This window comes from Lepidothrix coronata, unplaced genomic scaffold (genome assembly GCF_001604755.1).
Source record: "Lepidothrix coronata isolate B3197 unplaced genomic scaffold, Lepidothrix_coronata-1.0 Scaffold1, whole genome shotgun sequence".
Taxonomy (NCBI): domain Eukaryota; kingdom Metazoa; phylum Chordata; class Aves; order Passeriformes; family Pipridae; genus Lepidothrix; species Lepidothrix coronata.
Genome location: NW_016690181.1, coordinates 2,024,454 through 2,095,107, shown reverse-complemented (window position 1 = coordinate 2,095,107; position 70,654 = coordinate 2,024,454). Strand labels below are relative to the sequence as shown.

Below are 70,654 nucleotides of genomic sequence, written 5' to 3'. Positions count from 1 at the left end.
AGGGACATCGTGAAACAGAGAATAAAAGGAGTGAAATATCCTCAAGTGGTTCCATAATGAGTAGGACTTGTTTCTAGGTGTGTCCTGGCACATGTTTGAGTTGACACCAAAAGCAGTGGCTGCTGAGCTATCTTCAGCACTGTAAGGCCCTTCAGTTGTTATAGTGAGACTTACACTGTCACACTGTAGATAAGGCTGTGGCTGAGTTTCCACTTAGAGTAGGAGTTCTACTTTTTGGAAAAGCATGGTTAAGTAGTTAATTAGTTTTTAAGTTCTAATCATGGAAAATATAGTTCACTTTCAGACTCTAATCGTTCATCGTGTTCCTCTGAGCTTAAGACCTGTAAAGTTAAAAATAGCACATACTGAAACTTTTTGAGGTCACAGTTGCTGTAACAGCTTTGTTAACTCCCCCAAACTCTAACTCTTCATTTAAGCAGCACTGCACAGAAGAGCCAACACCATGTTATAGTTGGGATGCTGCTGCAGTGGAGCTGGACAGGTTTCTGCCAACAGCAGCACACAAGGCAGGTCAGGGGTTGAAGCTGCCTCTGACAGCCACCCATGTCAGCTGGTCCCTGAGTGCTCCCTGCTCTGCCCACAGCACACCTCTGCAGCCATGAAAACAAGCAAGAAAAGTGCCTCAAATGGGCAGGACAGATGGTGAGTGGGAAGGATGGAGGAGCCTGGCTGTGCATGGTGCCAGTAGCTCAGCAGCACCAGGAGGCTGGCAGCCCTCCCGGTGTGGAGTTAAGGTTGTGAAATGGTGTCTGGTGTAGCTGGCAGCCTCTCTCAAGGTGCCACACATGCAACTCGGAAAGGATGAAGGGGCTCACACCCCATGAAATGCACAAACTTTTGACTTCCAGGGCTTTACATCAGGTGAAGAACGTACAGAGAATCCCAACTCAGACATGGCATTGTTTCTATACATCTGAGGTGTTGCACATCCCAGTTCAGCATTCAGCCAGCAGAGGCCTTCTTAAGGAAAGATTGGTAATACTGGGCCTCTGGACAGATGGGTGGAAACAGCCAGCTGGTGAGAGTGGGGACCAGCAAGGTAGGAGCTGACAGCAAAGAGCAAAGAGCAGATCACAAAGGATCACACTCCTGGCAAGGAAGCTAAAAGTAGGTAATTGAGGCGACTCGCAAATGTGGAGTCTGAATAACCTGACCTTACCAGGAAAGAGAGTAGGATCAGTCAGAGACTTTTGCAGGTCACAATGTATTTGGCTTTGGGAGAGAAGTGATTTGTGGTGATGCATTTATGGCTGGAGGCCTTCTTCATAGCCATATGATTGATTGCCTTTAGGAGCTGGACTCGGAATTGTGGAATACAACATTCGATTAGTGTGGTAACAAAGTGGTTCAGCACGAGGCATCGGCATCTTTCAGTATCTCTTGCAAACCAGCACAGTGTGCCCTGGGGGACAAGAGCTAGAAGAGCCTGAATGCCTCAGGCACAAGCCGTGCCATGTCCCTGACCCTGCAATGGGCAGAGGGAGCACAGAGCACTGTGGAGGCTGGCGTGGCAGCATCTGCCAGTAGAGTCGTGCCAGCATGAGTGTCCCTCTGAGGACCAAAGAAAAGAGAAGAACTCCCTCGTGGCTGCCTGGAGGTAAGATGGCCAGCTGGAGGTGGAGGAGGGCAGTAGTGAGAGCATGTGCTGAAAGGGTGGGAATGGCAGTCTGTCTTCAGGCCTGAGATGTCCCGTGGTCCTCTGCAGGGGACTGCCTGTCAGCAGGCCAGGGCAGGACCTAAATCCTCTGCTTCCCACCAGCTGATAGAGCGGCAGGATGCAACAGCTCACGTGTAGATCAGGTGCCTTCCTTCCAAGTGGTGCTGCAATGCTCATGTGAAATCACTTTATAAATGCTATTTTTTCAGTGTCTTCGGGAGATATAAAAAGGTGTGCTGGCACCATGACATGGGTCAAAGTAAAGTCAAGAAATAAAAATGAGGTGTTCTGGATCCCAGGATTAACCATTAAGTGCTTAAGTGAATTTCCAGTTAAGTTTTCACCTGCTGTGCCATCATGTTATTGCAGAATGTGTCACAGAGAGAAGCAAGAGGGAGAGAAAAGTAATATTTATGATAAAACCTTGTTTCTCACAGGGAAACATTAGCTACTGGGATACTGCCTCATCTTAACCAGAGTACCCTTATAAAAACCTGACAGTGCTGAGGTAGCAGCTGTGTTCAGGAAGGTGCAGAGATGGGGAAACACACTCCCCACATCTGACGGAGCAGCTGAAGCCTGAGTAGTGGCTGGATCTCATTGCAAGGGATGCTCATCTCAGCAGCACGAGGGACCTGGCATGGCCACAGCCTCAGCTGCACCAGCCCAGCGCTGTGGGGCTGACAGTTCCTCTGTTGAAGTGTGGCTGATGGCCTCCAACTGCAAAGTCACACATGGGAAGGCTAGAGGTTGATAGGTCAAAGCACAGAGCCATGCTGTTCTGATTTTACTAGAATAAAAGGATGGCATTTCAAATAAATGAGAATAAAAATAAAATGTGGTGGTTCTGGGCAAAGCCTCATTCACAGTTCCCTTTGAAAGACTTCCCCAGACTTGTCTGGAGCTTGGATCAGTCCTGGATCACATTTCTTCTGAGGACTTGAGAGTTGTTTCTATATACTCCATTTAAATCCCAAGGTGTTCCTTTAGAGTAAGCAAAGATTAAAAGGTATTCATAATAATTAACTATTTTTCTAATTTACAAAGTCTCTAAACAGAAACATTCAATGACTAGACTGCAAATAACCGGTGCAGAACTAACACTCCATCGGCTTTTTCCTCACAAGGCTGTCTTTCCTGGCCCCTTGCTTTCCCCCCCGAGAAACTGGTCCGTGGCTGTTGTCTAGCTTGGCTTCAGTCCCCATGTTGAGGCTCAGGGAAGGTCAGGCAGGACACCCAAGACCTGTGACAATTATGAGAACAGTAAGGCACAGGACATGGTCCTCAAGGATGAGGAGAGCACTGGCGACTAGGGACGTGGGAGTGGGAAGGGACAAGCTTTAGTACACCACTGAACTATGGCACCAACATCCCATGCTGCAGGCTGATTGCATGCACAGCACAGAACACTGGCTTGAGCACTGCCAGCCTCCTGCTCACTCCTCTCCCACCCCTGGAGAGCTGCATCTTCTGTGTAAAGTGAGGGAGAAGCAGGTTTTACAGGATTCCTGTTAAATCCAGCTGAGACTTTGTCAAGCACACAGAGGCTGGCAGATAGCTACTCTCCCCCACTCTCCTCCCTGCTGTCCCCTTCCTTCCGGGGCTGAAGCAGTGGTAGTTGGTCCCACCATCCCTTCTGTTTTCTTTGGCTGGTGTCAGTTTTCCCTTTGTCTCAGCAAAGCCACTGGTAACACCAGTGCACCAGTCAGGAAGTTGCACCTAGCTGATCCCCAGGGGCTGTGGCACCTTTGCGTTGCCTGCAGCTTGTCCAAGGGTACAGGGAGCTGGGTCTGTCTTTCACAGGCTGGAGCACACTGAAGACTGTTCCTGCCAAGGTGAGGACTGCTCCACTCTGCAGCCACAGGACAAATGGATGGATGCATGCTGCCATCAGCTCTTTCAGGATCTCCCTCCACAGTGGGAGCAGGGGCAAGGGCACCTGCCCAGAAACCTCTGTGCAGTGGGGCTGGCTGTGGTAGGGGGCAAGTGGCTGGCTAGGCATGAAGCAAGCTGGAAAATACTGAGTGGCACAGCTATGCCTCATGTCAATCACTTGGTCTTATTAATCTGGGAGTGGCTGAGAACTGCATCCCAGGAGCTTTCCTGAGGTTATGTGATGCTTTTATCAGTTAACTGATATGTGTTGAGATAAGCCATGTTGTTATACCTGTAAAATTCATCCTGTGTCTACTGGAAACCACCGGTATTCAAGGCAGAGGTAATATGAACTAAGTATGATGGGTACTTAAAGTGTAGCAAAAAGAACTGTTCCTAGAGGTACCCTCTTGCTCTGAGACAGCTTGAATCCCAGCTGAATCCCAGCTTTTCTTTCCTGATAAACTCATACCCAGCATTGGCATTACTGGGAAAAAATCCTCTGCCCCCAAATACGTTCTTTGTATTGTTACTGAGTCAAAAGCCAGTGACAGCAACAACAGCAATCTGGAGGGAGAAGCAATGATTTTGTTAGTGCAGCATTTTTGTGCTCTTGTAAGAAGCTGCCACTAAAATAGCCATAATTTCTATTTTGTAAATGGTGACCACTTTGTTGCTAGGATTCCTTGGCACTGAAAATGTAATTGCACAGCTTTCCTTGGAGCAGCATGTGGAAGTGTCACCCATGGATGTGTCTAGGGCCAAATTCTTCATGATGCTCACATATGTACCTTTGCATTTCAGTGAGTGGCTTTCCCGTCCTGCTGCAATGAACAGCATATATATTCTCTGGGATCCAAATGTCTTTACTTTCTGGGATTTCCTTTATTTCTGCTTGAAGAACTCAGGAGTATCCTGCAAGAGCTAATACTGAATCTGACATTTAAGAGGACTGGAGGCTCCTTCTGTCCTGACCTCTTCTTTCCTCATCTTCAGATGGTGGCTAGAATTCCTAAGGATGAATGTTGTGAAATAACACAGTCTTTGTATGGTATTTCAGGGGTGGCATCTGAAGCTCAGGTGCATCAGCAATATTTGTGTCTTTTCATAGTTTTGACTTGACGAACCTTCCTACCCTGAGGTGTTTCCCTGACAGCTCCACTGATGGAAGGAGGAGATTAAATCTCTGCATGGATTAAAATGAGAAACCTGGTGATCCCTGCTCACCACAGGAGGGCAGTTGCCAAAGTGAACGTCTGAGCCAGTGACACTACAAACACGTGGAGTGCATGCAGGTTATTATTTTCAAACCTAGTAACAGCATTTCTGCTATGCATTGACATCATGGCCCCCGCCTGCAGGAGTTTTCATTCTCACAGGAGTTTTGTGGAAGAAGAGCAAATGGTGCATCTAAAATATACGTGCAGCAATGAATGTGCTACCTGTTCAAAGGCTGGAGGGAAATTATCTTGATGCAAAATGGCTTTTTTTTGTTGCCTTCTATCCATTTTATTTCCCTTTCCCCCCTGTGCTTGCAGCCATGCTGAGAGCACTTGCTACTGGCTCAGCATGAGCTAGGGGTAATGGGCTTCTTGTCGTTCAAGATAGATGGCAGGAAGAATTTTGTTTAGGTTCCCCAGGAGGGGATTGATGAGATTACAGTTGTAATATCTCCCTTTTCCCTCACCAGGCCTTATTACTGATACCTCATGCAGTGCCCAGATTCAGTCACATGGTGAAGGAGCACTTCTACTCACCATTACACCAATGTCTGGTTTAGCACAGCCTTGCAAGGGGCTCACTGTACTAAAAAGGATCTGACCTAGGAGTTCATTTGGCCCTGGAAAGCATTAAGAGGTTGTACTATGACACTTGTGCAGTTGTCTTCTCCCTGACCACCCCAGACTCCAGGATTACCTCAGGAGCTGGGAGATGATAGCTGCACCTGCATCTGTTGCGGCTGCTTGGGGACAGTGGATAGAAATCTGCTTGATCTTCTTGCATCATCCCTATCCACTGCAGAAGTGGTGAAGCCTTTCTCGGCACCAGAGGCTGGTCATAGTGTCAGGGCTCACCTCAGTTATGATTAACAGCACAGCCTAGGGCTTGTCTAGCAAAGACTCAGTGGTCCTGTCTGTGTTATGTCCTGCCATGTCCGTCAGAGGTGGGACCAAGATGAAGGAATCTCTCATAGTTAGAAAGAAAATTCTGCTTTCATCCAGGCAGGTCACCATCTGCCAAAGTGTATGACTTGTGGTTATTAATTATTCCTTCCCCTTTGGGTATCTCATTGGGATATATTAATCACAAGCATAAATCCACAGAGGCAAATTCAATTATGACTGGTGTTAATTTATCCACCATTTTTTCTTCTTTCTTCCCTAATTTTATTTCTTTTCTTCCAGTCCTCTGTCAGTGTTTCCCCCACTCTTTTTTTCTCCATGGACAAGAAGATTATTCTTGCTAAGTTAAAGAGGTAAAAATAAAAATATAAGATTAACTCTTCTTACATGAGTAATCCCAAGTTGTGGGGTCATTTTGTTGTTGAAGACAGTTAAAGACACCCTGTAGCCCCAAAGCCAGGTCTTGGCAGAGAGCAGGAGCATGCTGTGATGCCACACATCTTGCTGAGACACAGCTGCAACATCAGCCCTGCAGCATGCTGTCACCTCCGTGACAATTTGGAATCTCTGGGCCAATTTAGCACAGCCTTATCCCACCCCCAGGCTGTGGGGAGGAGATAGGGACATAGATCTGTTTTTTGGAGAAGTTCCCAGCAGCGAGAAAGCAGCCATTCAGGAGTAGCTGTTTTCCAGGTCATAGATGGGCTGGGAGGACTGCTGGGTCATACAGTGCTTTTGTGCTGTCAGGCTCAGTGTTTCCTCCGTTGATCTTCACCAGGGTCCTTTTTCTAGGGCTGATTCCCTCCTGCCCCTGCCCAGGCTGAGTGGTCTCTGTCCTCACCTGCCAGCACCCTTCCCCTGCCTCAGCACTCGCATTAGAGCATGTCTTGGCTATCCTTTTCCCTCCTCCACTTCTTCCCACATTCCACGTTTCCCCCTCATTTCTCTATTTCCATTCAGGTCATGTCTTTGTTACCCTCTGTTTTCTCATTCTTTCATTTTAGACATGATAGCATTTTGCTTCAGCAAAATTGTAGCTCTTGAGGTCAGCCACCAAGGACAAATGCACATGGGGTTTAAAAGCACAGGAAACACTTTCGGCATGATTTCCCCAAAGAAGAATTTTAATGCTTTTGAAATTGGGGAACACGAATATCTGTCTGTGTACCAGATACAGACAGTCGAACTCAGGCTACAAACTGTCCACAAAACAAACCGAATAAATTCATGCTGTGGCAGCATGTTTTCTGCTTATACAGCTCATGCTGGAGTTTTCAAGGAGACTGAAGAATGAAGGCTGGCAGAAGAGGAAAAAGTCATTTTTTCAGTAGAGAGCTATGAATAAATAGCAAGGATAAGGCAAAATTATAGATCAAATTTTTAAAAAATATGATTCTGTGTTTCCTTTGGACACAGACTATTTCTTCCCCTTCTATTGGTGTCAGTTTGGCAACTTTAAGTTCGAATTTATTTTGCCGAAATCAGAAAGGGACAAAACAAGAATTTTCCCATTGTCACTGTAATCATTTGCATGCTGTAAGCAGTTCTGAGGCAGCTAGAAAAAGATGTGCTTCAAGCCCACACTGTTAAACAGCTACTTTCAAAGTAAAATATAGATACTGATGAAGAGCATACCGTAACAGCAAGCTAGATGATAATGTGCTCTACTGAAGCTTTGGGAGGATTTCTCTTAATGTTGTATGCAGAACTGCACATGGAATTATTCCTGGCAGTGAGCACAGGAAGTGTGAGGAGCACCTCAGTGACCGCATAATGCTTACAGCCTTGTTTTTGGGATTGACATTTAGCTTTGTGAAAACAGTTGTCTTGTATAAGTTAATGGGATATTTAACCATTAGACTGGCAGAGTTCTGCGTGAATAATTACCATATTTGATAAATCCTCTGGAATTAAGCATAAAATTACTGCTGGTAACATTTGCAGTTGGCACAAACATTAGCAGGCAGGTCTGTAATGATGAGACAAGCACAGTTCTCCTTAGGGATCTGCTTCATTTGCTAATTTAGTTATTTAATCCAAAGCCAAACCTGAAGTTACACATTTCAGGGTGGAGAGTGCAGCCAACCCTTCAGCTGTCCTCAGAAACAGTGACTCAAAAAATACCTGGGAGCCAAGTGAGTGAGTCGTTGAACATGAACTCCTGGGATGTTGCTAGGCAGAAATCTACTAATGCAACTCTTGCAGACAGTAATAAGGGGGAGGGGGGGAATCAGTGAGAATGGAAGGTGATTTTATATTTTGGTGTGATGCCAGTGAAATAAGTGCTGAACTCCTGTATTTACTTGCAGGGTACAGACTCAAGAAGGATCTCAAGGTGCTAAAGAGAGGGCAGAGCACCAAAAAGAACTAGAGCAGTGAAGGACTTGAAGACCTTGGCTCATTTAAATTGTCAAAAAGAAGGCCGAGGGATGTCATAATTAGAATGGAGAAATATGTTCAGAGAAAGAAGGCAATCGTATGAAAGGAACCTTTCATCACTTGGAGAATGGGCATCCTCACTGCCATGAATGGGGGCTGAAGTGAGACAAAATTACAATGGCAATAAAATTTCATCACCAGAACAAATGACAAAGGGGATTGCAGATTCTTCATTTCTTTTAGTCTATCGGTTAAAGCAGAGTGTCTTTAAAGAAGATGAGCTTTTACCAGCCACTAGTTATTGGGCTGTACATAGGATGTTAAAGTGAAATTGCATTGTCTGTGAGATGTGGGAGCTATGGTGTCTCCCAGTCTTAAGGTGTAAATGTAATTTGGGTTGTAATATCAGATGAACTTTCCTGACCCAGAATAACCTCTCAAAGTTGGTAGGAGAAATTTCTATGGCTCCCTATAAATGCTAAAAAACCTGTCTAGCTGTTTATTCTACTACAAGGATCCCTGCCATGTGGCTAGTGGGTGAGTCCTGCTATCGGGCATGCTTGTATCCAAAGGTCAGCAAAAGCAGTGAGCCAACACTGGTAAAACAGAGGCACCAGATTTTCAGGTTAGGCACTCAAAAACCTGGGCTGGTGGAATCAGTCTGGGCTTCTCTGAGTATGGCAGTGTGGCACTTCCTCCTCCTGCTAAGGGGCAGCTCCCTTGGAAGAATGGGGATACCCAGACCACCTCAACTTGGACCTTGGGGAATTAATTTGTTCTTGTGTACCCATCAAGAGAAAGGGGACCTAGAGTCACAAGCACAATTCACTTGCCCAGAAATATGTTGTTCTGGTTCTCTAGCATCATTGTTACATTTCAAATATACTTCTTAAGGAAAAATCAGAGTTTGAAGAAAATTAATTTTTTTTCATTCTTGGCCACTGCCAATGCAGTCACTTGCAGGCTCATACAGCATGGTCACCAGCTACAACTTACCTACCAGTATCCTAAATCTGGTCGCTCATGAGAAGTCAAGGGATGGGTCAGAGAGCCAAACCCTGGCCGCTAACCCTTTGCTCTTGCCACCAGAGCACACTTGGCTCCAGATGCTAAGCAGGGGACATGCCAGGCTGTGCACTCCCCCTCCACTCTCCTTCCACCCCTTATACTAGGCAAGATTAATAGCCCAAATCTGCGTGCTCCTGTAACACAGAGCATGTTTTAATTATTTTAATTATGGTTACTGCAGCCAGAACCCGGCCTGGCTGCTGTTGAGCTAGGAGGAGTAGTGGGTGGGTGTGTCCGTGCAAGGGAGGCTCCAGTCCGCCCTTGCATACTTGCTTTTGATCTTGGGCATCTGCCATCAGGGGGCGTCTTTGAAGGCAATTGCCCTTTCAGCCACTGCCTGGATGTTTTATCATTTGCAAACAAGGTTTCTTAAAGGAGAAATAATCAAAATGTTGCCAGCCTGGAAACTCCTGTCTGCTACAGGTGTCAGTTGAAATTCCTGTTCTCCATTGGCAGTTAGGGCTTTCTGGACTATTTTCCAGCAGCTGTGGCAAAAAATTAAATAGCATCTATTATTTAGTGTCTCAGAATGCTCCACACCACCAGGCAGCAAACAGAGGATGGGAAGATATGGAGCTGACTTCATTTTGTGTGGTACACAGGCCCTTTGCTCTGTCTGAGGCTTCTGGAAATGATGGGCCTAAAAACCCCAAAGCAAACTCAGAGCAGTGCTGTGGGGCTGACTGACTATCTGGGGCAAGGGACAGCTCTGGGCAGGGCCATCCCTAAACCTTGTCCCTCTCCACAAGGCTCACAGCACAGACACCCACATGCCACCTCCCCACATATGCCACCTCTTACTCATGGCATTTTCCCCATTCATGATGAGATCTACTAGACAATCTGGGAAATATTTTTTTGTTATTGTTTTTAAGTGTGAAAAAGTAAAGTGAATTTTAGCATGTGAGTATGGATAGTTTGGGTAAGAGTTAGGAATTTCCAATCCAGTCAGGTGCAATGAGAAGGGAGGCCTCTGAAAGTGGTTCAGCAGCATGCCAGAGCATAGCAGGATGTTATGTGTTTATTTTTAACACAACTTGATTCATAAACAACGATACTGACAGCTCAGCTATGCTTCTTCACAGCATTCCTTCCAAAACAGGAGATTTTTACGAATTGTACTGTCATGAGAGCTGGTTGGGACCTTTTGGGTGAAACATTTGATTTGACAAATCCATCCCTCTTCACAATTCATGGTTGTAGAATCAAAGAACAGTTTGGGTTGTCAGGGACCTTCAAAGACCATCTAGTTGCAACCCCCCTGCTGTGGGCAGGGACATCTTGCACTAAACTAGGTTGCTCAAAGCCCTGTTCAGCCTGGCCTTGAGCATTTCCAATGCTCTACAACTTGGAGCATTGTGGCATCCACATTGTGGGCATCCACAACTTCTCTGAGCAACCTGTGTCTCATTTAATCTGTCCGCATGTTTCTCAGGTCAATGCTGAAAGCAAAGCCCAAAAGAAAGTCCCCACAAGCAGGAGAGGAAAGATACTTCTATTGATTTGGGTTAGAGACCCAAATCTGCAAGTCTTGGCTCATGGACAAAGTGCCTGGTGACTGAGCCTCCATCTATTCTGGCTTTGACTCTGGCTTTCCGTCAGGCTCTCTGTCTTTGCCTTCTTCAATTATGTTTCTCTATTAAGATTTTCCAGAGGTTATGCTTTTATTCCACATCAAAACAACACAGATTCCACAGCATTCCTCAAAGGACTCAAGTCCCGCTCACTGGCTGGCCCAAGTTATCATGGAAATTGCTAGTTTCCTTAAGCATTTATTTACTCATCCAGAAATACAAGCTTGCCTTGTTTTGATTTGAAACACTATGCATGGAAAGGAGAAAATTCCACATAGTACCACAAACATAATTCTTGCAAGAAGGTGGTATGTTAATTAATAAAGTCTGGGAGCCACTGTCTTAATATATTAATGAATTTGTTATGCAGAGAGAGATGAAAAGATATATTTCCTTATTAGATCTTTGAATGTCTGATACCTTTATTGTAATTATGTTTTATTTCATGTCTTTCTTACAAACACTCTAGTAGTGTTTCTAATAGTATAATTGTGTTAGATAATTATTTCAGTGAAGGGAAGGAGAAATAAGGGGGTATAGGCCAGATGAATATGTTCAGAACTTGCAATAGGCGGGAAAGCTGGGAGGTAGACTCTGGGAAAGAGATCCTTTTATAATGGAGGACCCGCAGACAGTGGGATTTGCTTCGGAACAATGGTGGGAATGAGACGGTGGGTTAGAAAAGCCAGGAGAAAAAAATTGTGTTTTCACCAAAGGGTTTCGAACGTGAAGGCCCTGCTGAACTGGACTGGTAGGTGTGTGAATCAGATGTGGCAGTGGGTTCTATGGCTGCATGCCTTCACTAATACAAAGACGAGGGAAGCTGCCTTTTCTACAGGCTACAATGAAAATAGTGGAGAAAACCTGGCTTGGGCTAATCCAGCCCTTTCAGTGCAGTGGGTTGAAGACCATTTTTGAAGTGCTTCCAGAGGTTGCATACAGAAATATCACCTTGGACCTGCAAGCCTCTGAGCTACTGCCAACCCATCTGGATGGTGCTCCAGGACTGGTAAAACCAGAGTTATCTCATCCCCCAGAGGTGAGATGGCATTTCACAGAGATAAGCACATTAGGAGGCATTTGCCCACTGATATAGCCACTGATTGCCCTAACCAACAAGGCTGGTTGAATCACCCCTTGGGCAGAAGCCAACCTGTGGGTTGTAGGTTGGACCACAGAGAAGCTGTTAGTCAAGGAAAGCCAGATAAAGGGAAGGTGGGACTGCAGTGCCTTTGGCAAATATTGCCATAACTGACGTGGGACAGCCTTCTCCCATGGCTGTGCCCAGGGACAGGTTGACAACACTTCCAGCAAGTCATAGAAAAACATGGGGTTCCTGGAGCTGCATGGACTTCTTAAGCACTCACATTAAAACTCACTGCTGGGCATTTTTTGCTAGGTCCACTGGTATTCTTAACATTATTAAGCGTAAGCGATTTTACATGAGAGGTACCTTTGAAAGCCTGAATGTGAACACGAAATAATGTATTAGAGTATTGCCCAGCTGCTTTCTTCTGCATAGTCTCAGTGCCCGGAGTAGAGAAATGTTAATGTTTAGAGGATTTTTTCACCTCAGAAAACCTCAGGGGGGAAAAAAAAGGTAGAGCTTTGCAATTCTTCATGGTTTTGTATTACTCTAGCACTTAAAAACTCTAGTTCCATGTCAAGAAGAGACAAATAATAAAAAACCAGTAATTTCAAGTGGATTTCCCATGAGTCAGGAGAGCCTGATGCTCTTAATGTGGAGTTCAGGGTACAGCTGGGGCAGAAGCCCACACTGAAACAGCAACCACACTGAGACTGAGCAGTGGGCATTTGACAAGAGTTTCAAGAGATGAAACTCACCAAAACTGCATGTAGGCTCAAGGATTCATTCCCAAAACTTCTGTAGTTATTTTTCAGCTGATTTAGGCACTGCCTGAAGCCACTTTGTGGAGTTCTTCAAAGTATCCTTGCAAACGACTAAGGAAAAAACAACCTTATTCTCACTCATACTAAGGTCTTTTCACTGCCCTGCCTACAGAAGTTATGAAGCCTGTACTTTATAAAACACTTAGCTTCTCTCCACTTGTTGTAGCTGCTGTAAAGAGAATACAGCAGTCAGAATACAGCCCAGAATAATTATTCTTTATTCTGGCACATGAATACATAAAATAGTTTTGGAATAAGAATAGAAATTCTTGGCAGAATTCTTCTGGATGCATCAGGAAGAATCAGGGGCCAGATTCTGCCCTAAGTTCCTGAAGGTGAATATTGATGTAGCTCTCCAAAATCAATAAAATTACTCTGCACTTACACAGTGTCAGATTAAAAGCTATGAAATCAAAACCAAACCCCAAATCTAGTTTTGCAGTGTTCATAGCAAGTTTTAAACCCCTATATAGTTACTTAGAAGTGGTTCTCTGTCTCAGGAAAAAAAAAAAAAAAGCAGCAGCATTAAATCTGCTTCTACAGCCCTTCAAGGTTAGATGCCAGTGCTTCCATCTCATTGAGAGGACAGCAAACCCTTCTTTCTAGTGGTGCCACGCTATTATTTCCTGAGTCAAAGATGCTGCTACTTAAATTCCTTGCTGGTTCAAGATCACTTACTGAATCCTAACTGCTGTAGGTCCAAGATAAGCTTTAGTAGGGGAGAAATTTCTCCATGGAGAAAGAAAGAGAAGACATTTCCTGAACCTAGCATCTGTTGGCATCTATGGAGCAGTTTGATGCATTAGAGGTGGCCCCTTGGGAGAAGGAATAACTGTGTGCTTCTATTTTTGCATGAAATCAGGCTCAGCAGAGGGCATGATGATGCATGAGTATCAATGTGTATCTGCTTTCTCACTGTCATTTCCTCACTTAGGGGAGAGGCAGAGGATGGCAGTAACAAAACGGATGCAGACAGCCCTCCTCATTACCTACTAGGGCAGCAGGGTGTCTCTCTTCACGCACTTTCTACAGACGGGCAGCTGCCAGCCAGTAATGTAACTCATGCTGCTGCTGATCTTTGCTGGAAGACAACTCCGTTTCCGCTAGCTGCCTGGCTTGATTTGGCATTTTTCATTATAGCTGAACATCGCATGACAATGCAGCTGATACGTTGCACCAGGGCTGAGATAAGGACTGCAATCACGCTGTCTCAGGAAACAAAGTGGAAGTACAGGAGTGCGAACTCTGGCTCTACTCCCAACCTGACTTTTAGAACTTGAAAGAGAGGGATGTGCTACATTTTAAATATTCACGCATACACCCTCAGCTCCAACACTTAATCTTTTCAGATATTATAGGTCAGAGATAGTTTTCTAACCAGCCTGAAGCTATGCTGCATCGTGCTGTAATCTTGACAATTTTTCCAACTAAGTGTGCTTGAATCTAGTAATTTTCCCGATGGCTCACCTCCAAGGAAATGGTGTCGATCATTTGGTTGGTTTCAGGGCTGGGTGTGAGTCAGCTCTGAGTCAGGCAGCAGCTCCAGCTCCATGAAGTGCTGGTCCTCCTGTGCTGGCACAATCTGTGGGGCTGCAGCCCTGCAATGAATGCTGCTCCCAAGCCTCCTCAACAGCAGCATGTGGGCACCTAGGCACCAGACACTTACAAAGCAATGGGGCAAGTCCACAGGCCCACGCTTTTGGCTGTTCACCTGCTGCAAAGCCCTCTCAACCTCAGAAGATGGCAAGGTGTGTAAATGATGCTGGCCACAGGCAGGAAGAAGGAGATGGGGACCTATCTTGCCTCCTGAGGAGAGGCCCATCTGACTAGGGTGCAGGCACAGTGAATCACTGCCTCACAAACAATTTCCCTCCCCAGAGCCATGAGGAAGCAGGGAAGGAGCTTTGTCCAGAGCCCTCTGTCCCTGGCAGGGTGTTTCTGTTTATATTCACATTTCTGTTAAGTAGGGTGGTGTCCCAGTCAGGCAGTTTGAGAGCAAAGCCAGACACGGTCTTGAAGGCAACAGTCACTGTGTGTGTTGTGCAAAGCAGCCTGACTGACGGGTTCCTCGTTCTCTCTTTGTCTTTCTCTCCCCTTGCACGGCGGTGTGATTGAAGCAACGCCCCGTGAAACAGTCCCTGAGTGCTTGCATGTGCCGAGAATCCCACTGGAAATGCCTCCTCCTCTCCATCCTCATGTACGGCTGCCTGGGTGCAGTGGCCTGGTGTCAGCTGGCCCGAGTCACCAAGCTCAGCTTCGATAGCTCCTTCAAGGGCAAGTCCATGATCTACCACGACAGCCCGTGCTCAGATGGCTATGTCTATATCCCACTGGCCTTCCTCTCTATGCTGTATGTGGTGTACCTGGTGGAGTGCTGGCACTGCCACGTCAAGAGAGAGCTGCAGTACAAGGCAGATGTGGACAGTGTCTACGAATGCATCAGCCGCATGCAGCAAGCCACTCCATGCATCTGGTGGAAGGCCATCAGCTACCACTTTGTACGGCGAACCCGGCAGGTGACCCGCTACCGCAATGGCGACGCCTACACCACCACACAGGTCTACCATGAGAGGGTCAACACACACGTGGCTGAAGCTGAATTTGACTACTCTCACTGTGGATACAAGGACATCTCCAAGGAGCTCCTGGGCTTGGAGAGCCATACAGCCACCAAGCTGAGGTTCACCAAGTGCTTCAGCTTTGCCAACATTGAGTCTGAGAACTCTTATCTGACTCAGAGAGCTCACTTCTTCACAGAGATCGAGGGGCTGGATGACTACATGGAGGTGAGGGAAGGCATGCAGCTTAAAAATGTGGATTTTAAAGAGCTTATGATGGCCTATGGAGACCCGGATCACCTCCCGTGGTATGTGTCCCACTATGCTTTCTGGGTGGCAGCTATCCTGATGATCTCGTGGCCACTCAGGGTACTCATAGAGTATCGGACTGCTTATGTCCACTACCATGTGGAGAAGCTGCTGGGCCTGGAGTATACAGCGCCCAGCGCGGCAGAGGAGCCCTTGTACCGGTACCGCATGCCCCGAGACACCACGCAGGACAGCACCGAGCTGGAGTGGCACATCTGCACCAACCGGCAGCTGATCCCTAGCTACTCGGAGGCCATGCTCATGGACCTGGCCAACTCCCCGACCTACAACAGCTACACAGTGCATCGGTACGGCGAGGCAGCCCATGGCTGTGAACGCTGCAACCATGCCTCCAGCACCTCCTCCATCTTCTCACGCCATGCTTTCCACAGCTGCAGCGGCAACTCCCGCCTCTCCCTCAACACCAGCCGCTTCTCCCTCTGCCGCATTCATGGCTCCCACAGGACAGGCCTTTGGAGGAGCCGCAGCAGCAGCATTGCAGAGCGGGGCTGCCAGGATGAGCAGTGCTGCTCCTACTCTAGCCAGCTGGCTGTCAACGAAAGCCCCCCAACCTACCATGATGCCCGGTTCTTCCCCGTCCTGATTGTACACAGGCCGGAGGGGCACGATGGACGGCATTTCTATGTCAGGCGTTCCTCCTGTCTAGAAACCTCTCTGTGACAGGTCTCCATGGTTACTTGGCTTCTCTGCCCCATGACACAGATTGCAGAGGTGCCACCAGTGGGGAGCCTACAAGCATCAGTCTCCACAGCAGGTCAGCAGGATGAGCTTCAGCTCTTCCCCCTGCCGTTGCAAGAGGACATATTCACTCTGACCAACAGATAACCTCATTTCCAAGAGCTTCTCCCCCTCTGGCTGGTCTCCTTAATCTTTTCTTTTGTTCCCCATTCCTCTCACTTTTTTGCTCCTCACCCTTTCTCTGCTCCTCGATTCCCTGCATCTCCTCCCATCCCACCCACAGTCTTTTTTTAGGTTTCAGTCACATTTAACTGCTGTGGCTACTGGAAGATTTTTAAAGCCTGTGCTTGGCCGGTACATTTGCCCTCTTGGATGCTTTGCAAGGTAAGAAACTCAGATAGAGCAAGGCGCAAGGCATGTAGCCAGCCAGAGTCAACTCAGAAGGAGAATTCAGATCTGCAGGTGCTGAGTCACCTCCTGCAAACCCCAAACGAGGTGTTTTTTTTATTATTTTATTTTCCCCAAATTTTTTCCTCTTCTTCTGCCATTCTTTCTCTCCTTTCTTCATGTTCTCCTCCTCTTGCTTTACCTTCATCTTCCTTTTTTTTCAGTTCTCTTATTTCTGCTTTCCAGTTTTTCTGGGCTTTTGTCAGTGAGGATATCTTTAAGGGTATAATTGGACAAAAGTAAGGTTGTCACAGCACAAATGTCACTGACTGCTTACACAGCCACAAATTATTAGGCCCCTGAGAAGTGCTGAGGACTTTCTTCCAGGAGCAGTGACATACACCAATAAAGCAAAATGCCCTTTGCTCACCTTGCCCTGCCTGGTTTGCAGCAGAGACGCTGCTGTGTTTCCACCTATAGTTACCCTTGTCCAGCTCCACCCTTGTTAGCAATCGTTGAGAGCCATAACATAGATCAGTGCCCTGTTAGTGCCACTATTTTTAGGACTGTAGGTCTGTGGTTGTTTCATTCCTACCACCTGCTCAGTGCAGTGCAGGCTTCACAAGGGAAGAGGGACTGGAGAGGGAAAGGTAAATATGGTATTAACCCTCCCACAGAGAGTCTGGAGCTGTTAGGAAGCTCTTCCACCCACAGTGTCTATTACAGCAGTTGTCGGACTGCTCTACGTTATCTTTCAGTTTTCTGTGTGCCCTGGGGAGGGCTTTTGGCCCACAGCCCACTGCCACCTTTCCAGGCAAGATGCAGTGACACCCCAGCCCCAGGCAGAGAGCACAGCTGGGACCCAGCCCCACTGGCCACTCCTGCTTGGACCTCCAGGCTCTTCCCACAAGGCTTCCCCTGGAGCAGGTGTAGCACCTTCCAGAATTAGTCCCAGCCATTCCAAATCCAGAAGGTGTCTGGCCCTGGCAGAGCACACACTGCACTCTGGGCTGTGGGATGCCCTCCAGGCCTGGCCAGAGACCCTCCAAGAGCCAGAGATTGATCCAAGAAACTTGTGGCCACACTGAGGACCCACCAGGGACTTCCCACCTGCCAAACCTCTGTCCCATGAGGGATGGTCATATGCTGAGCAAGCTCCACACCATTTTGTCAAGTGGCTGGTGGACATTATTGTCCACTCTGGCTCACAGGAGAATGCAATACAATTGCAATACGGTCACTGTCAAAAACAAAGTGATGTGTCACCCTACCTTACAAGTAGGTAAGAAACTGAGTCCCCAGAGGGACTGGCAACAAGTGCTTCCTCCCAAGTCTGTTCTGTGTGTATCAACATGCGATATGAGATCTGGAAAGTCATATTAGTATGTGTAGATTATATGTAAGTCTGCATACTTATGGCATTGACTGTTGCACCATGATAAATACATTTTGTTTTGGTTTGATGACTCCATTTTGATGTGCTGTGTTTATTTCAACTCCAGAAATGGAAACATTGGCAATACCTGGCTAACTGGCTGCAAATGATGGAACCATCAGAAAGGTTGTTTAAATTCTTATGAGTCGGTGTTTTTTAATGTAAATACTTCATGTGTGATTCATGTGATATTTTCATTCTGACAGCTTGTCATTTATCACAAAAGATAGATAACACATATGATGTGATAGTTTATCAGCTCTAAAAAAAATAACCATCCCCGACATGTGGAAAACCAACTCTGGGCTTGGGGTAATGATTATGGTTGGGCTGGGGCCAAATTGGATAACATTGAAACTTATAGAAAAATCCAAATTTAGATCCACCATACAGTGGTCCCTAGACCACCATGTACACCATGCCACCTGCCACCCAGGGAGACCTGGGAGAGTTTGGGAACTAGGAAAGGATTAGGCCTGAACTCAAAGCTCAGATTCATACCTGACATCCTTTTATTCTGAAGACGAAGTCAGTGCAAGTCTTTAATATGGTTCCCTGTCCTTATCTTTGTTCACACAATAAGTTAAAATCAGCACATATGAAAGATGTAAGAGCTGGGAGAGGCTAAAACAGAGAGGCTGGAATATTTCAACACAGTTGCTTACCGAAGAAGGTGGTAGAGAGGAAAACAAGAAATGAGAAAGGAAAAGATGGTAGAATAATGTAAATTAAAAGAGAACAGAGTTCAGCTGTAGCTAACATAATTCCCAAATGAGCAGCATAACTCAGTTATGGCAAGCTTAGTCCAGACACAGGCAGGATGAGTTTCAGCCTTCTTGTGAGCTGCTACTGCAGCCACCCATGTCTTTAAATACCATACCCAAGGTCTTGGGATGGCCAGTTTTGTCCCATATGTATTCCAAGATGGAGAATTATATATTTGGGTCCTCAGAAGTGCCCATGTTAAACAGTATTATTAACTGACATGAACAAGCTCTGGCAATCCCATTATGATGGATTAGGCAGAGAACTGAGACAGTTTATATGTAGTTTAACCCTTTTCAGTGTCCTCAAAAGCCACTCTATTATCCAGTAGCTCTCAAGCTGTGTCATTGGCAGGGTTTGGAAAGCGTTGAGGGTTTCGGTTTCCTCAACCACTGTGTTCTGACCCAACTTTGGGGCTTTTATTTGAAAATCCATCCCTAAGATGCAAAAGTCCTCTCACACATGGAGCTTCCTCCTGTGACATGCTGTAGCCTCTGGTGGTGACCAAAAAGTCGGGAGCAGCTCTTGTTCTAGCCTGGGACTGAATATGCTGGCTTCAACAGATCTCCCACTCAGGAAGCACCTGAACAACCATCTGTACAGCAGAACTACCTCTGTACTTTAGCAGCCCTTCACTCCCACTTCTTCATCTCTCTTGCCATTGCCACAGCTGCCTGATGCAGGATGAGGGATCTGCTCCCTAGCAGTATAGGGGTTAACACTGCTCTTCAAATTCCAAGTCAGAGGATGGAATGGACAGGTTCTTGAATCAGATTGCAAACCAGGCAGCTCTGTGGAAAACATCTTTTACAGAGATTTTGTATCCAACTGCAGACTGACTGCTTTGACAATGGAGTGTTGGCATGCACCAGCAGGTTTTGTTGAACTTTTAGGGCTATGGCTTCTCATGTAGAAATGGGTGTTTTGGAGTGCTTTCTCACTGGGATAACCTGTACCAGATTTCCTGTTGGGTTTTAATAATTAGAAGAGGCTGAACAGTAAAGCAAATTGAGGAAGTCCAGCAAATACTTGTCTTTCTCCTGCCTTTTCTCTCTCCCCTCCACCCCTCTCTTCCTTTCTTTTTTCCTTGTCCTTCATCTTCTGAAGTCTCCCAGCACTGGGAATTCACCTCTTGATTATTGTGCAGCTCTTCAGGCATTTTCTAGAATGTCCCTATGCTTCTGAGCAAAGCAGGTGAGATGTGGCAACATGCTATTGCAACAGAAGAAGTAAGGAAAGGATGTAATCCAGGGAGGCATTAGCTGTGTTCTGTGTGTGTGTGAGCAGTGAGCACTGTCACTGATGTTACGGCCTACAGAACAAAGCCACGGTGCTTAATTCTGTGGCACAAGAGGCCAAGAGAGATTATTTGTCTTTAGTTCCTAAAAGCATTTCAGACTAACCAGTTCCTCTGATTTCTGCATGGTAATAATCCTCCCTAAGTTTTCTGATTTCAGTTTATGCTCCAACTGGTAGTGCACGCAGGATTTCAGTCCAATTTTTGTATGGGTCTTCCTGCCTATCACTGTTAGCACAAAGCCCTTCTCAGAAGATCTAAAGCCAGATCCCCTGATGGGGAAGGTTCCCTTTGGTCCGCTGCTTCCAGCAAACCTTTGGTCTCTTACACCAGCCCAAAGTCTGGGCTGTGCCATACTATGACAGCTTTCTGTTGGGTACTCTCCTCTTTGTAGATGAAAGCTCCCTTCTCCAACCCCTTCTCAAAGCCTTTGGGAGCATTGCATTTGACATTTGGATGAAGCACAACATGCCTGTCAAGGTAGAAGCATGCTCCAGGCACACCATGTGGAGTCAACGCTCCCTTGGCTGATGCCTCCCCAGTCAGGCTTGGCCAAGTCACAGCACTTACCTGTGCCTCCTCACTCCTGCTTGTACACTGGAGTGCTTCCTGAGCCCATGGGAGCAGTGTAGTGCTGTAAGCCTCTGCAATTGTAAGGCTGGAAGAAATTCTTAGAAGAAAATCACCGTAGAAACACAGTATTATTCTAATGGCCATTATTTTTTCTCATGAGACCACTAAAATCTGCAAAAGTAGCTTCTTTCTGGAAGGTGCTATTGCCATGAGTAAGTGCAGAAACACACCATGCACCCAGATAGACGGGTATATATGGATACACGGGGGAGAGGCAGCAGTGACAGTAAGTGCGCGTGAAGCTTTTAGCAAGCATCAGTGCAGAACTTCTCAGCCCAAGAGCTGTCGTGATCCTGGCGAGAGGCATGGCACGATTTCCCCAGGAGCACCTAGGCTTCCTAAGAGCTCTCCAATGGATGTCAGTGTCTCCTCCTAGCCGCCTCATTGCAGCAGGAGACACTGGGGAGGGAGTGATATTTCCATTCCAGTAATGAAATCTTGGCATTGCTCCAGTCCCCTAGGAATTCCTATCAGAAATGTAAATTACTTGGGGGAGGGAGGAGTGAAGATTAGTGTTTGGAATGGAATTATGTGATCTTGTCCTGCCTCAGTTTCTCCATTCCCTTCTTGGGGATAAGGCAGTTTGCCTGCACTCCTCCGTTTAGCCAGTCTTCCATAGTATTGCAGGAGCTGCTAGGCAAGTGCTGCTCACCAATGGCTGTGGTAGAGCCAAAAGCTGCATCGTGTTGTAACGATATTGCTCCTTATGGTGCCTTTCAACCCAGATTTTCACCGTAACTCCTACGAAAAGGCAGCGCCGGATTTTTTTAAAAACTGTAGATGACTTTTTCCACGCCGTGCTGGTAACCCTGTGGCAGCAGAGATCTCCCTCCTCAGCTCTCTCCCTATTTTTCCACTAGCGGAAAAGAGGGCAGGGCCGAGCCGATCCAGCTCGAAGGGTGGATCTCTTCACCTTGCCGGTGCTCCACCACAGGTCAGGGGTGGTCCACAGGGGTGGCCGGTATCCCCAGAGCCGGGGTCCGAACGGTGATGGGAGAGTGGCCGGGGGAAGGAGCCGGAGAGGGCCGGCCGGGGGAGCTGGGACTGGAGGTGCTGTGTGCATGAGGCGGGGTACCGCTCATCCCGGCAGAGCCTTGGTTTGAGGGACCGAGCCCCGGTGGTGGCCTCAAGCCCTTCTCCCCTGGGGGGCTGGAGGATGCGCGGGGGGTCCTGAGGGGCCAGGGTGGCCTCCTGATTCCGCATATAGGTAGGGGGGTACTGGTGGCCCGGCAGCTCCCGCGGATGTGGGTCACCCCCTCCCGGCGCTCTGGAAACCAGGCCGTCCTGTGGAGCAGCCCTCGGGGGGCGCCGCCTCCAGACACCCCCTTGGCCCTCTGCCGCTCCCGCCCCGGCCCGTCCCACCCGGCCGGGGGTTCCGAGCCCCGGAGCCGTCGCGGGGCGGTGGGGCGAGGGCAGCAGGCGCCGTGATTCGCCGCTTGGGGGGCGGTGGGCGCCCGATCATGCATATTCATGAGCGTGATGTCAGAGGGAGAGCACAGCGCGCGGTGACCGCTCGAGAGCGCCATTTCCTGGAGGAGGCGGCGACGGCTGAGTAGGGACGGACAGTCGGACGGACGGAGGGACGGACGGACGCGCCGAGTGGCGCCGCGGTGGCTGCGCGCCGGCAGGGGGAGATCGCTCGGGGTGGCGACCGGACCGGAGCGGACCTGACCCGACCCCACCGACCCGCGCCGTCGCCCCGCGGCGGCTTCTACCGCGGCTCGTTTCGGCCGGAGCCGCAGCCAGAAGTTTGAGCTTCCCCGTAGCCCCCCGGGCGAGCCCGGTGTCGGGCGGCGACGCGGGGCTTCCCCAGCCGCTGTCGCCGCCACCGCCGCCTGCAAGGGCGGTGGGAGCCCCCCGCGGCGCCGGGAGCAGGGGGGAGGATGGTGGTGCGGGAGCGATGGAGCTGAAGCGGAGCATGGCGATCCCGCGGCTCCTCGTGCTGGGACTCTGGGCTGCGGCGCTCCGGGACATCGCTGCCGTGGCAGGTGAGCGTGGCTGACAGCCCGCCGGCGGGGCAGTGCCGGCGGGGCAGTGGCCCCCGAGGTCTCTGGGCGCTGCAGGAGGGGCTGCGGGGCACGGCTCCTGCTGCTGACAGTCCCCCCGCGGGCAGCCCCCGCCTCGATGCCTCTACAGGTGTCGGCGGGGGCTGAGGGCGAGCGCGGGTTCTGCCGCCAACAGCGGCCGGATGCCTGCGGGCCGGTCGCCGCGGTGCGGGGTCCACTCGGTGCGGCGGCCGCGGGGCCTCGGGCAGCCACAGGTGGGGTCGGGGCCGGCCCGGTTTGCCCCTCTCGGCTGGGTGCGGGGACTCCGCCGTGTTCGTGGGGCCAGCGGCGGGGCCAGCGACGTGGCGCTCGGGAGCCGGCGGGGAGCCCGGGCTGTGCGAGCCTCGCCCGCCTGCGAGTAGAGCGGCGAGCTGGAGCCCGAGTAATCCTCCCCGGTGTGTGCGGAGGCACTGCTCTGGTATGTGCCTGGCGCGGGTCGTCGCCGAGGAAAGCCGGGCGCTAGCGCATTCCTGAGTGGCTTTTGTTGGTTTTCCCCTCCTGAACTCATATTCCGAAGTTTCACCTCCGTGTCGGCAGGGAAAGGCAGCGCGTTGGAGCGTCTCGGCGTCCCGACTTCGCCGGAGTTTAGCTCCGCGCTGCATGTGGAGCGATGTGCGTGCAGTGACACGGAGCTGGGGGGCTGTGGCACAGGTTGGATCGCTAGATCAGTGTCCTGAGGAATCTGAGGAGCGAAAAGCCTTTACTTTGGCGCGCATGAGCAGATTTCCTTCTCTCCAGTCTCAATATAACTTCACATAAAACACACTTTGTTCCTATGAATGAAAATATTCAGAGATAGCAAGTTTAAAAAACAAACAAACATATATGTCATGTATTTTGACAACTAGTTTGTTCTCTTGCTGTCAGTGCTTACAACTGTCTGGTAAGAAATTTAGTACAGTTTGTTTCCTATCTATACATTTCAAGACCTGCAGCTCTTACAGGTAGGCTTGGCGGAACCTATTTGGATGAGATTATTTCTTGCAAGGTCAAGGATGTTGTCAGGTGAGAAATCGTGAGTGGGAAAATAGAAGGAGGAATAGGTGGAAATTAAAATCCCTATTTGCCTCTTATATGATTCTCCCTGATACCTACAGAAAGAGATGCTGCAGCCAAAACTGCATTTATGTCATGTGAATTTATTAAAAATCCCCAGTATGTAATTCTTCATTTCAGTTGATATTGATGGAGGGATTATACCTGGACCATGTGTACAACTCAGACTGAACACTTGTACTGTCTGTTAATTTCCTACATCATTAATTTCTATACAAAATGAAAACCATAAAGGGTCTCTAACAACATTTCTTTGTTTAATTTGTGACTAACTCTTTCAGCGTGGCAGTCTGAAGGAAGCTTAGTAGTTTGGTTTTCCATGAAGACACATGTAATGAAAGTGTCAAGTTGTGCATGTGTTCAGCAGCCTGGCTACATTAATTTTCTGTAACACAGAGAGAGCTGCTATGAAGCTTTCATGTTATATTCCACTATCATGAGGGGTGAAAGGGAGGATGCTTTCTGACATGCACTGGGACATATTGTTTGTGTTACGTTTGAGTTAAGTAATGTGAGGTTAGATCATCCTCACCCAAGGTGATTAAATCCTTAAGCCTTAGCCCAGCAAACGAGCTGTAGCAACTAAACTAAGATGATCAGCTTGTCTGGTTTCCAATGCTGTGAATTTTTGTCAATTAATAACAGCAGATAGAAAGGCAAAAGACTGAGTGTGGGAAACCAGCTGTTAGGCTGGGGGATCTCATTAAGGAAAGGAATAAAGACCTTCTGCCTGCTCCTAGGCCGCTGGTACTCATCTGAGTGCCGGCTGCTCGTGGCAGAGCGCTGGTGTTGGTTCCCCTTCTCCCAGCTGTTACAAGCACACTGTGAGTTCTGCTGCTTGCTGCGCTGCCCTGTGAGGTGGTGCCCTCAAGGCTGTGGGAGGGTGGCGTTTTGGCAAGAAGGAAAGGGGCACATCAGAAATCTGTGTTGGATTACTGATAAGACTGTAACAGAGTTTGAGAGCAACAGGGCTGCTCTGGATTTCACTATTGTTTTTCTTTCTGGCTCTGGGTGCTAGCAAGGCATCCTGTGAGAAGCTGACCAGCTAGTGAACTGGGAGAAGTTGTAATGTATGGGATATATATGGTCGGGCAAGAGTGATGGAGTCATTTTTTTATGAAGGATGTGGAGTCCACTGCCAGGGCATAATATTGAGTTAGGCTAGACCTGTTCTGGTCTGTCAATCCTGTGCCACTGCATAGGAAATGGCCACTCTCCCTAACAAAACTAACTTTACATTTATTCTCTACCTTCCTGCTTTCCCACAGTCTCCTTTGATCTTCTGGTTCCTCCTTTATATGCCTTTCTTTCTTAAATGCACTTAGATAGTTGGCTTCCGTGTCTTCTCATGGTAACAAATTCCATATATTCGCTTCTGCTTGAGGGAAACACTCCCCATCCACCCACACATGTAACAGTGCTCCAGGCCAAATTCTGATCACTTCTGTGTCAATATAAACCTGAGCAGCTCCACCAACTCTGGCCCTGCTGCTTTGGGGTCGCAATGGTATAGCTCTGGGTGCCATGTGGTCCTTTGGCTGGACTGGAGGGTCCTCCAGGGAGGCTCATTTGAGCACACACCCACGTCACGCAACACAAATATCTATTCTCTAAACAGTTCTGCTCCTCAGCAAGGTATGCTGTGGAATAGGCTTTGCTTTCATGGGTTTTGCAAATTGCAGAGAAGCTCTCTGTAATGCAGGGGAACAGCGTACACTGAATAACAAGACATAATTGATTCTTTCTCATATCCAAGCTCTTTGCAAATGCATACAATGGAGCAAGCACGATGATTTCTTAGCAGCACGAGAGCACCGTAGCTTAAATTCAAGCCTGGGGAAAAGGGGGAGGTGTGGTATTCTATTGAATGAATGCAGTTAGCACTGCTGGATCACTGACACGGTGAACCTCCCAGCATTTCTGTCTGTCTCTGCTTGGGTACTGCTCTGCAGATCCTCACCCTGCTGTTACATGAGTTGGAAAAATCCCTATGTATACACTGAACTACCACTTTTCTCCAGGAATTTTGCTTTCAGAGCTTGCATTTGACTATTGCTTAGCAGACATAGTAGAGCAGTACTGAAACTAACACACTGTCTCAGTGTGTGCTGGTAGGGTATGTAATTCCAGACCACCAACCTAGAGTAATTTGCTGTACTCCAACCCCCCTTCTTCTGGGGGTGGGGCGGAGTAGTATTTTTTTTTTAGGTATGAAATTTACAGGACCTCCAATCAAATTAAAGGTGTCCCAGGGTCAACCCGTGAAACTAAATTGCAGCCTCGAGGGAATGGAAGATCCCGAGATGTTGTGGATCAAGGACGGAGCAGTGGTGCAAAGCGTAGACCAGGTGTACATTCCAGTAGATGAAGAACACTGGATCGGCTTCCTCAGGTACAACAGATGCAGAGAAGGAAGAATAACGTGGAAACTATTGCACAGTTTTCTGCTATCAGCTCTATCTATGCAACAGCAGTGCCCTCAGTGGGGCAGGGTCCTTAGGTCTGCAATTCAGTGTGTGACAAGGGCATAACTGAGAGCAGAATTGAAGCCACTGAGCACTGAGATTTTATGCACTAGAGCCATATTGGTTTCCTGACTCCTGTGGGGACAGGTGCTTTGCTAATGCCTGTGATGCTTGAGACATGACTTCAAGGTGAAAAGGATGTTCTTGCCTTGTTTGTTCATCTTGTTCTGCCATGCAGCAGTATAAATAGGTTTTCTCCCTCATACTCGTTGCATTGTCTTACTCTCTCTTTTGAGCTGTCAGTCTGCCTAAAGGGTGAGGATTGTTAATTGAAATGGGACTCCCAGGACTACATCCCCTTCCTTTCTTTGGGTAGGTGTGTTTGTCACCTGAACCATTCCTGATTCATTTTGAAATGAATCCTAATTTGTTCCTAGTACGTTTACACCACATGGTATTGGTCCTGCCCCATTCAGAGGAACAGAAACTCTTCTTCAAAACAGCTCTCTGTACCTTTATTTCAGCAGAAGAGGCATGTCAGGTAGTTCTGGAAGTACTGAGTTAAACAAGACCCATGGTTCTGCTCTGTCTTTTTTTTGTGCATTAAGAGAGCTTGTACAAACAAACATGCCATCACCACGAGAGCTCAAAACTCTTGACTGACTGAGAATCACTCTTCCCTGAGCTCTGGCTTCATCTCCTATTAGGTTTCTTGGATTGACATTTCACAGTCTCCAATTCCTCCAACCAAAAGTTCTATGTTAAATCTCACCTGTAAGAAACAATTTGATAGGAAAAAACATCTGCACACAGTAAAACTATTGCATAATATTATGTTGTGGAAACAGTTCGTCTTGAAACTATACTGTTTACTTCCCCCCAGTTCCACTAGTTAACTTTCCCCCTCAATCTTTTGGTCTGTTCTCCTTTCTTGCCTCTTGTTTCCTTCCACTTATCTCTGCAGCACCAGAGATAAGTTAGGAAGCTAAAGCTGGACGTGTTTGTGTCTTTTTCTCCTTTTTCCTTTCTTATCCTAAAGCGACCATTTCTGCCACCCACTGTGTGGTGCAATCGCTGTGTTTCAGAACATGTGGTCCTGGATCAGGACAGCTGATGCTATTTGAAGTTCCAGCTCTGAAAATCAGGCTGTAGTGGGTCCATTTTGTGCATTTTGGCAAACACTTTCCCTTTTCTGTCTTCCTTCCTGAGATGTTCTTCCCCTTCTCCAAGGAGGACTGCCAGTGTTAGAAAGGTGGGCATCAGATCTGTGGAGGAGCCCTCCATGGCAGCAGACCCGTGGCTGCAAATCCTATGGGGGGCAGTCAACATTGGTGCATTGACAGGCACTCAGAATCATACTGACGCCTTTTGTAGCTGAGGCCTTGTTGCTTTGGGACCAAATTCTGCCTTTGCTCACCATGCACTGGAGCAGGCCAGCATAGCCTCTTGAAATCACAAACTCAGAGACCCAAGGAGCTTTGCAACTCTTGGGATGAGAACAGCACCGAGTGCAGTTGAGGTGAGGGGGACCCTTTTTTGACCTACCTGTTCCTTTATGAGGCTGTTGCCAGTCTTGTCACCTAACTGAGGCAGAAACAGGCTCGTTGGAGGCTTGCAATTTGGAGTTTCCTGCTGTCTCAGACACTGTCACTCTTGAAGGCTAGCTAGAGTCATGATTAAGGATTGAGATGACCAACCCTTCCTATCCTGAGAGGACACAGATGACTTTTTTTTTGCGAGGTTGTTTTGGAGGAAGGCTGGCTGCTCTGCTGGGGACTCTCTCCACCCACTTTAGAGAGGAGCCTCCCATCTCTGCTGTTTTGCCACATGCTTTGTGCTGGCTGGCTGTTGATCTCCTTCCCAGAGCTGGCTGTGTCTCAGTGGGTGTTTTCCGTGTATCTGGTTTGCCAAACAGTGAAGGGTCCTTTGGGGCAAAAACATGCTTTATCCGCATAAAATATCGATATGGCTTTTGACTTTTTTCAGCTTGAAATCCGTCGAGAGGACAGATTCTGGGAAGTACTGGTGCCAGGTTGAGAACGGGGGGAAGAAGGAAGAATCACAGCAAGTGTGGCTCATAGTGGAAGGTAAGGAGTAGTAGTAGTGCTGGTTTCCTTTCAGGGCTGACCCACCAATATGCTCTAGGTTGCAGTGGTGAGAGCAGATTGCTCCATTGACAGGCTTCTTGGCTCTGAACCGCTGCTAACTGCAGTGAAATTGCTACAGAGCAGTAGTAAGAAATAGGAGAATTGCATCAAGGAGCAGAGCTGTCAGTTCATTGCCTTCTGGTTTTATTTTGGTATGTTAGGAAACAAGATCCTTTCATGCACATACATTTCTTTCCAGCTCCTAAATCCATTGTTGCATTCATCTCTAAATACTTTGTAGAATTGAAAGAGATCCTTGGGGCTCATCTGGCCCAACCCACTTCCCAAAGCAGGATCACAGCCCGGTTCTGTGTATCAGCCGAACAGGTCTTTGAGGGCAAGGTACAGTTTTAGCCCGGTGCAGAGTTCTGGGAGAAGTGCTGTACAGCAGCACTTCATGGCTGTGACTGTTCCATGTGGCACTGTTTGTCCAGGGTTTTTTGATAAGAACAACTTCTATATGGTTGTCCAAAAATAACCCAAGGCAGTGTGGATTGGTGGCTTCTTACTGTCTCTAGTTTCATTTCCCTTGAGCCATGATTCTGTTAGATCCTAGAAGCTAGTAGTCATAGGATGGCTTAATATTTGGTGAAGAAGTTGACAGGAGCAGTACATTGGCAGCAAGAAGTGGCTTTTTGGATGTATTTGGTAGCATTTTGAGCCAGAGCTAAATTGACAGTCTTAAAGAGGGGAGAGCAGGGAGGGTGTTGTGGGAGATGGTGTGGTCTGGGTGTGTTACAGCAAAGGTTTCACTGACTCAGAGCCATGGAAACATTCATAGCAGCTCTCACAGGAAAAGGAACACTTAAATTCTGCCTTCCATAAATACCAGGCTTTTGTCCACCTAAATTTTCAGGTGCAGTTTCAAACGGAGAGCATTGTTTTACAGCTTAAAATGCTCTCTTTTGCAGAGTTTCTATTTCTGTTCCAATTACCAGGGCCTGCTCCAGAGGTGGCTGCATCTGCATGGTGGGTGCATTAGGAGTGATTGGGTAGCTCAGTGTGCTAAGCTATCTGATACAAACAAGGCACACTTCTGGACAGCACAGGCAAAAAGTATCAAAGTCACAGAAACCAGCTGCAGCTCGGTAGGGGGGGAGTGTATTGAGAATAAAGGCCAAAGCTGAAAGTGGAAGCAAAAAAAATGCAGCCAGTCGCCTTTACGAGAAAAGCAGTATGGTAGCAGGTAGTTAAACTTGAACTGAGCATGTAATCATGTGCAAAGGGAGTTGGGGGATAAAATTAAAGATTAACAAGTAGTGATAAAGAGTGGGATTTTAAAAATGTGTCAGCTCTTAGCATAAGAAAACACCTGGCAATGCAAAAGCCTATCAGTCTCACCTTCACTGTTATCTCTATGTATTTCTTCCCTGGGTGTACCAGCTTTGCCTAGAAATGATTACTCTATTGATAACAACTGTTGTCCTCTTTGACTGAGAGAGGATTTTACTCGGGTGATTTTCAGCCTCCCATAGGTGCTGACACCCTTCAGTGTGCAACACAAACAAGTGTGGACTACTGTTGATCTAACCTAAAGTGAGCTTGACTGGATTTCTGTGCTGTGTAATATCTGCTTTGAGATCTACTTAGGTAGTCTGTATCTGTCAGAATTTGTAGCAATGGCATTTGAACTGTCTTTATAATAGAAATGTTTCATCTTATGAAACACTCGTTACAATTTACAGAAACAAAATTATTTTACAAGTGTTTTCTGGTTTAGTAACTAGACTCTGGCCTTGCTGAGAACATGATAGTGTTTGTTGCCCAGAGAGGTGATCTCAGAGGCACACTGTGAAGTGTTAAAAATACAGATTATGTTTGTTACAGAACTTTCCCTCTGAAATTACACCTCTGACCACATGGCTGTTCCTGGGGCTGCTAGCCCCCATTGGCTACAACCGGACCCCAAGCCACACATGTATGGACACATTCCCCTGAATTGACACTGTCTAAAAACTGAGCTGTACAAAAAAATCAGCCTCATAGGTTGGATGCTGGCTTGGAACAGGGAATAGGCAGGATCATTTCCTTGCTTTGCTCCTGATTTCCTGGCTCCTGGCTGCTCAGTGCCTCCGTGGTGCATCTGTGAAAGGGGTATGCTGGCACTCACCTCTTGTACCAGGAACTGGGAGGCCAAAGGTGTCGCAGACAGCGAGCTGGCCAGGTAACATATGTACAGTGCGGGTTCCTCAGCTGGATGAGTCAGCTGCACTCCCTAAGCTATGAGAGTTTTTAATTGTGGTCTTGTCTGATCTGTTTAGCTGCTCCCAAAGTGAGAAAACCTGCCGAGCTGGGCAGGATCCACCTGAAAGGTTACCTTGGGAGTCATGGCAAATGGACAGGAGGCAGGGATCCTGCTCACAGGTAGAGAAAAGGTGATTATTTTCCCTTCTAATCTTCCTTGGAGAAGGAGGGCAAAGCAGGCAGAGGTATTGCAGCTGGTATCTGGAAAGCTTATTCATTTTTATTGTTTATGTATGAATGCAATAAAAAAATGAAATAAAATATGTAAACAAAACCAAACAGTAAGCCATGTTGATGGATATACCTGTCCTGAACATTAGCTTATGCACAGATAGGCACCATTATTGCTCAAATGACCTATTTTTAGATCTGTTTTAGTTTGTTCATTTACTTGCCACTCTAAATGGAGTCAAGGAAGGCACAAAAGAACTGCCACCTGAAGGACACAAACAGCAACTGGACAGTCAGTGAAAGACTGAGAGTATCACTTTTGGCTGTAGCTTAGGGGAAATGTCAAGCGTTAGGCTTCTAAATCCCTCTTTAGGCACCTCCATTAATTGCCTACTGGTGGAGGTGCACAGCATCTGCCACATCAGTGGAAACCCCTGAGCCTGCCATCTTTGGCCAGGGAGAGACAGTGTAATTTCAACATGTGAATGCTCAATGTTTTTGGTTGCTCTGTTTCTGCAAGGCAACAAATCAGCAGTTTTCAGAACACATTTTTTCCAGCTGAGAATACCCGATTTAGGGGTAGATGCAGTCAGTAGTAGCTGTGCTTGATACCCTATAAAAGGGAACTGAATGCTTCTCTGGGCTCTTCCACCAACCATCAGAAGTACGTGCTGGCTGTCCTGCATGGTCAGCACTGGTGCTGATGGCTGGTGAAGCTTGTGTTACTGATTTGGAGCACTGAAACCACAAGAGTTTTGGCATTGCCCATAAGAGGAACCACATCTCTTGATTTGTTGAATTACACTTGACTATTGCCACTTAGAGATGATCTGAGGTAGTCAGCATTGCAGTTGCATTTTGCTCCCTGTGGGCCTGTGGTACCAAGCAAGAGGCTTTCCATGGTGGGGAATAGTTACCAAGATAGTTACCAAGAGAGCTGTGTCCATGTTTCAGAGCCTTCAGCTCTGAAACAAATTAACCCGACTTCAAGACAGCCTGGTTGTGGTGGTGTTAGAGCATGCTGGAAGGCTTCTTCAGTCAATTAAGCTTCAGAGAGAGCATTGCAAATGATCCCAATTTCTCACTGGGGGGGGGGTTTTCCTCATTCATGGGTTTGTTAAAGCCACTAGTTCAACACGTTCTCAAGCTTCAGGTTTTAATGCATGGCAAGAAGTATCTGCGGCTGGATTAGCTGCCTTCTGAAGTGGTGTCTGCCGCTGTTAAAGTTATTGACTGTTGCCTCTTTAAACTCCAATCTCTTCAGCTCAAAAATTGAGCAAATACTACCACTAAGAGCTGCTTCATATGGGAGTCTTGAAGGACACTCAGTGAAAGTGGTTTTTCAAAGGCATTTTGGGAAGCAAGCACTCTTTCTCTCAGACTTCTAGTGGTAGTATTTAAACATTCATGCCCTGAGGTGATCCAGCGTATCTGACCCTTGGTTTTTATAAAGGGCTTAGAGGGCATCGGATTAGGTGTAGTGGCTGGGCAGATGGATGTCCGGTGTTCAGCACTGGTATTAGTGGAAACAAACAATAGACAGAAAGAGTGTCTCCAGTTATTGTCACTTGTCTGTTGCTCTTCTAGGTGTGCCCTACTTTACTGTGGAACCTGAGGATGTGTCCGTGTCCCCTAATGCCCCGTTTCATATGGCCTGTGCTGCTGTTGGTCCCCCTGAACCAGTGACAATTGTCTGGTGGATGGGAGACTCTAGAGTGGGGCTTCCAGACATCTCCCCCTCCATCTTAAATGTGTCAGGTAAGGCTGCTGCCAATGCAGGGGATCAACTTTAAGCATCAGAAGAGGAGGGCTTTCTTCTGATCATGCCTAGTGACACTGGGTAGCCATATAGTGTGAGAGTGGTGTTTGACTCTACATTAAGGGTTGAGGGATCATGATCACATACAAAGCCAGATTGATCATCTCTCGGGGTGATGGTTGCTCAGTGTACTTTCTGCTGGTTTGAGGCACACAAGCTCTTACAGAGTTTGGGTGTGACTGGCACTCTGTTAAAGGTGCTACTGAAACCCAGTGCCAAAAGAGGCACTGGGTGCCTCTTTTGTTCCACCTCATGAAGGGTGTTCATGGTTATATTCAGTGACTCTCTTGGTACCATTTGGCTTGTGACTCTCCAAGCATTCACATGTAACAGATGACATCTCCTCCTGTGCATAGCCATGCCATGCACTGCTTTCCTCTCTCTTCCTTACCCCTGTCTCTGTTCGAATGCCCTCGTCATTAAAACCTGACTGCCTCTTGTAATTGTTTGACACTTTTAGAGTGGTTGTAAAGGTGCTGAAGTGGGCTGGTTGATATCCTTTAAGACCAAGGTTTGCCCCAGAGCAGGCACAGTGGTACAGCAGCAGCATCAGCAGAAGAACTTGCGAGCCAGTAGGTGTTTGGGCCTCTCTTCAGACCACTTTCAGGGAAGGGCAATATATATCTACCAGGAACTGTCTGCAGCTATTCTTGTAGGTACAAGAGAAGGTTCTTGCCTTCTCTTAAAGGTAACTTTATTCCAGTTAGTTGTCTAACAGCTTTGGGTTATGTCTTCTCTTTGTTGCTGTTTTATTATTCTCAGCATCCCCGAGCCAAAGTGGAACTAGCTATTTAGAAAGAAAAGTTTTTACAGCTAAGAGTCATCTCTGGTGTCTCTTCATCAGTGTTAATGCAGTTACACTCCAGGTTGAGTTTCTTTTTGTACATCATGGGCCATCCTTTGAGCTATCCAATCCTATTCAGACTTCCCTTAGAACCTAATTTATATGCAAATCAAAATCTGATTCATGATTTGCAATGGTTTTAAATCATCGTCTCTCTCTTACATAACCACTAATGCTCTTCCAAGTTGGAAATGAAAACTGCTCCCTCATGATATAATTTTCCTGTTGAAATGGAAACTGAAAAGACAGATAGTTGAGAGGGAAAGACAATAAAAAAATAAGTCACTCTTCCTCCACTAAACACATCCCATGGTGCCTCACAAAATTTTTGGCATTGTGGGGCAGTGGCAGGGAGACCCGAAGAAGGATATCTATTCCTAGTGATTCTTCAAATGAATTGCTGTTGTATATATTCATCATCAGCACCTTTCTTTGCTTTTGGTGTTCTTTGGGATGTGCCTTGGGCAGGCCTTGCCTTTGCAACCAAAAAAATGTAGCAGGATATGACCTGCATGGTCAGATTACCAAAGCATATTGAAAAGACAGTTGGTAAGAAAACAGGCACTGCTAGCTGAATAAAGTATAAAATTCTGAAGAAAATAAAGTACTGGATAGAAAGCAAACATTTAGAAGGTTTAACAGTGTTGTATTTGGAAAGCAGTGCTGGCATGGTGTTAGAGAACAAGCAGTTCTTGGTTTGTGGTGTGTTTTGTATTTTCCTCGGGGCAGGGCTGTGTTTGCTTCTTTCTTGGGACATGCCTGCCACATCAGGTGCTGCTCTGCTCTGCTGCCTGGTCTTTAGCCTGCTGACTGCATTTTCTTCTCGTCCACAAGGACGAGTGGAAGAAGCTAAAATACTCTGTTCTTTGATTTTATAGCACTCCCTCCTCTCTTCCTTTACACCTTCTTTGGAATGCCGTTAATCCCAGGCTTGGAAGATGAGTCAAAGGGCAAAGACATGGTGCAAGCTGCTCTGTGCAGTTCTGAAATAGTTTCCCTTCCTAAAATGTATGCCCACAGTGTGCCAATCCTTGACCTTTCTCAGATACAACCCCACAAGGCAACTCGGGGCCAAGTCATGTGAAAATAGATGCTGGACATAGTTCTCCAGACAGCTTTGCAAATCTATCTCAATTCTCATTAATTTGCAATATGCATGCTTTTTGGAGCAGCCAGACATCAGTATGATGCCGTGTTCAGGCCCTGTGGGATGCATGTATGCTCACAGAAGACAGGGAGCCTAATTCTTACTTGTATCACCCCTGGAAAGTGCTTCAGTGCTGAGGTAGTAGCATTTAACTTACATTTCCTTTGTGTGTCTTCAAAAGTCTAATGCAAGGTGAGGGACAGGTGGGCATTAACTTGAAATAGGCACCATCTGGTTGGAGATTTGCCTGGGCTTATAACTCACTTAGAAGATGGCTGTTGCTCAGGTGCAGGCTGAGGTCCAAAGCATTGGGCATTGTATAAGCTCATGGTTCAACACAATCCTTACTCCAAAGAATTTGAGAAGTGGACATCTACTTAGCGAGCACTGTGAGTTGTGTCCCTGACAGATTCTTCCTTCTTTTTCAGTGCTTTCTGAAGCTCTTGTGAAAACTTTTCTACATTACCACACTCTCTCTGTTAAAAATGTGTTTAGCACGTTAATTATGTGGAAATCCACATGCCTTTGATTGGCACCCAGCTCAGTCCTGCAACTGCCTGTACAGATTGAGCTGGATGTCACAAATAATTGAAATTCTCCTGAAGGTTTAAGATGGATTATATAGCTGTTTGTGTTTCCTTTCCTTTTCTTGGCTGATCTCCAGGTATTAATCAAAGCACAGTTTTCTCCTGCGAAGCTCACAACGTAAAGGGATTGTCTTCATCTCGGACAGCCACTGTTCAAATTAAAGGTGAGAGTGCAAGAAACTGGGTAAGGGACTCGGGTTTGCTCTCTGGGGAGGGAAAGTAGGGCTCCTTAATGCAAGGGGTTGCCTCAAAGCTGCTGGCAGGCAGCACCAGTTTTAGCTCCTGGCAGTCAAAACAATGCTTTGTGCTCTAACGGCAGTTCCCACTTCCTATGCAGGGCCATATCCCAGGCTGTTGAAAATAAACCACATCTGATTGAGGAGTGGAAATGTGATGTCAAATAACAGTTTCTCCTTGAAAAGGAGAGAGCAGGGACAGTGAAATTGTTTGTGAGAGATGAAGCTGATGTAAATCTGTAGCTGGGGAAATCTTTCCTTCTTGGAGATAGATGGGTCTTGTTAGAGCTAAAGAGGCCATTAATTCTGCTTGCTTCTGTTATTATCACATTTGATGCTGAAAAAAGTCAAGGAAGGCAATCACCAGTGGCCAGTAAGGTCTGCTCATCCACACTAGTTTTATGGATTTTATTTTTTTTTAATTCTTTGCTTTTTAAAAACAAAACAAATAATTCCTAGCCTGTGCGTGACCAGTTGCTATTGGAAGTGCCCAGGTTGCTGTGACATTTCCTCTGTTCCTCCAGGTGACTGAAACGGGGATAATCAGAGCAATTAGTTCTTCCCCTCCTCTTCATGTTGAGATGCTTCTGCATTTAAATTTTTAGTCATGCTTTAATGCACATTTAATTACACGATCATCAGTTTCAGGAGAGACATGGCACAAAAATCATTTGTTCCATATTACTCCATCACGAGTAAGAGCAAGCATTTATGTCTGTATCAGTATCACAACTCGTAGTTGTAGTAGCTAATATTCATTAAAGGAGAGCTTAAAATCCAGCTGTAATCTACCACTCTACAGTGTGTTTTTCTTCAGGACATTGTGGTTACTGCTATGCCAAGAATGCAGTGTACTGAACTAGTAAGATTTATAACTTAATTTAAAACCATTTGGAGTTGTTGCCTTAAAGGCTTGTCTACACAGGGGAGTTAGTTATTGTGGAGTATATCTTCTGTGGATATTTTTATCCTGGGATAGAATTTAGTTCACAAAGCTATTATGCTTTAAAAAATCTCATCAAGCCGTAATTTGAAAAAACATTTAGCATAAACAAGCTTTTTTATTTTCTGAATGTTAACATAGATTATTATTATTTTTATTAACCAAGATGAGGGGGTAAAGACCTCAGAATTCCCAGCAATTATATGTAGCCAAAAAGTACTCTATAGGGGTCAATCATCAGCTAATGGATTCTGGGAGGGACATGTGTCCATCACACACTTTTGTCACACACACATGTTTTAGAGCTGAGAAAGAGCAATCTTAAATGATTCAACAAATGTTGCACCAGTATGTGGCATTTCCTAGAGACAAAAATCAGGTTTTAAACAGCAAGTCCAGTGCTGTAGTCATAAAAGTTCTAACTGTAATACCTTAAAGATATATCTAAAAGCATAGTTCTAAACTTACCTACATGATGAGGGTTTTCTAAATAGAAAAAGGTTGAAGATTCTAGTATAGCCCCTGTTAAAATTAAAGCAAAGCTCTTAACAAGGGCATCAGCAGGAATAGGAGCAGGCCCAAATAATGTTTTTTTAGTCCTTGATCCTATGAACATGCAGAATTCAGTGAAATTACTCCTGGAAGTATTTGTCTGTGTACATGCATGTTCAGGGCCTTCCTCTCTTGCACAAATCCATCTGCTAATGAGGACTCTTAAGTCTTTCTACAATTTATTAAACAATTAGTTTCTTCTGTTTCCAGAGGCAAATATTTTTGCTAGGACATTTACAAACTGTTAACATTTCTTCCTATTTGTTGCTGTTGTTGTTCATTATCTATTCTCTGTAGGGCCCACAATGTACCGGGGTGTACTCCAAGCAGAAAATTACTGTTATTGTAGCCCACAGTCTCCAGTCATGAACAAAGCCCCATTGTTCCAGCCACTCTCCAAGCACAGAGGAAGTTAACTCTCATTGTGTTAACACTCAAGGTCCTATATTCAGACAGGCATTGCTCTCCTTTATATGTGGAGCTAACACTTTTAGGGTCGTATCCTGTGTTTCAGAGCACAACAGAAACAGGAGCCCACAGTTTTTTCCCAAGACACCACGGAGAAATGCATCTGACTTTTCTACAAATTGTGGAGTTAGGGGAAAGGTGCTAGCAAGCCAAGCCTCCCAGCAGCTGTCTCCGTTACATAGGGAGTGTGTTAGCAACCAATTATTTAGTCTCACTGCTGGCATAGCCCAATCCTCCTTTGGACCTAACATCCAGTGTTGAAATTAAGTGTTGCTAAACCCAAAAGTTACAGTGTGTCTACAAAAGATTTGAGTTCTGTTTCAACAATACCCAAGTAAGCAGTGAAAGCAAGCTTTTTTCTCCCCTAAGAGCTTACAAACCTGAACACTGACATCAAAAGAGAATGAAACAAAGATGCAGTAAAGTCTAAGTTAACTCACAAAGAACTCACTGCTCGTCTTCTATTCCAGACCCTTGTTCTGCTGCCTCACCTCCCCCCCGCCATGCACCTGGTTCTTATCTGCGTGGCAGCCCCCTGCCCTGTGTCCTGGTAACTAGTTAACCAGACAACAAAGGCTTTATAGGGTTAATCTGTGTCACCATCTATTCCCTGCCCCATCCTCTCCTCTAGGCCCTCTGTAGAGACCTCGGAGGGGACTTTGGGCTGTGCATTTCTCCTGTAGGATGGCCCTGTGGAAATGCTGAAGGCAGGGGTATTGTGGTTCTCCTTGGTGCAGTGAAAGACAAAGATGCTCTCTGGCAGAGTAGAAGATGCAGCTGGGGGAATCCTGGTTTGCAATTACTTGTCCACTGCTGCTTTCCACTGGATACAGCTCAGGAGAGGTGGAAAATTCGATCTACAGGCAGAGCCTTGTCCTGAGGACCTCTGGGTTTTTGGGGGAGGACTTCTGAGGTACTACAGGAGAGGCATCACTCATGGCAGCAGTGTAGAATTTTTTAAAATTAGAAAAGAATTAAGGGAGAGGTTAATATTCATGAAGCTGGTAATTTTTTCAGGAGTGAGGTGCCTGAATGATAACAGCGAATCGGGGTGAAAAAGAGATGGTGAAGGGTATATTGGAGAGAATAGGAAGTAACTATGTGGAATTACATGTGAGGAAAAGAGAAGTTAAAGGGAAGCATCAAGGATCCTAAAAGGAAGCCAGGCATTCTGATGGTGTGCTGCAGTGGTAGGAAGCACAAATATCTGATGAAATGTCCACTCTGGGAATCTTGATTTTGTTCCTGGCTGTGCCCTTAATTTGTAGAGTGGTATCAGCCATGTGACAGGCACTCCCTTTGCTTTGAATTACCCCTCTGTAAAACAGTTTATTCATCCCAAGCCTGAGGCGCAGTTTTTGGTTCGGGCTCCATCCCAGAGAGCTTCAGTAGGAGTTTGCAATGGACACCTGGAGGCAGCGCTTTCACAGCACAAAGAGGTCTACTGCAAATCAGCTTCAGGGGATTCGGGTCACTACAGTTAACCACTCTTTGCCTGGTGTTAGCAGAGCTGGTGTTGGAGACTGGACTGAGAGACTGAGAACCAGGTGTGGGACTTTAAAGCCCTGATTTGGTTCACAGTGTAGGTCCACAGGCAACTGTGTGCGCAGTGCTGAGTCATGCATTGTGATGAAGGGGGCAGGGAAGGGCTGAGTAGGGAAGGTGTGTTACAGACTGGCATTACCATCAAAGAGATCAACTGCTGCCTGTATGCCAGGCAATGAAAGAATGGCTGCCAATAGCTTGTTCAATGTTAAAATAATAGTTTCATTCACAACTGTCAGGGGCACTCTCTAAAGATATGATATTGTACCATTTCTGTTAGTGATTTCATTACATAATTTCTAGCCTCAAGCCTCCTCCATTTCCCTGTGAATACCTGCTCAGTTCTGTGTATGCTGAAAGGTCTCTTTGTTTCTTTTATAGCCATGCCTCTCCCGCCTCTCAATGTAACTGTAAGCCAAGTCACCAGCAGCAATGCCAGTGTGGTCTGGATACCAGGATTTGATGGCCGTGCACCCCTCCATTCTTGCACTCTTCAGGTATGGCTTCTCTGGATTGTGCCCTGCCCTGTGTGAATAACAGGACTCTACTGAGCCAGGTCATTTCCTGGGCCATCTTTTGCTCTCACAACTTATTTATAGCAGTGTTTGAATTCTTATTTCACAGTATTAAAACGTAAAAACTTAACAGGGTGCAACTTGGAGCGTATATAGGTGCCAAAGAGCAGGTAATGAACTTCATGCTCAAAAGTTAAGAATTAGAGACTGGCCTCATCCTCCCTCACGACAGGTTATCACATCAGTTGCTTCCATAAATCCAATAATCCGTACGGATTATCACACTGCAGCACACATGAAGCACCACAGCACTCTGTGGGAAGTGCCCATGAGTAGCTGTAGCTGCAGTGTGCTCATTCCTCCTGCTAGCATGGAGCAGCTGCCCCATGGTAACTTATTCACATGCAAGTGCTTGTGACTCCCATGACAGCTGAGCCCTGTGCTCTGCAGTGCCAGAGGAAATGCAGGAATCTGGACATACCAAGTGAGTCCGAAGGATAGGGAGCTTGCAAAGTATAGGATGTGGTACAGGAAGGGTAGGAATGATCAAGGCAGGAGATAGATTGGGCTTTTTGGTATAAGGTCGGGCCTATTTGCGTGTTTCAGAGTAATATTAAACTCTGCCTCTAAATCTTAATTGGTTTTCCATTGTCAGAGACCAATTCTGCCCAGAAAATCAAGGGTGACAATATCCGTTAGCTCTACTGGTGCAGAGTACTCCACATCTCTTGGACTGCTTCTTAAGGTCCAGTAGTACATGTCCAACTTCAGGGAGAGTTAGTTTCTACCACTGCACACTTAAAGGTAGAATCAGACCAAAGAGCAGGTAGCCAAATGTCAAAAACAAATGGCGATTCCTGAAGTGGGCTGTGCAAACACAGCTAGGCACAGTCCCCATGGATTTATCTGCCAGCTGGGAATATTAGACCCCTTTGCTTTCCCTGCCTGATTACAGCAGCATTTTGAGCTGGAGTGGAATTTCTGTGGGGTGTTGCCAACTATGTAGAGGAGAATTATAAACTCAAGGTAATGCTGGAAGCAGTCTAGCTAATTTAATTGTAGTCTACTTTTTATTTGGAGAGGAAACCAGAGATTTCATGCTTTGATGTTTATTTTCTTTCATAAGTAAAAGAAACCATCATCTTGATTTAACTCATTGGCAGAAAGAACTCCTGAATATAGCTGGCCCTGGTCTCTGGGTTTTTGTCATGACAGTTTTGTTGCTGCTTCTGTTCTTGTTCGATGTCAAAAATGGTTTTCTTCCTCTGTTTTACAATGCCAGTTATCTCCGGTTGGAATAGCCTATTCTCTCTGGCTTGCTTGCTGCAATGCTAATCACCCTGGGGTTTAAGTTCCCCCTCTCACTTTTGGCAGAGGCAGGAGTGGGGGATGGGACATGTGGAAAAGCTCTGAAGCAGAGCTGCTCACTTTCTGTCCACTCAGCAGTCTCTCACCCCTTTTCTAAGCCTTTTCTGTTCGGTTTGGGGAGGATGAAGTTCCTGCATTTGAGTCTGGGAGCAGAGTAACTTGGCAATAACCCTCCATTGTCAGAAAACCATGTTTCCTCTGACTCCCACATTGAGAGATTTTGTGTGAGACATTGACCCACATCTCCGTGTGAAAATGCACATGTTCCTGGCTTGTCATGATTGCACTTCTGCTTGAAGCCTCGCAGAAGAAGAGGGATTGGAACTTTACTGTGCTTTTTTGACACTCGGGGTTGCAGCGGGTGTGCCAAGAGCACCACTTTCAGACAGGCAGATTGCTCCTGGGATCAGGGCAGGGAATAGCAGTTTTTTGCTGTTAACACAAGCCACGTTCCAGGGTGTGAAAAGGACAGATGCAAGAGCACCAGCTCTTGAAACTGTTGAACAGAAACACATCATCAAACAGACAGGGTTTTACACAGAAGTCAGCTTGTTTTTTTCCTGCTTTGGATGACACTGATAATGACAACAATATGCTTCTCTATTCAGGAATTTTGAGATTCTTCCTTTTTATTAGGCAAATAAATCAGTGTGCCAGAATTGTACATGAGAGTGAGCAGAAGGGTGGTGAGAAAGGGAAAAATGCTGCTGCTTAAAGAATGTAGAGTCCATATGACTATTTCATTTTTGTCAATACACTCTGATTTTACTCCCAGCTTTGCTATTTCATATGCAGTTGAGAAGAAAGTCTGAGCCTGGGAGCAGTGCAGTGATTTCTTCTGTACAAAAGTAGGAACATTGAACCTTTCTGTGCCATAAAAGCACACAGTGATACCAGATTTAAATTAACATTTGTGCTGCTTAAGAGCTCAGATTTGGGGGGAAAAAAAAGAAGGGTTGCAGGAGTGGCAAAAAGTTTCTTTCCAGTTTAATTTGGAACAGTTTAGTTGAACCAAGCCACTAGTGCCTACCCTGTCTCTAATCCACTATAAAACTGAAAATATACAAAATTCTGAAAAAAAGAGTTCATCAAAAGGTGACAGTAGGCAACAGGAAAGTTGATCTACCAGTTTTCATTACCCAAATTTAAACAAGCCTCAGAAGCCAGCCGCTAGCACTCAAAGCAACAAGGATGTTTCATTTTCTTTAAAGGAATAATAATCAACTGTAGAATCTGTAACACAGGTAAGGAAATGCTTTAAAATATGGAACCAAATTTTCAGCTGGTGGAAAATTGTTGTATTGCCAGGGTTAGAGTGATGTCACTTCATGATTCTTAGTTGACAACTCCCTTTTCGGTATTTTAAGCACCACTGGTACTATATGTATTTTTAAACATTCCTAAACTGACAATTAAATGGATTCTTATCCGTATGGACCTGTTGGTCATATTGCTTAGGGTAACTGTCATCTCTGTGTCACTCTTGGCACAGGTAGCTGAGTCACCAGATGGTGAGGAGGTCTCCACTGAAATCGCCCCAGTGCCACCCTTTGCCTACGGAGTGCAAGGCCTGAAGCATTCTACCAACTACAGCGTTCGTGTGCAGTGCAGCAATGAGATGGGCAGCTCCCCTTTCACTGACAGGGTTTATTTCCAGACCCTGGAGCTTGGTAAGAAATAGCAGAGTAGAACAGGAAAGCAGCTCTGAATCTGAAAAAGAGGTGATGATAATCTTCATTAACTCCTTGCTTATTCTGAAATACAGGAAATGTTATTCTGTCAGATTGCTTGTCCACTTTAAGGGACTCCTAGAACAAAATAATGTGATTAACAGCAATGATGCACAATACAGAAATTGATCCAACCATGAGGCTTCTGTATGCTGATCGCATTAGCTCTCTAAGATTCTTGGGATCTCTGAGAGAAAGAGATGCTGACCAACCTATCTTCTCCACTTGAAGCAAACAAAATGCTGCTGGCTTGCAGTTGTTGTTCTCTCTCCTCACACCCTCTCTCTTCTGGCTGATCTCAAGAGAGAGGGTGAAACTGTCATTTTCAGGGTGGATAGTGCATTATTTTCCTGCATAGAGTGATTGTGTTCTGTCCTCTGCTTTCAGCTCCAAGCAGCACCCCTCAAAATATCCACGTTATTCAAAGAGATCCCGGTCTGATTTTGGAGTGGGAAGGTGTGGCTCCAGATGTGCTGAAAGAAAATGTCCTAGGATACAGACTGGAATGGATTCAGGATAATGTAACTCAGGTAACAGATGAAGAAGGTAGCTGGACACGATTGGAAAATGTTCATATTAAATTTTATAGGCATTAGGGTTCCTCATTCGTACCGAGGAACAAGATTGCTGGCATTGCTTTTGTATAAATGGATCTATTCTGATTTGAGAGAACTCCTCAGTATTTAGCCTCAAGATTTAGGGCCATTTCTTCCTTCCTGGCATACTCAGAATTCCTTCACTTAAATGTTCATCTGCAGACAGACCAGTTCTCCGTCATTCCTTGTACAGGAAGGATGACAGAGAGAGAATCCAGTTTGCCCTTTTCTAATACTGTCCCAAAGGCAGCTGAGACAGTGCAGGATCTCGGTTTTCTCTCTCCTGTGACTGGGCCTTGGCTTTCCGAGTCATAGCAGCAAAGATGTACTTAACAAGTGAATGAGCTATACTGTAAATCACAGAAAGAAGGTTATGGATTCTTTTGTTTAATTTACAAAACATAGGGAGTTGAAAGGACCCTGGCAGGGTAGAAGGCCTTTCATTTGTTCTTTGGCATTGACCTTTCCCAGGTATCTATCAGCCTTTGAAGTTCACAGCATTTGTTATGGTTTCTAACTTCCCAATAGGTATTTACCCAGTGCTTATTAGTGATGAACAAGCCTGTAATAGTAGACAGCTAGAGGGAAAAGAGACTTATTTCCTTTTTTGCATGACCCATTTCATACTAGGTCAGTGTCATTGAGTGACAGTATTTTGAGTTCCCATTGAATTTACATTGTGTCAGTGGTGGCAGCCAAATCTTCATGGGTTTACTGCAGACAGTGTGTATGAAGAGGATCCACAAAACTACTGAAAATATGTTGGCCTTGCAATACTAAGTGAAAATTGGCCATGAAATTCAGAAGCCATTTGGGATTTGGTCAACAGGTTAGAACAGACAGACTTGTCTCTTAGATTAAAACTGTCAGATGCTTTACAGTATGTTAGCACATCTTTGTGTTTAAAGCACAAGAAGGAGGTATATCTTTTAACAGCAGAAAAAAACACATTTCTATAGCAAGTTGCATGGAAGGGCCTCAAAGGAAGAAATCATTAAACCTCATACCTTCCTTATGCCGTGGGAAACAATTAGATATTTTTGGGAAGAGAATCCCAAGATGATAGCCCAAATTAGTGGCCAAACTGAGGTGAGGACCCAGGAGTCACAACTTCTAACCCTTCTTATAGCACCAAAGAAGTACACGGTGATGTTTTGGTTTAGTTTTAAAGGTGAAGTTTTACACTGGATTCCTTTTAAGACAGTTTACAGTTTGTTGTCATTTGCACTCAGGGGGAGATGATTGTGCAGGATACAAAAGCTAATCTCACAACGTGGAATCCTCTCAAAGACCTGATTATCAGGGTGTGTGTGCTGAACTCTGCAGGATGTGGGCCCTGGAGTGACCTCTTCCTGCTTGAAGCCCAAGAGGTCATGGGTGAGTGTTCACTACCTTTCCTTCACTTTGAAGAAAAAGTCGAAAGTGCTGAGACTGCTGTTTTCTCTTACCCTTTTTCTTTCAGTGCTTACCACTGACTGAAACACGTGGCTTTATACAACAGCACACTTCATCAAGCAGATTAGAAATTCAATAATCTTTAAAGAGCTGGTGTAAACAAAACAGCTTCTGGCCACTACTGTGTCTTCTTTAACAGGGTTTTGCTGAGCAGGAGAAGGGCAGATACAACAGAAAAGGTGCAAATGAAGGTTTGAAATCCTTAATTTAGGCTTAAGCCACACAGAAGTAAATGTGACAGAAAACTCCTCTAACATAGGTTCTCCTCTTTGATTTAATTTGAAGCCATTCCTGACTAGTTTCAGTGGAACCTGATTCAAATCATGGCCACATGGGGGTTTATAATGGTTTTACTGAATATGTTTATATTAAACCAATTTAGCTGTTTCCATGGATTAGCTGAGCTACTGGTAGAAGAGGAAGATGATGGTACAGACACTGTATCATGCTATCTGAACTATGTGGAAGGATTTGTTGGGAGCAAAGAACATGCATGTGTGGAGTGCATTCCCAATGATGAAGGGCAGTTAGGCTCACCTGTGGTGATTTGCTTGCTGCTTGTATTTCACAGTGAATGGGCAATGGGAGTTGGGCTGTGAAGAGGGGCAGGATGTTTTATGGGGAAATGGATAGAAGGGGAAGAATGCTATTGCTTAGAAGGAAGCTGTAAAACAACAAAGAGGAAGATGTTCCAAATAAAGATATAGATTGGTGATAAGAAGTCTGTGAGGTGAGATCATACAAAAATCCCAGTCTCTTGTGGCCCACATCTCTGATGATGGTCCACTTATTGCTGCTTTCTTCCCACTCCACAAATCTTTGAGGAACCACATGGACATTGATCTCTCCTGATCCCTCCATACTTACGGATGGCAGAGGGACTTAGAGTGGGGCTCCCAGGCAAGCAGGAGGTGGGGGATAGAGGCAGAGTAACTAACAGAGAATTGTAGCCTTATTTGCAGTAGCGCATCTAATGATGGTTTTAACGTGCACGTTACTCAGGTCCTTTGTCAGCTCAGTTCCTGTGATGAAGTCAGCACTGATGGTTATGTGTGAGCACCTAGTCACTTTGGGATCAAAGCCCTCAAATTATTTAAAGCAGAATGAAGGGGTGTGGAGGTCCAGAGCTGACCCTATGGAGGTTGGTCACTGACTCCATCAATTTTTTTCCTCCTACTTTGTGATCAGGTTTTTTCTGTGGCACCCAAAGACAGAGTAAAGTGTCTGAAAGGACTAGGAGTTCTCTTTGGAAAATGGCCATCACTGGCAAGAAGCCCCAGGGGAATGTATAGGGTTTGCATTTTACAGGGAGCTGGAGTGGGTCAATCCTGAAAGCACTATATTGTTGCTTGGTTGTTTTTATTTACAAACCACTTAAAAAAAAAGTAGCATCAGGAGTGGTGCTTGTTTTGGTCAAATGCTTTCTGAAAGCATGTGTATTTCTTCACAAGCATAACAGGCTGGAAGTAAAGGTTCACTGTGGAAACACTGACAGGCCTTAAACAGCAGAGCTGCAGAAAGACTGCAGTTTTGTTTCAGGCCTGGTAGAAAATATAAGTCGCTTCCTTTCCTAAAATAGAAAACTGGCACTGCTTCCTTTCTGTGAGAAATGCCAGGGGTGGTTTCTGACCAGCTCCCAGTGCGGCAATAAGGATGACTAAGCTTGTATAAACTTTAAGTTGAATTTGTCATCACAGCAAAGCTAGTGGGAGCTCCACCCTGCTTATGCAGAGATCTTGTGTGCTATTAACAAAGATTGTTTTAATATTTTCAGAAACATTCTCAATAGAAACTTCTCTCTTTCATTGCAGAGCGAGGAAGAGAATGGTCTAGTAGCTTTTCCCTATCTGTAATCTTCACAGCTGTAGGCAGGAAAAGACTCTTGGATTATGTTCTTTGCACACCTTTGAGATATAAATTTGCTATGAAATAAAAGGGCTCTCATCATCAAAGGGCTCCTAAGTACTCTTTTAAACTCATCTAATAATACCATCTTCTCTCTGCCTTGTGCAGTCTTAAGGCATATGCTGGTTAAAAAAGGGGGATATAGGAGACTGGAGAGTGACAGAGTTGAGAGAAGAGAAGCAGCTCGGTCTTTACTTGGGCTGCAGCCATTCTCTTGAGCTCAGTGACATGAGTGGGAAGCAATGATTTGTGGGCTGGAGGAGGAGAAGCAGTGAATTTCAGCATTCATTCCTATTTCTGACACATTTGCTATAAAATGTGGGATGGGCTCCTGATTCCCAGCAGTTTAGAAACAGGGAAAATAATTTTGGTTTGGTTTGGTTTGTTTCATTCACACTCCTTTCAGAGGGACTCCCCGGAAGTTGACCTAAATCCCTGCTCTCTCACCAGGCCAGCTAACAGAGACTAGAAAAATAAACCGAGAGAGATTTGTCTCACCACAGGGAGAAGGAAACCTTATTGTTAACTATCAGAGAAGACCTTTCACATGAGTGTTGTTAGTTGTTTCTACCCTGATTGTTTGGCAGACACAGCCCAAGTGATTGGCTTGGGAATTGTGGGGAGGGTTCGAGTTACCTTTATTGTATTTAAGAAATAAAGCTTCTGTTTCTGATCTCTCCCTCCTCATAAGCAGCCTTGAAGGGCTGGGTCAAAAGTTGCAGCAAGAGGTAGTATCATAAAACCCAAAGCCTGGAAAGCCTTCTGGGTGGGAAAAGTATGTGAGTCACTGAAGGAGGCAAGATGCTGGAAAATAAGTACTAAAGATCTGATAATTTGCTTCAAGTGGAGAAGTACTAGTCTGCTTTCTCAATGTTTCATTAAGCTCTACCTGTGTTTTAGACTAATATTACTTCTTTAAAAATTTGGATAAGGTTCATCAATGTAACTGGTAATCAAGCCTTAGAAGCCTCTTGCCTGCCAGGACTCTGCCAGTAAGGGTGTCCGACTCCTTTTTGTATACATCTGAGCAGAGATTCATCCAAATCCCATCCCATCAACCTAACATCTCTTTTAGGGATAGGTTTGCTTATACTGTCATGACTTATAATAGGATTACTTATATCATCAAAGATGATTCTTCCCTACCTTCTGCTAAAGCACAGTCAACTGCTGATGGTGAGCAAGTGAGCTTGAAGATGAAGGAGGTGGTCAGGGACCTGTTACCTTTTCTTGTTTGCTCTTAAATAATTTGGAGATATGAGAGCTATCCTAGATTTTAATAAACCCATTCAAATTCACATTTAAGCTTTAGTAATTGTATTTGGAGAAGAAATCTCTCAGGGAATTGGATTAATTTATCATTTCTTGCCAGGCATAGATCATATTCTTTTTATTCATAATTATATTGCTTACCTTCCTTGCCTGGAGCTTACTCAGACTGACAGCATCTCCATTTCTTCTACAGACAGTTTGTAGTCAAAAGTATACATATTCTGGGAGCAAATATTAGTTCAGAATTCGAACCTGTAGGCTCACTAACTTATTTCTTGACTCACAGGGCACTTTTTAAAGTTCACCTTTTCTTTGGAGAGAGACATGGACAAGTTGCAACCAACCAAACAACATTGTGAAGTTATAGCTAATACCAAATCCCTCAGGGTGCTTGTCTTTGTGGGAGGAGTTATAGGAGAAGTGTAAATATTTCTACTGAGATTGCCATGAGGCAATTGTCTTTCACTGTTGTCTTTCAAAATGTTATCTGGTTGACATTCAGGGAGTACTGTGTAGCCTGGTCAAGGTTCTGCTGACTGCCTCCAGCAGGACAAGGTGAAACCTGCTCAGAGAATGCTCATATTAAGCAACCTTTTCGTCCTGAAACTCCATTTTAAAGCGCAGCAGATCATGAGCTTATGTAAAGTATTATAATCTGGTGCAAAGCCTTTTACTTTCTCAAGGCTAAGAATAGTTTCTTATAACTAGATGCATTTGCTCTGCCTTTGCTGTGTGAAACAGCTAGTTTTCATGATGATTGACTGAGCAGCTGTTTATGCCAAATTCCAGTATACAAGGATCCACTGTGAACACCAGGTCCAGCAGCATGGCTTTTCCATTTAAAAGCAAAAAGAAGAAATTGGTGTGTTTATCATTGACAGTCTCCTATTTTCTGACTGGTGGTTTCTCTATCATCTAGGTGGCCAGAGACAACCTCCTTATGGGACGTCCTGGGTTCCTGTGGCATTAGGCATTCTCACAGCTCTGGTCACGGCTGTTGCCCTGGCTCTTATTCTTCTTCGGAAAAGAAGAAAGGAAACTCGGTTTGGGTAAGGGAGGCTCTCCTTGTGCTGGTTAGAGAGATCTCTGCTTTCTCTTCTAGTGTGGTTTCTGACTCAATTATTTTTCAAAAAGCATTGTTGATGGAGTACTTATGACACTTTCTTTGGATAACTGTATTGGTTGGGGTTTTTGGGGGGTTTTTTTGGCTGTTGTTGTTTTTTTCCAACAATTTTGGGAATGCCTACCTTTTCTTCAAAATAAGAACATCAAAAATACAGTAGAAAAAATGTTATGTTAATAGCTAGGCTTTATTAGACTATAGAAATGTAAACTAGATCGAGATAATTCTTAGCACTGCTACTTAAGAGATTCAAAGAGAAAAGACTCACTAATGAAACATTTTTATGGGCTGAGCTCTTTATCCCATGCTGATTTTCAGTCTAGCAGCTGATTGTAACTTCCTGACTGCCCAGAACCCTCTGGATCCCCAGTAAAGTTTCCTTTCCATCGCCTCTGACAGTAGGCTGCTTGGCTGTGGATTGCTCCCAGCTGCAAGCAAGGTTCCCATTCTTTTCAGTCTCTCAGACCTCCCTCTCACAGCAGCATCTCTGTTTATATGACTCTTGCAACCTGCCCCAACCTGCAGCTTCTCCCAGCACTGGGGAGGAGTGATTCCCTTGTTTTGGAAGGCTCTCACCCCCTCTAGGTGCGTTAGCAAGGCAGCATAAACCCATTGTTCCTCTTCTCCAGCTACACCCTCTTTAACAAAACAGTCTGCAGTATTTATATGTCAAGGGATGAGAAATCATACTGTCCAGCACACTCTTTTAGAAGTGAATGGCCCATGTAATCATGGCCCTGTGTGTCTTTTCTGCCTTCTAGCCATGCCTTTGGCAGTGTGGTTGGCAGAGGGGATCCAGCAGTCCATTTCAGAGCTGCCAGGTCTTTCAACAGGGAGGGCCCAGAGCTCATTGAAGCAACACGTAAGTAAAATGACCTGAGTGATTCTGCCTGGGAAGATGTGTTCATTCATGTACTATACTCTCTCTGTTTTTACTGAAACTGATGTTTTTTGATCAAAAACATGGGATTAATTTACAAAGAGGCTTAGACCTTGTGAATTGCAGAGATGAAAGGCCAGAATTGCTGTTGCCATACCAATTACTTAGCACTTGCTAATTACAGCTACAGTCATTGTGTATATTAGTGCAAGGCATGAATTCGCCACTCCTCTGCCCCAGTTTCACATTACAGGGACTTCTTCGACTGGAATATTATACAATGGTGAGATAAATACAGCTCAAGAATATTAGCAGTATGCTTTAAACTCAGTATGCTGAGCTGTGCTACAAGCATGAACCAATTAATCAGTCTTGGAAAGCCAGGAATTAGTAAGTTATCAAACAGGAGCCTGAGTAACAGGAATGGCCGGAGTTAAGATGATCCATTTCTGTCTCCTGGTTCATCAAGGGCATGGTTCTCTGTAGTAGCGCTGCATAGCTTGGTTAGGATGAGTCTTTAACTTTGCTCCCCTGGATTTAAAGGTCTCTCCATTAAATCTAGTGACCATAAATTTTTTGACATTACATTACCTTCTCAACCAGGTGCTGTGAGTCTTACATTGTACTTGAAATAGTCTGAGAGCCAGTCATTGAAAGTGGTGCAGCTCCATCAACTTAAATTAAGCTGTATGAACCAGTGTCTGTCAATGGCCCTTCTGATTGGATTTTATCTTCTCAGTGTTATTTACATTAGTTCTATATTCCTGTTGGTCTTGGTGTGTTTGAGGATGGTGTTATCACACCCTCTCCCTTTAAGTAATGTTGGTACATTTTCTCGTGATTGAAAGTTACTGGCATCTTGTCTGTGGTGAGGCTAGAGGACATGTTAGGGAACTGGCTTTTTCAGGTTTCCTCCTTACAGTATGGGAATCAGATTGGAGATGGAGATTAGAACAGGTGATACTTGATGTTGTGACAGAATATATAGGTATCCTTATTAATTCTTCATTTTTATGTTTTGGTTTCTTTTCCAGTGGAGAGTGTAGGGATAAGTGATGAGCTGAAGACAAAACTCAAAGATGTCTTAATCCAGGAACAGCAGTTCACCTTGGGAAGAATGTTGGGCAAGGGTAAGAACCAAAACCGAACAAGGCTTTACATTGAAAATCCCGCTTGTGTTACCTTTACTGTTGAGTAAGGAGAAGCAATCATAAGCAGCCTGTTTTCTCTCCTCCTTGTGGAAATTTTCTCTCCTCCTTAAATGGCAATTAAAATGGAGCTATCCCTTCCACTGGTATAAAACATTTCAGAGGTTTAGCGTAACTAAGAGGATATTGGCTAAGCCGTTCCTATAATATGGCTCGACACAGTCATGAACTGCAGTCTGTGCTCAGTTTTCCGAAGTACTGTTGATTCACTGGTGTGTGAATTTCTTTCAGAGATTTAAACAAAGGAATGTTCAGTTAAACTCCTGCTCCTTCTAATAACAAAATGGTGCTATAGAATTCCTTCCATTTACATAAGCATGCATGAAGTATTAAATGGGCTGAGACAATACAGAGACAGAGATGATATACTTCAAACATTCCAACCGCTCAAAAAAAGTTGATTCAGTTTCAGGTATTCTCATTGTCTGGGGTGGTTTGCCTCCAGATTTTAATTTGGCCTCTTAGGGAGGCACATTTGGAACAGGTACTGAATTTTGCTGACATTTGTCCTCATTAGTTCAAGTCCTTAGGAGTGCTTCTGACTGTGAATCTCCCGCTGGATCTTGTACACAGGTGCTGCTAATATTTCTCGGAGGTCTTCAGATGAGGAGGGATTGTCAGAGCAAAAGTGGGATGCTTCTCACTTAACTTACCTGAGAGATTGGCCCAGAAACTCTATGTGGAAAGATGAGTTTGAATTTAGATTTCCCAAATGGCGACCAGTGTGCTAACTGTTGAATCATCCTTCCTTACTTCTCAGTCTGAAGGCAGTCTTTAGAAATAAATGAAAACATGTAAGGATAAAGCCAATAACTATGAGAGGAGCATGTCAGGGTCATAAGCAAAAGGAAGCTGAAGTGTTTTGCTTCCTTTTTCTTTATAAGACTAATTTTATTGCAGTTTTCTTTGACCCTTTCCCACTGGGAGCATTCTTCTACTCCATCCCTCTTAGAACAAATGCGTTTCTTTTAGAGCAGGAAGATGACCTTCCTGCAGAAGCGTTCTCAGAGGGTTTAACAAAGCTAAGTAATTAAACAGCTGTGTCATCTCTTTGTGAGTATCAGCTGTTGGCCAGTTTCTGGGATCCTGCTTCAACCCTTCTGGGCTTTCTCTATGGCAGGTAACAAACTGAAATCAGCTGCAGTGGGGCCCCAGGGCATGATCTTGCTGGGAGAATACCAGCTGGTAGGATCTGATCTGTGTTGTCAGTCCCACTGCTGCAACCCCACATTCAGCACACAGGTTGTAAGATGGCATGTCTGCATTACCATGGGCTCTGCTGACTCTACAGCTGAGCAACAGCTCCATAGTATGGAAGCAGCACGAAATGCCTTTGCTCCTTCCCATTTTCTTCTTTTGTGGTCAGATCCACTCCTCGTGGTTATCATGTAGTAAGCATGTACCGAGCGGTAGTGAAGGACGCTGGTGAAATCTAGTGGAAAGATATTGTTTCTGGGGTGGGTGTCCTGAGTGCCACATTTTGCTTCCTTCTTTTCAGTACCAAAGTTCCTCATACTAATGCATTTTGGGTGGAGTAGGCAGTTACAAAATTAGGGAGAGCAAATCTATAGCCAGATCTAATGCAAAGAGGCTGTTAGGCTGTGGTATAAAGCCACTTCAGGCCAAAATAATTTGAAGAGGTTTTGGCCTGTTGCATTTCCTCTTATCTCCCTTAGAGAATAAACCAGAGTAGACACTACCTCCTGTGAATCAGCATATCACTCACACACAAGTAGGTACTCTGTGTTTTCTCTGGTTGACTGTGATTCATAGAAGTAATTCCCTGAGTTTTGAGAGATAAGGCTGACTATGTTTCAAATCGTTTAGTCTGGCACCATCACTCAGATCTGATGGCTGTTAATACTGAGAGCCTCCGCCAACTCATCCACTTGCTGCTCAGCTAACAGCCTCCTCTCTGACCAGAACCTTGCTCAGACTCATCCCTCATGATATGGCTTCCCCAGAAATGTCTGCCTACAATCCCAGCTTAAACTTTGTCTCTGCGTCGTCTGTCTGGCTGGATATTGCTTTTTTCCCCTGTTGTTTCCCTTTGCCTTCTGGACTGCCAGCACAGTGATCTCTGTCTACTGGTAGTGCTACCTCTTCTAGGCACACATATGCTGAAAGTTGGTGTCTGGAACTGCAGAATGAAAAATGAAGCATTGTTTATGGTTATTCAGCTTCTTTCCCCGTGACCCCTGAAGAGAACCTGCTGTGAATCATACTTTCTTCACAAGAAGCTATTCCCTCACTGCCTTCTCTGGTCATTTCACAGGGGAGTTTGGGTCAGTTCGAGAGGCACTACTGAAGCTAGATGATGGCTCTTTCCAGAAAGTTGCAGTGAAGATGCTGAAAGGTAAGTGGGAGCAGGGCTACCTGAATTACTTAAGAAAAGAAAGCTTGGAAGGATTAAATGTTGTCTGTCCTGCTCTCAGCAAACATGCCTTGATGCTCTTTACTCCTCTCTGAGCTTCCAACTCAGCCATTCTACCCATCCCTTTCATGTCAGTCTTTTTGTAGTGGAAGCTTTTCAGGGAAAGACCTATACCACCCTAGTTGCTTCTACAGCATCTAGCACGTGGTGAGTGCAATCAAAACCACTGTATCATGTGGCACAGACAGCTCAAACAGGTCTGCTTTGCCCTAATAATTCAGCAGTGAAAGACAGTACTCCTCCAAGCCCATATCCTGGAATAAACAGAAGAGTGTTTGGGCTGAATCCAGTGACAAGCTAACTCATCTCAGTCAGGCACATTTAACTAAGTAGTCTCACTCCCTTCTGATTTGTCATTTGATGACATAACAAGGGCAACTAACACATTCATCAGACGCAAGTCTGTAACAAGAAAAGCAATTAAGAGAGAGGTATAAATCAAAGGAAGTATGTACATATATGTGTGTTTATATAGGTTAACCGATGTTATTTCATCTCTGTTGCCTGTAAGGCAAAAATTAACTGAGACCGACTGAAAGCAGTCACATTCACTTCTGGAGCTCAGTTTGCTGTCACAGAACACCAGCTTGTACTAAATATACTAGTATCACACTAGTGTAAGTTGTATCAACTTAATCCAGCTTCAGCAATAATTCTAATCAAACTTTTGTGTAGTCAGACTGTCTACCTTCAGGCATCTAATTTAGGAACAATCTGTCAGCCTCCAGAGGCACCTTCCTTTCTCCACTGACTGTAAAAAGGGAATATGCTTTTGTCTTCTGAATCATATTGAAATTACTTGCCTAAAGCAGATAATATGAATACTCCCCTACAGGTCTGAGTCCGATCTTGCAGCAGGACTGAAGGACTCCTGCTAAAATGCAGCAACAGAAGTGGAGGAAGTAGTTGACTGGGCTAATTCTTCATTATATTGATCTATTTCCATAAATCTGGAGTAATAGCAATGAGAAATAATTTACTCCAAATTTATGCTGATGTATGTCACTGCTGAATTTGGTCCACGCTCTCCAATAGTGTGGTTATTTAAGAAATCTTACCTCCAGCACCTTAGAAGACTCAATTATGCTCAGAGACAGAGAACCACTGATCTTTCATGCCACCCTTATCAGAGATGAATTGGGGTCTGCTGTGTCAGCCAGGGGCTCCAGGCCATCTCCTCAGTTTCAACATTTTCTTTCATTTGTGTGATGTCTCCTCTCCGTGACATTGTAGTTTAGGTTCTTTTACCTAATTTATTCTTACATCTTTAACCCCCACATGCTTTGCAGAGCTTCCAAGGAAAGTTCTTACTGAGAAAAGAGCTGCTAATGAGCAGGTCTTTACTCTGCCAAGAACCAATTTACCAGATGTCCCTGATGTGTGCTTACTGCTGCCCATCCCAGGCGAGAGCATCAGGCTCTGCTTTGTTGTAAAATGGCTTATCTAGCTATAGGTCTGAGAGGATGTGCTGTGCCACAAAGAACAAACTTCTGATAATCATTATTTGTAAAGTCCCTTGGAGCCATCCACAAAGGAGGAAAACTTACAGTCACTTTTTCCAGCGGACATCTTCACATCGACTGACATTGAGGAGTTCCTGCGAGAGGCTGCGTGTATGAAGGAATTTGACCACCCACACGTCACTAAACTGATTGGTAAGCCAGCATTGCTGCTTATGCCACAGAGCACCTCCTGTTCCTGCACAATCCCACATGATCTCACTCTGCACTGCTGTCCAACAGCAGTGCTAGCGCAGCCACCTCTGTGCTGCCTGGAGTCCTGCATAGATCAGCACTGCTCCTTCACCGGGCCCAGTGTGTGTAAGTGCTCTCAACGCTTGCCCTCATACACCAGTAATAAGCATCTCTTATTTAAGCCATTTCTTTGGTTCTTGCGAACTACATCAGGGAGACTTTGGATGGCCGAGATATGTCTACACTGCCATGAAATGTGGACAGATGCGTTGGTACACTATAAATAGAGGCAGGGAAGATTGTGCCTTTCCAAAGTACCAAGTAAGAAATACGACATCGGTGGGTCGGCACTGTGGAACACAGGCAATTTCCAGAATGTGTAGATTGTACTGCAAAGCCTGGGGTTTGGGGCTATCTGGTCTGGCGTGATCCTAGAAACATTTATAGCAGGTCCTGCAAGAAGATCTGAGAGGCCCTAGGCACTTAGTACTGCCTCTGAAACAAACAGGCTTAGAGGTAACTTAACACCTCCTGGCATGAAGTCATGGAAAGGGGCCTTGAGCATGGAATCTACCTGCCAAAACTGCACGTTTTCCTCCAGGTTTCTAAGAGGAAGGCAAGCAACCTTTAAGATTCCACTTGGGCGTGATCTGTTTGCTAACACCCCTTTGCTGTGTGTGTCCTCATCAGGAGTCAGTCTACGGAGCCGTCCCAAAGGCCGTCTCCCAATTCCCATGGTGATCCTGCCCTTCATGAAGCATGGAGACCTCCATGCTTTCCTGCTGATGTCACGGATTGGGGAAAACCCTTTTGTAAGTCTGTCTTACAGTAGAATTCCTTCTGGAAGGGTATGGATTTTCAGAGAATGTACTCGGAGCAGTTCAGGGTTGGCCTCCCAAAGACACTGACAGATGACTGGATTTTAATACCAGAGAAGGTTGTGAGATGTGATGTTGAAGTACTTAATTCCATGCATGTTGAGGACCAGCTCCTCCATTCCATCCCCCTCCCTATAACCCCCATCTCTGCTCCTTAAGCTAGCAGCAAATGTTGCAGTTTTGCCATATGTGTCAAAAGCTTACAGGAACAGTACTTAAACTGTTATTTCTTACAGAACTTGCCTGTTCAGACACTCCTCAAGTTCATGATTGACATTGCCAGTGGGATGGAGTACTTGAGCTCAAAAAATTTCATACACAGGGATCTCGCAGCTCGAAACTGCATGTAAGTGACCCATGAGTTTTTAGAGAAAAAAAAAGACCAGAGTGGGTGAGGGAGGGAAGAAAAAACTTTTACGTCACAGAAGTGGGGACGGATTCTGTCTGAGATTGATGATCCTTGCATTTGAGTGACAATAGGCATAGGGGAGCCATGACCATGGTAGTGGGGTGTGTGGTGGTGGTGCTGGGGGCAGGGAGCAACTCCTGAAGTCCCACTGAGCTTTCAAATAAACCTTTTTTATAAGGAACTTTTCCATCACTGGTCTGCACATATAGTTTCATAAAGTTGATTACAATATGTGTTTGTAATTAGAAGCTACTCTAGTGGCTGCGTGTCAGCATAGGCTCTTTTTTCCACAATATAATGTAACCAGCAGGAGAGAATGGGTTTGGCTGTGTTAGGAGAAAAGAACTTTCATTGTAGCCTGAAGTCTGTATTTCTGGTATCTATTTTGAGGACTTGATTATCACAATATAAGAACGGTAGTTTCCTTGAAAGCTGGTGGAGAATGCCTTTAAAATGGTGAACACACCGTGTGATCTCACTTCACTGTTCCTGACCCCAAAATAACTTGACTGCTTTGAAGGGTAGAAAAGTCCTTTTTCTTCTTTCCACTCTACTTCTTCCCTAAGAATGGAGTAAGGAACAAGCCATTCTGACAGGCAGAACTCTGCCTCTGAACAAAACCACAACTGATAAAATCCGCAATGAGACACAGATTTCCAAAGGCATTTGAATGTCCAGATATACAGATAAGAGCCTAATAGTCATAATGAAAAATGATGGGTTAGCCTGCTTTGACATTTACAAGAAAACCCATACTGATTTCCTATTTTTGCAGACTTCCTCCAGAGGAAGCTGAATGCATGTTTCAGCACATCATCTGGGGAAAGCAGTGAGTCCTTTATGAGGCCTGGGAACATGAAGTCTTCGTGGGCTTCACTTCCGTTGCCTACCAATGTGTCTAGGTTTAAATGGGTGAGGGGCAATTCAGACCATTCACCAGGCCTTGGTGGTAGCACTGAGCACTGCAGATGTCCTGTGATAATCTTGGAAACTACAGAAAGTATCTAAGTTTGTTTTGTGTAACAGAGTAGACCGTCTGAGCATGACTATTTCCTTACTTCATTAGTCCTAATTACTTCCCTGTTAGTCTGAAGAAACTGATTTGAGACCACTAAACTGTTTCACATTGATCATCAAGTAGATGAAATCATTATCCTCTTTGGTAATGCTTGGTCAACTATATACCTCAGTTCCTTGAACATTGGTTTTTTGGTGTTTTTTTTTCTTTTTTTCTTGCCTGACATAGCCAAAAAATGCTTTTTTTTCCTCAATCATGAAAACTTTCCCATAGGTTGGATGAGAACATGAATGTGAGTGTTGCAGACTTCGGACTTTCTAAGAAAATCTACAGTGGAGACTACTACCGTCAGGGCTGTGCCTCCAAGCTGCCAGTGAAGTGGCTTGCTCTGGAAAGTCTGGCAGATAATCTGTACACAACGCACAGCGATGTGGTGAGTTTTGCTCTGGTGCATTTGGGGACCATTTGTATTCCTACTGAAGTGGAGGAATCTTTCTGTATCCAGTCAATGTGGGAAAAGGCCCTGGTGATGGGAAAGGGAGTTTGCCTTGGGTTTGAGGGATGGTGCTACCTCTGCCTTCAGTGTTGTCAGAACTCAAGACTAAAAATATGTGAGAGTGGCTTATGGCAGAAGAAATCAACCCTTTTCCTCTTCTTGTCCTTTTGTCCTTTATTTGTCAGTTCTTATCCCCATCCTCTTCTTCACCTTTCCCCTGCTCCTCTTCCTTTTCCTCTTTCTTTATGCAGTTTCTTCTTTCTTATTCTTTTTGCTTTCTCTTCTCCATGACAGTTTGAAGGTGACATTTGAAGTGCATGTAACCCACACGCTTATGTGTAAATGCAGCAAAGGTTCTCTGTGCTACAGGAGGCATTGATGGAACTTCATAGATCTGAATACATCAGTGCTTAGACACTCCCAATAACTTTGCCCCTGGGGAGCAAGGCTAAACCCATTCATCTGAAATTGTTGCATATTTTCCCTTTGGTTTTTTTGGTTGTTCCTTTTTTTTTTTTCCTGATACTGTCTCCTCTCTTCCTCGCTGCCTTTTGTCTGTTTTCACGCTAGTTTTGTCCTTCAGTCCTGTGGACTTTCCAGTTATCCGTGTCACAATGTAACTGGAGAGTGCCTTGTAATGTGGCTGCTTTGTTGCTCAGTGATTGCTGTAACAGCTGTGGACAGTGTTTAGCGATTGGTGATCACTAACTCAACCAGTTTACAGTAGATACTGGACAGGGATTTGCTTATGAAAATAATAATCTTTAGCACCTAACAAACCTTGCAGTTGAAACGTACAAGTACGAATGTTGCAGTGCAGAGCAGCAATGAAGGTGAGCCGTGCGTGGTTTGTTCCTTACTCTGTTTATTGGCTAAACTCTGCTTTCACTTGTGCCTGTACATTACTAGAAGCTCAGAATCTGGTTCAGTGAATTAAGAAACTGATTTGCGAGCCCCAAACCAAAATCTTCTTATAGCACAAAACCAATACTGCATACCTTAAAGAACCATGAGTAGGAGATGCTTGCGAGAGGTCTGCAGGTGGAAGACAGCAGCAGCTCCCAAATCTTCCCCTGCTCCACTGCAGAATGGGGCCAGATAGGGCCTTCAGCCATCTCCTAAGATGGTATGTCAGCATCAGCTGCATCTGATGGGTCATTTTTGTTGTCTAGCTAGAGTTTTGATAGTCCTTGCACCACTGCTGTTCACATGACATTACCCCAGACTGGGAGGGTCAGCACAGTCTGAGCATACTGAAACCCCACCCCAGCGAGCAGGGAACTGTCTGTACACTTGTTCTCTGTGCTGTTCTCTTTCAGTGGGCATTCGGGGTGACCATGTGGGAGATTGTGACCAGAGGGCAAACCCCTTATGCTGGCATTGAGAATGCAGAAATCTACAACTACCTCATCAGTGGGAACAGGCTGAAACAGCCGCCGGAGTGCCTGGAAGATGTGTGAGTACTTCCTCACCCTGGTGACTTGATTTCTGGAGAAGTTTGGCTCGCTGGAAGGAAACAGAGGCAGCTAGCTGGAATGCTGGTCTGAATCCATCCACTTTCTAGTACACAGAGGCATTCACTAGAAAGTCTCTGGGTTAGCTACCAGATATTCTCTGCTGGCAGAGCTCCCAGGATCCTGTGGTAACTACACAAGCAGCTAACTTGGCTCAAGGGTTTGAACGGTGTCAACATTAGCAGCTCTTGGCTTTGTGGAAAGTATATAACTTATGTAGAAGCTACTCCCTGCCTTCTCAGGCCAACATCTGAGCAACGGGATGAGTTTCATGGCACACCCTGAAGGCTGAACAGAAGGCAGTCTAGCAAGACTATGAGGAAACTGAGTTGCAGAGGCAGGGGCCTGCATGTGTCTTTCAAAGCTTGGCTCAGTCTTCAAAACTGGATCTACTCTCAGAAATAGCAGGTTGAAAGAGAAGGGAGCAGATAGGTGAATCTAAAGTTCTGTAGGTCAGTGTCCCACTGTAAATTACAGGTGGAAACAAAACCAGGACAATCTTGCAGATACTGGTTTCAGACATTTACAGGCTTACAGAAAGGACTCAGATAGTCCTCAGGGCATCAGGCAGCCACATGCTGCAGCGTGTGCTCCTGCCTTAGTCCTGCAACCAAAGCACCATTCTTGGGTAGCAGGTTATGTGAAATGTTTGCTCAGGAACCCTTGCTCCATGGGTGGTGGCTGGAGCTTCCTGGACTCCATGTGTGGGGCTGAGATCCCTCAGGGAGTGTTACCATAACTTATCCCAGGGTAAAAGCTTGCCTTGTCTGGACAACGTGAAATCATTTCACTGAGGGCCCAAGCAAGTCTGTTTTTTCTGTGTTGTGCCCAAAGCAAGACATAACTGTGAGCACTGACTTTAGTGGTCCTTTCAGGCAATTCCTTTTATATAAAATGGGCAACATGAAGTCCTCTATTGTTCCTCTTTCCTCCTGCTTTGATGGTAGATTATTTCATATGGTTTCTTTCTCCTTTTCCTTTTTTTTCCACATGGGGAATAATCTGTACTCTTGTTACTAAAGCTGTACACTTTTATCTTCTCAGCAGTTCATTTTAACTGTTACTGAGTTTAAATGAAAACATTGTTATATCACTGCTTAAATTCATTAAGTGTCTACATCTTTACTGCTGCGAGTAGCTTTGATTCCAAGTTGTGGAGCTTGTGGCTATAGGATATTATAGATGCAGAAAGTAGAGAAGAGATTCAAAAAACTACTAGGTAGGCATTGGAGTAAAATCCATCAAAAACTACTGAAAAGGTACAACCACCATTTTGCAAGGCCCTTGAGCTACAGGGTATTGAGATCTGAGGGAATATACCATAAAGATCTCATTACACACCCACCTTCATCTTACATGCTTTCCCCAAGGATTGCTACTGGACGTGGTCAGAAGTAGGGTACTGGGGAAATGGAGTTTTGGAGCTGATTCAGTACAGCCAGTAGTTTCCTACCTTTCTTTCAAACGAATTTCTGCTGATTGACAGCGAGGGGAAAAGAAAGTGTTTAATTTGGTGCCATAGAATAGGAAGTTTCTGTTTTATCTGGAGCGTTTAGAATTATTTCTACTGTTTGTGAAGGATTAATCAGGATTAAGGGAACTGAACCATAGAAGCTTTCTGTAAAAGTAGTGTGAGATCAAAAACAGTCTTGTAAATCTGATAGTAAGCAAGGAACAGAAAAAGTAAAATAAAACCCATCATTAAATGCTTTATTTCCCAGTAAAGGCCATATCAGATTTTTTCCATTTACAAGTTTAACTGAGGTTCATTTGTATGCAGTGTTTTTCAGTGCCAGCACTGTGCTTTGTTACTGTTCCCTGCAAAACTGGCAACAATAACGCCATAGGAATGCAGCTGTCACTGTTGTGGGTGATGCACAAAGAGGAGGAGGACAATGGCTCTGGCCATGCTCCAGCCAGAGGCCTGGCCAGTGGGAGGCCAGCCAGCACAGACACTGAGCTGGGAAAGCAGCCACAGGGGAGCAGAGCTTCTCTCCCCTTGCCCAAGCACAGGCCATAGGAGCCCGTGGTGTCTCCTCATGCTGGCCCTTATTCAACTAGAGCTGAGGTGGCTCACAGGAAAAGGGAGAAACGGTGCAGGATGGGGCCTGAGGCACTGAACAAATCTTCTGCATAGGGGTGGTGCCTTTGTAGTGGAAAGGCCATTTCAGCATCCCTCTTCCAGCAATGAAGCTGTTGTCCATTCTTTAACAGTCCTCTAAACAAAACTCATGTGCTTTTTTCCAGTCCTGCTGACAACCTGTCAGGCAGAAACTGCAGCACACCTCAGTTATTCCAGGAGTGCTGAGTTAACACAGTGTGAATACTCTGGACATAACTTGTGCCTACCACAGTTCAATATTGGTTTTCTTCTTGTGATTTATCTGCTCTTGAACTAGAAATTGAAGGGATGGTTTCAGATGTGGCAGAGGTTGAGAGGACACTTTTTGTGAATAAATTCAGAAGCTATTACTAGGTGATGTCACACCATCCTATTTTAGCTCCCTAGAGACAGCAAGAGTTTTACCAAGAAATTCAGCATGCTTTGACAGGACTTTTGGGGGTTTTGATACTGTCTAAATAACTATTTTGACCAGAGTGCTAATGCCTTTGAAAATGGGAAGGAACAAGAAATTAGATCCATAATGACCATCCACATGCTGTATCGCCTGTGCAAGGCCAAAGCTGATAGGTTTTGGGAAAAGCATCTGTGCTTTTTTAAGCTGCACTGCCCAAAGCCCCTGTTCAGAGGTGCAGGGCATGGCTGCTCTGCTTCTCAGGGCTCTTGTCTTCCTCTATTTTGCAGCTACGATCTCATGTGTAGATGTTGGCATCCTGAGCCCAAACTACGCCCTAGCTTTGGAGTGCTTCGGTCCCAGCTGGAAATGATTCGCGGGAGGATGTCCACACTCTCTTCCAGTCTAGATCCTCTCTATGTCAACATTGGGAAGGACGAAGAGGCATCTGCAAGTGACCCTGCCCTGCACGCCTCCTTTGGAAATATGGATGCTGAAGAGACTGTTGCTGGGGCAGCTGCTGCTGTCACAAGTGACTATCGCTACATCATGACCCCCTTGTGCCTTGGAGATGATGCTGAGGGTGAAAGGCATCCAGATGGGCAGGAAGGGGAGGACAAAAGCCTGCTGTATGAGCTAGAGACAGGAGGAGGGAAAAGTTGTTAGCCTGTACATAGCAGTGACATTCTACTTTCCTGGGACTGGTTTTGTGCAGCACAATGCCATGTCGCCTGGGGCTCTGATGCTGGATCTGGAACGGCTTTGAACAGAATTGGCCAGAGCTCTTGGGCAGCTTTTGTAGCTTTCACCACCTATGTGGGCTGCAGTGGCAAACGGCTTGGAAGAACCGCAACCCCAACAACCCCTTGGATTTGGGGGAGAGGGGCAGTAGAGTTACAGATTGACCACATCCTGCTGAAGGGAGTTCAGAGCTAAGGTGTCAGTCAGAGTCTGTGCTCTGCTCCTTCGCACTGAATGTTGGAGCAGAACTGAATACACCTTCTGTTCAGTCAGTGCTTGCTCTTGTGTAGATGGTGTCTTCAATCCTGGCTGCATGACTTCGGGACTGATACCTCTGAAAACACTAGTGGGTATTTACACTGTCATTCAGGACAAGAGGGTAAGATTCCCCTCGTGTTCACTCAGCAGTACTGCCTAGACTTGTTGCCTACCTCAGTGGTTCTCAAACTGATCAGCGTATCTGCTTTTACCCAGCACTGAATTTGAACATCTGGCTTATTTTATGCAGTGACATTTGCCGCTTCCTCGATCCAGGGCTGTTTTAGGAGTTTCAGATGTTTTGGTTAGCAAGGAAATTAGAAAAAAAAATGAAAATCCAGCATTCCTCTTCATCCCATGTACCTTTTTTATGTCTTTCTTTTTCTTCCGTTTGATGCCAGTTCAGGCCTAACTAGACTTGCAGCTCACATTAAAATGCAAAGGGAGGGAGAGCAGCTGGCATATGTGAGGACAGAATCCAACTTCAAAGGAATGGAAAGGAAACAGTGTAGAGAGGACTTAACAGCAGTATGGAGAAACACTGCCAATTAATGGTAAGTGCTGCCCTCCAGGAGAGGAAGGAGACAGCTGAGGTACAGAATGGCAGACTTGCTTCAGTTTCAGCAGGAACAGGTTCCAGTATTTGCTTCAAAATCAGATTCGTTTGATCATTCTCTGTATTAGTCGTATGACTTCTTCAAATAACCAAGTACTGTAGCTGCTATAGTGACAGTGTGAAATCAGCTTTGAGAAGATGTGTGAGTTGGGGGACGAGATGAACTGGGAGATCTCTGAAGAGAGAGGCCTCATGATGAAAAAGCTTGAGAACCACTGGCCTTCCTATTTAGGAGGTTTTCTGGTATGCTGTAAAAGTCACATAAAACATAGACTAGTATCACTGCAGCCTTCCAGTCAGGGCAAAATTAATGGTTTTGCTCTTTGGGTTTCGTTTTGTTTTCCAATCAGCATGTCTGACTCACTGTAACTGCAAATGCTTGTGTGGTTTTTAATAATTTAATATTTTACTGTAAATCAGCCTTTGTTTTGTGCAGTGGTTCCCAGCAAGGAAGTGCAGTTACATCTTGCTCTACTTATCCTAAATATTTGCTAGATCTTAATTTCTTTTATTTTCACTGCGCTGAAAACTCGGCAATATCACAAGACTTAGGATTCCACATTGCACTTCCTCAGATACGAATACCACAAACATCAGCATTTGCTGAGTTGGCAAAGGTGGGACCAATAAGTCCAAAGAGATTGCACATTTGATATCAGAACACTCAATCCTTTGATGCCCAGTATTTGCCTGTTGTAAGTTTGGGATCTAACTGCGAAATTCAGGTCCAGTTTAAGCCCTTAGTGAGAACTCTTCCTAGGGAAGGGGAATTTCAGCCTGCTACCTGGGCATGGGTCCCTTCTGTAAAGTTTGCTACTGAACAGAGATGTCCTACAGCTGTCTCTAAAAGTTCAGTATGGTTTCTCAGTCACAGATACAAACTGCACCATCTTACACCCCAGGCAGTATAAGGTTTGCTCTTCATTTGACTGGAATGCTGTAAATGCAGGTAAGAACACCTAACAAAGGGTAACAAACACCTGTGCAGTGCATGTTTGCAGTGAGGGCAGAAGACTAAGCTCCCTGCAACTGCCTGGGAAGCGCAGATGTACATATAGACTCTAACTCTGGGAAGCATGTCTTTAGTTTTTATGCAGTTTTTAATAATAAAACATGTATTGTGTTTGAGTCCCAGCCTCTTATGTGTGGCAGAGCTTGTGTGATGCTCACTAACTGTATGGGGCCACAGCAAATGTCAGCCCAGCTGAAAGCCATCTTTTTCCCTTTACCAAGAATGATTGGGCTACCTCTTGGAGGCAGAGGACATGTTTGGCCTCCCCGGATGACAGTTACTCTGCATTGCTCCAACCTTGAGACTGCGAAGGCCAAAATCTGATGGGCACGGGCCGGTGGTTCCACAAAGAGACAGACTTTGCAGCCACCACTGTGCAGGAACCTGGGGAGAAGCCCATAGTGGAACATGCTGCATCCCACCTGGGAATGCAAAATCTCTGTGTCAGTTCCTCCTTGAAAACTGTTGTGTGCACCCATCCAACTACTGGCAGTGCTCTCAGCGGAAGAGAGGTTTGGAGGCGGTGGGTAGAATTCAGCTGCTGAGTCAAATGTTCCAAGCACAACATAAAAGAGCTCTGGATTTCCAGCTCACCGAGAAGAAAAGGTGTACCTCATGCTTTTATTCTTCATCAGCAAACAACATGCTGCATGCCCTCTACCTGCAACTCGTGCAGAGAGGAAGAGTGATGGTAAATGGTACTAGTGCTCACCCCCCATCTGCAATGCAGGAAAAATTACTTCCAAAGCACTAAGTGGCTGATATTGTTAATATTTTAAGATTCCAGTGCCCAGTGATGTCCCTTGGATTTGTTTCAAACGTTGATTTAATCCTTTCACACACAAGCTTGGACAGACCAGGTACAAATGAAGCTGTTGTGGATAGGAGAAGTGACACCAGAAGAAGAGCTAGTGAGAAAAGAGGGAGGGTAGGAGATTTTAAAATGGGGACAGATGGGACAAGCTGTCAAGACAAAAAACAAGGGAGTCAGAAGGCAGAGATGTGCAATTTTATATATGACATCCCAGAATAGAGAAGGCATTGCCTCAGCTGGGACCAGGCAAGGGTCTGAGGTGGCGACCGGCTGTGTGTTTTGTTAAAGGATGAGATGCTCTGGTCCAGCCCAAGTGCCCTGCAACGTGTTGCTCTTAAATCAAAAAGAGGCTGTACACAGCTGGCCTGGCCTTTTGTCTGCTTGGAGACAGTGCTGTGATCCTGACCCCAGGGAAGCTTCAGCCTAACAGTTCTGATTTAGGAACCAGCCTGGCACAAATTAAACAATGTGTTTCCCCCCCAGCCACCCTTTTTTTCCATCACCCTAGTACAACAGTGCAGTCCCTCCCATCCTCCCAAGCAGCAGCCCTTGTCCCATCCATTGCAGTGAGATGGCCAAGGGACAGCGCTTGTTTATGCTGAAGCAACTTCTCTCCCATACAGGTAAGCCTGACCACACTCCTCCTCCATCCACATCTCCCTGAGGATGGGATATGGTCTCCTTCTTTTTAACAGAGGCTTAAGCCACTTGGGGCAGTTACCGACTCAGTTGTGAGGCAGCGTGATCCCACAGTGCTTAGCAAGAGCACACCAGAAGCTCACAGTACCATCTCTGCTGTGTAGGAGTAGTAAATGCACGAGGAGACATACCCCTGTCGGCTCCAGTGCCAAGGCTGACTGATGGGCCCTAGACTGTGGGCTGTGCTGGCAGCTCAGCCTGCAGATATGGGGATACTCCAGCCTGATCCAGTACCTAATCAGTGTGGAGAATTGTTGAAAGCGTCCAAGGCTGATGCTAGCTCAGCAGATGCTAGCAGTGCATGGATATACCTTGGAGCTCATACACAGCTACCCTGGGACCAGCCACCTTCCTTCTTGACCTGTGTTTGGAGGGAAGTGTTAAACTCTTGACTCCATAAAAAATACTCTCTTGAAGTGAAATGCAATTAATTTTGAATAAACATTTGAGTCTGGCTGACCAGAGAAAGGAACAATATTTGCACATCGATATTTTCCTGATTTACATTCTGTACGTGGTTGGCAGTATTCATTCTCCCCTGATGTGCAGCAGCCACCAAGTTTTGCAAGTCCTCATATTTTTTACCGGGGATTTCTGCGAGGGACCCTCAACACACAGTCCGAATTTTATGTCACACCTGTTGTGCTCCTTAAAATAGCAAATTGTTCTACAAACACTGGATTCGTGTGGATTTACATCCCATGGGTGATTGCAAACTGTGGGCGAAGCTTGCCCCTGGTTAAGGTACTTATAAGACTTTTTTCCTTGGTGGAGTCTCTGGTGTCCAATACGAGCTCATTGAATTTCCATCTGCGGTGAAGGTACCGATGTGGCACTAATAGAGTCTGCAACATGCAGCCTGTTTTCAGAAAACTTGTAGAAACTTAATTATCCTTCAGACCTCAATCTTGCCATTGCATTTGGCTGAAATAAATCAGTGGATTCAAAAGCTATTAGGGCCAACACGTGCAGCTGGTGATCAGAGAGCCTTGTTACCATGGGAAACAGAGCTAAAAATCAGTTACTTAGTCCAAGAACAGAAAGGACCGATGGACGTGGGTTTTGATTGCATTTGTCATATAAAAGGAACTCGACGTCAGTATGAATAAGACCTCAGTCACTGCACTAAGGTCTAGCAACAAAACAAAGATGATCAACTCCTCATTTACTAATTACTCTATGGATCCTCCAGCTTGAGGCATGCCAAGCCAACTCATTCCCAAATGCAGTTAGGTGAAATGGAACATATTTTGGTCATATATGACAATGACAGTAGGACTTCTGGATCCCTTTCCCCACCCACAACGTGGGGGGAGCCCAGTTCTAGTTCCATCTCCATCTGAAGAACCAGTCTTGAGGGATGGGGAAAGGGAACTCCAGCGACAGGGTCTTTCAGGCCCCGAGCCTGGAGGGGAGAGGTGCCCTCCCCTCAGAGACAGCACACTGGTGTGGAGAGGAGGCAAGAGAGGGTTTAGTGTTGGGGGTTGTTACATTTATAGGGTTAGGGAGAATCACAGGTTAATGAATTAGAAGTCTCAAGGGGCTTGCAGGAACACCCAATCACAGGAAGGGGTTAACAAGGACCAGTGGGAAACACTTCAAGACACCTTTCCCAGGACATTCCTGCATGGGAGATAACAGCTGTCCTGGGGGGTGTTGGGAAGAAGAAACACGTGTTTGCAAAGAGACCACAAAGAGCCATTTTAAGACATGTTTAAACAAGTTTCTCATCAGATTTAGTGCTACAAGGACTGAAATTAGAAGGCAGGTATTTAAGCAGCACAGAAAGTATCTACACTGGTATTTCCACTGGCTTCCAGTTTCTTTTCACTGGCTTAAAATAGAACTGGAAGAAATGTGTGACCCCAGGAAATAAATGGCACTTGCTGATTTAAGCTTTGCTCAGTTCAGTATAGGTTTTATGGGACTGGACTAGTTTCCAGAATAGTCTCTATAGGAGCTGGCTCTTGCCAGCCTGCAGTGTGAGGAAGCAGGAATTCGTGATGAGGAAAGAGGGCTTGCATGCATAAGCGATCTAATTGGGAGTATAATAAATATACAATGCCAGTAAAGGTGAAAAAAATGGGGAGCTGAAAGAAATGGTGGGTCATTGGAGAGAAGCACACTCTGTACACTGCAACGTGGCAGTTAGTGCTGCAAATTCAAAAGGTTGCTGCTTTCTTAATTAATATATAAGACAACGATCCTTGCTGCTACCCTGTCATTAGCCGAGCTGCGTGGGAGACTGCTGCTGCCTCTTCCCTTCCATTCTGCCAATGAATGCCTCTGCAAGAGCCACTTTTGCTTGTGCAACACGGTGCTAGCAAGAGCAGAAAGCCCTTTGGTCACTCCCTGCTGCCTCTCATTGTTTCTTCTTTTTAAATTATCTTAAAAGAAGATAAAAATTCCCAAGATTCACATTGCTAGGTGATGTAAAGCAGCATGCCTCCCCAACATCAGGTAAGGTTCAGACCTAATTAATACGTTTCCTGGTATTATTTATCTATAGTATCTCTCCTCTTACACAAAGATACACAAAGAGGAGCAGAAATACTGTGCAGACATGTGGCTGGGCCTACGAGGAGGGACTGAGGTTTAACAACCTCTTGGTCACCATGAACCTTGTACCCAAGCTGCAGGGTGTAAGGACAAAAGAAGATGCAGAGCTGGGGCTTATACAGGGGACCCAAATCATGCCCCAGAACAAAGCAGGCACTTAGCTGTTGCCAGAACCCCTGCTAAGTGAAAAAAACCTGTGTCAAATCCAAACTTTGAGGCTTGGCCTTCACTCAGCACACAGCTGGGGCAGATTAAGACTCCTCTTCCCAGTATTTGTTTGTTCTCTCTCTGCTGAAATTGGGGGTCCCAACGGCTGGGGCCAGCAGTGCTGCTGCTGCTGCTGCTGCTGCTGCTGCTGCTGCTGCTGCTGCTGCTGCTGCTGCTGCTGCTGAAGGTAGCGAAGATAGATGATGCACCGAAAAGCATGAAGCACAGGCACATGTTTCTACCAGCATTGCTGTGGGGGTGGAAATCTCTGACAGAGCAAACAGCCGGTGACTTCTCACACTCCCTCCCCCCTGTCTGATTCACTCCAGCTTGTCTGCCAACACTCCCAATTACGCCACTGCACTTTCATTGAAGCTGATATGCTGGGCTGTACCTGAGGCAACAATTGGGCTCACTATGTGAATTCTTTCCCATATTTTCCACCTATTGATGAAGTCTCTCTGGGTCACTGTTGAAATTGCTCAGGGCTGCTGCCCTGCCAGCAGGCCAATGTTGTCTGTAGGCATCATCAGGCAAGGATCCAAATGAGAGTAACTGAATCTATCTATTTATAGCAGAAATTAACATGGCTCGATATTTCTCAGTTTTTTCTCTTAATATACTCTAGGAAATATTGCCAGTCTGCTGAGCTCTGTCAAGCTGTAGGTAGGGACCTGGAACTGAAGATGCAGTTGGCCCATGGGGATGTTATTTGGGGATTTATGCTCATGCATTCAACCATCGTCTCAGTGGAAAAGACCTCATCCCAGAGGCCTCCTGCACCACAGATCTGAATCGCCCATTGATGATGTGAGTGTAAATCAGTCTAAAAGGAACCAAGATCATTGGAACTTGGTTTTCCAGCATGAAAGAAACACAGCTGAGAGAAGGATGTAGTCTGTAATCTGGAAATACACCCAGTCTGCCTATATGCCATGCCCTGACCTCTTCTGGGTAAAGATGGTCTGCTGGGATGACATTGCTTTTCTTCCTTGTGCCTGTTCAGCTGCTGAAGCATTATTTAGCACTGCTGAGCCCTGATGCTGATCTCACAGCAGGGGCACTGCGCAGCAGCTCACGGAAGTCCAGGGGATGATGCCGTCACAAGGCTGGCAAGAATTCAACACTGTGCTTTACAGCTTGCCTGTTTATCAGAAATCTGTGAACGAAGAAAATCTGTACTTTTCCAGCAAGGCTCTAAACTTTCATAAGAAAAAAATGAATGGATTTATTTTCTCAGTAAATATCTTACAAATTCTCTGGGCAACAGAGCATCACTGACACTAAGCTTGGCAAATAAAGAAAAATATGTTCTCAGCTCAAGAGTAGTGAGAATGTGTGTAAAATCCTAAAGAAGACAAGGCTTTCTGTGGTCCTGCTGTGCAGTAGCAGGGTGAGGTGTATCTCTGTTTCCCCCACAACTCTTTTCCTGGACCTGCTATCACAGGTGAAAACAAGGCAACATACAACAGTGTGGTGGGAGGGCACAACACGCCTTTCCATCAGTGCAGATGAACTCACAGACCATGGGTGACTGTTACCACGGATTCTTCCCACTTGAAACCTTGCTTGCAGGGAGGAGTCTGGAAACAGGAGCCGAGATGGCTGTGCAGGCATTGGTGATGGGATCTCTCCTAAGATACCAGATGCACAGAAAAGCCCCAGAGCAGCCTGAAGTGAGCAAGCTTTTATCCTGAGGAAGTTTGGTGATCAGTTCAGTTTTGCACCCCCAGGGCCAGCTGCAGAGGGCTGGCCAGCGAGCCGGTGGTGTCTGCTT

The 70,654-nt window shown here is 45.4% G+C and overlaps 2 protein-coding genes across 10 annotated transcripts in view; both read left to right on the top strand.

Annotated features, from left to right (window-relative positions):
• Positions 1 to 18,135, top strand: part of LOC108496818 (transmembrane protein 151B-like) — a 23,810-nt gene extending 5,675 nt beyond the window's left edge. For 3 of the 6 annotated variants that reach the window (XM_017813930.1, XM_017813915.1, XM_017813923.1), the window contains exon 2: positions 14,726 to 18,135. In XM_017813930.1, the coding sequence (XP_017669419.1) occupies positions 14,759 to 16,156 (1,398 nt within the window). In that variant the 5' untranslated portion in view covers positions 14,726 to 14,758 and the 3' untranslated portion in view covers positions 16,157 to 18,135. Of the gene's footprint in view, positions 1 to 4,613; positions 4,849 to 14,725 lie in introns of all 6 variants that reach the window. The other 3 variants (XM_017813887.1, XM_017813896.1, XM_017813905.1) reach the window with 3 other exon arrangements.
• A 3,474-nt stretch (positions 18,136 to 21,609) lies between these two features.
• Positions 21,610 to 64,714, top strand: TYRO3 (TYRO3 protein tyrosine kinase). Of its 4 annotated transcripts, none has more exons than XM_017812654.1 (19): positions 21,610 to 21,625; positions 26,001 to 26,184; positions 28,244 to 28,344; positions 32,407 to 32,577; positions 35,294 to 35,380; positions 39,342 to 39,457; positions 42,336 to 42,513; positions 42,961 to 43,103; positions 44,402 to 44,546; positions 48,721 to 48,850; positions 49,686 to 49,786; positions 50,839 to 50,934; positions 53,288 to 53,368; positions 55,009 to 55,101; positions 55,831 to 55,952; positions 56,255 to 56,364; positions 57,719 to 57,878; positions 59,261 to 59,397; positions 62,262 to 64,714. In XM_017812654.1, the coding sequence occupies exons 2-19, from the start codon at positions 26,003 to 26,005 to the stop codon at positions 62,635 to 62,637; spliced, it is 2,529 nt and encodes an 842-aa protein (XP_017668143.1). In that variant the 5' UTR covers positions 21,610 to 21,625; positions 26,001 to 26,002; the 3' UTR covers positions 62,638 to 64,714. The 4 variants fall into 4 exon arrangements, with proteins under 4 accessions (XP_017668143.1, XP_017668134.1, XP_017668147.1 ...); XM_017812645.1 differs by lacking the exon at positions 21,610 to 21,625 and adding an exon at positions 22,532 to 22,679; XM_017812658.1 differs by lacking the exons at positions 21,610 to 21,625; positions 26,001 to 26,184; positions 28,244 to 28,344 and adding an exon at positions 22,533 to 22,679.
• Positions 64,715 to 70,654: the final 5,940 nt, after the last annotated feature.

Coding starts and splice junctions, on each gene's coding strand:
- TYRO3 (XM_017812645.1), top strand. CDS start 22,592: ATGGAGCTGAAGCGGAGCATGGCGATCCCGCGGCTCCTCGTGCTGGGA. Junction 42,514..42,960: donor TTTCCAGACCCTGGAGCTTG/GTAAGAAATAGC, acceptor CTCTGCTTTCAG/CTCCAAGCAGCACCCCTCAA. Junction 49,787..50,838: donor AGAGCTCATTGAAGCAACAC/GTAAGTAAAATG, acceptor TTTCTTTTCCAG/TGGAGAGTGTAGGGATAAGT.